At 35.0% G+C, this 72,089-nt stretch overlaps 2 protein-coding genes and 1 long non-coding RNA gene across 9 annotated transcripts; 1 reads left to right on the forward strand and 2 right to left on the reverse strand.

Annotated features, from left to right (window-relative positions):
• The first annotated feature begins 16,846 nt into the window (after positions 1-16,846).
• On the forward strand, positions 16,847-20,042 carry LOC120081799. The gene is made up of 2 exons (XR_005482951.1): positions 16,847-17,150; positions 19,567-20,042. It is a non-coding gene; the product is annotated as an uncharacterized LOC120081799 (long non-coding RNA).
• Positions 20,043-24,292: 4,250 nt separating this feature from the next.
• On the reverse strand, positions 24,293-25,264 carry LOC120081798 (NADPH-dependent pterin aldehyde reductase-like). Its single transcript, XM_039036967.1, has 3 exons — positions 25,043-25,264; positions 24,703-24,772; positions 24,293-24,609 (listed from the first exon to the last, which is right to left on the reverse strand). Exons 1-3 carry the CDS (start codon positions 25,247-25,249, stop codon positions 24,302-24,304), a joined length of 585 nt encoding a protein of 194 aa, XP_038892895.1. The 5' UTR covers positions 25,250-25,264; the 3' UTR covers positions 24,293-24,301.
• An 816-nt stretch (positions 25,265-26,080) lies between these two features.
• Positions 26,081-38,903, reverse strand: LOC120081543 (NADPH-dependent pterin aldehyde reductase-like). 7 transcript variants are annotated; one of them, XM_039036517.1, is made up of 3 exons: positions 38,515-38,871; positions 38,366-38,432; positions 26,081-26,134 (listed from the first exon to the last, which is right to left on the reverse strand). In XM_039036517.1, the coding sequence occupies exons 1-3, from the start codon at positions 38,712-38,714 to the stop codon at positions 26,096-26,098; spliced, it is 306 nt and encodes a 101-aa protein (XP_038892445.1). In that variant the 5' UTR covers positions 38,715-38,871; the 3' UTR covers positions 26,081-26,095. The 7 variants fall into 7 exon arrangements, with proteins under 7 accessions (XP_038892445.1, XP_038892447.1, XP_038892443.1 ...); XM_039036519.1 differs by having other exon boundaries at positions 26,109-26,134; positions 38,523-38,822; XM_039036515.1 differs by lacking the exon at positions 26,081-26,134 and adding an exon at positions 31,928-32,226 and having other exon boundaries at positions 38,515-38,903.
• Between the last annotated feature and the right edge of the window lie 33,186 nt (positions 38,904-72,089).

Consider the following 72,089-nt stretch of genomic DNA (forward strand, 5'->3'; position numbering starts at 1 on the left):
TTTTCCAGATCTCATAATTATAATAAGCTGTAATGGACAGGAGGATGCGAATCGACTTTAACATGGAAACAAGCAAGAAAGTCTCCTTATAGTCGACTCCCTCTACCTGGGTATAACTCTTTGTCACAAGTCGAGCCTTGAAGGTCTGTACCTTCCCATTAACACCCCGTTTGCGCTTGTAGATCCATTTACAACCTATAGGGCGAACCCTATCAGGCTGATCTATAAGATCCCATACTGAGTTGAAGTACATCGACTTCATCTCGAGATCCATGGCCTTGACCCATTCATCCTGACCAACATCCTCCATTGCCTACTTATAAGACAACGGATCCTTAACATCACCATCTACTACCATAGCAAGGATTTTCGTGAAACCCAGATAGCGAACAGATGAGTTCACAACCCTCCCATTACGTCGAGGTTCCCTCAACTCTTGAGGTGGAACCGACCTACTGGATGAACTTCTATCAATAGCTCTTGTTGATGTAGCAGACTCTTCAACAAATCTTGTTGAAGTTTTAGTAGTTTCATTGGAAAGCTCACGCAATAGACTTTGCTTCGTGGACTGTGCTTCCTTATATGTTCCTCCTCCAGGAAAATAGCGTTTGTTGAAACAAACACCCTATTTTTCGTCGGATCATAAAAATAACCCCCTCGAGTACCTTTGGGATAGCCTACAAATAAGCATAACCTCGACCGTGGTTCTAACTTCTTGGGATTAGCCTCAAGCACATGTGTAGGGCAACCCCGAATGTGGAAGTGACGTAAACTAGCTTTACGCCCATTCCACAACTCCAGAGGTGTTCTTGCAACACTCTTGGAGGGAACATAGTTGAGTATGTACATTGCAGTCTCCACTACGAAACCTCAAAACGACTCTGGTAAGGAAGCGTAACTCATCATCGAGTGAAGCATGTCTAACAAGGTCTTATTTCTCCTTTCCGCTACACCATTCTGCTAAGGTGTACCCGACGCTAAGAGTTCAAAAACGATTCCATGTTCTATCAAATAGTCCCGAAATGCTGAGTCCAAAAACTCTCTACCTCGATCCGATCGAAATGTTTTAATCCGTCTATCTATTGCGTTTTCAACTTCAGCCTTGGATTCTTTGAACTTTTCAAAGGATTCAGACTTCCGTTTCATAAGATAAACATACCCGTACCTTGAGTAATCATTATAAAACTAATAAAATACTCATAGCCACCTCGAGCTTGCACATTCATAGGGCCACAAAAGTCAGAATATACTAACTCAAGAGGCTCCTTGGCTCTAGAACCTTTTCCAATAAAAGGTCGTTTAGTCATCTTACCCTCAAGGCAAGATTCGCACACTGGCAAAGAATTTTCTTCTAACTCACTTAGAAGTCCATTCTTCACCAATCTCTCAATCCTATTGAGATTGATGTGCCCTAAACGTAGATTCCAAAGTTGGGCATTTTCTTTTGGAGAAATTCGTCGACGTTTTGATTGAGTTATGGCAGTTCTGAACATTTCAGTATTATGTAGGGAATAAATGGTTAACGAGCACATATAAATTCGATTCCAGATTGGCTGTGCAAATAAAAACACCATCTTTATGAATAAACGTTTTATTCACATCAAAAGAGACAAAATATTTACATTGCAATAAACACTTTATAGAAATAAGGTTCCTCTTTAGTTCAGGAACAATATATACATAATTTAAAACAAGAAACATATTCTGTAAAGCTAACTGGAGTCCTCCTACTGCCATAGCTGAGAAGATGTGCCCAGTGCCTACTCGCATTGTCATCTCACTAGCCTCCAGCTGTCGCCAAGATCTAATCCCCTAAAAGAACAAACATGATTAGTGGCGTCTGAATCAACTATCCAGGCAGAATCATCATTTTCCACTAAATAAGTTTCAAGCACAAGTAAATCACATTTACCTTTATCGGCCTTGGCCTTAGTCTTGGCTGCTTTCTTCTATTTCAGATACTGAAGATAGTTTCTTTTCCAGTGTCCATTTTGGTTGCAATAGAAACACTTTCCCTTAGAAACTTGTGGACGTCTCCTTGGGGCGACAGGCGGTGGGTTAGCAAGCGCCTTCCCTTTTCCCTTACCACCCTTATTCTTCTTCCCCTTTGCAGAGTTAGAAGTAGAAGGTGCAGACTTGATTCCTGAGGTCGAACCTCTATGGAACGTCCTAGAGGATGAAGCAACATTTGCCTCACCCTTTTGCATCTCCTTACTTTTCAGTAAAGATTGGTATGTCTGCAACTCGTTGAGGAGAGTTGTAAGGTTATACTTCTCTTTGTTAAGAATCACACTGCTAACAAAGTGCAGGAAGCTCTCCGGCAAAGATTGCAGGATTATGCTAACCGAGCTGCCCTCATCGATGGTTGATAACTTGTAGAAATACAAGTTATTTATGCTACCTTATTTAGATATTGCAGCCAAAAGAAAAGGAATATACGTAGATTTTATGAAAAGTAGCTCAGAAATACAATAATTATGAATTATCGCAATTACACTCATAAGATGATAGAAGAGGATATTTTTACCCTGTTTTGCAGGAAACGAAGTCACCGCTTGCAATCAAGGCTCAACGAGAAACTAAACAACGCATCTCTATTACATTACGCCCGTCAATCAACAATGAAGAGACGATTAACGCAATGACGACGCAATGCGACAGTCGATCCAAAGCTGAATTTCAATCGCATGCGGTAATAAAAAAACACCGCATGCGTGTAACCGATCGAAAGATGCAGCTGAGCAACGCAAACGCAGATGATTGTGACACGTGTATAACTAACTGTTGTGTAGATTTGATGGTCTGATTGCATAACAGAAGGAATATTTATTCCTCCATCTTCGGAATTTCCATAACAAGAAATGGGGTCCACAAGCCAAGAGTCGAAGCTTTTCACCTATAAATACCCCCATAGAATTCAGAGAAGATATACTTGAGATGGGTATAATTGATACGAGGGCTAATTGCTGCTGGATTATTGAGAGAAAAGCTGAGCTAAGTATTGATCGAAAGAAATCTGGGAAGACAAGAGACAAGGCCGAGAGGTGAGTCTCAGTGCGATTCTGCCAAATCCCCGCCATGAAGCTCTGTGCTTAGATTCCTGCTACTAGTTGAGCAAGCCTGAGAAGGAAGCTCATCCTTCCGCACGATCCATCCACATCGGTAAGCAAATCTCTATCCAGATCGGTGCCAAGATGTTGGCACTTATTTGTATTTGTTTCTAACTCTATTTCGACAAGTGTATTTCATCTTCTTAATCTCTTCATTCACAAATCATATATTAGACGCTAAATAGTTTTATTGAATTTCTCGATCACTTTCATTACCACTTCTCTGTTTATTTCCGCTCCCCCATTAATTGTTTTCTCCACGAAGTTTTCTTAATACCTTGGTAATTAATATGGATTAAACGAGTAACTTAAACTGTGCTAAAGAGATAAATGCATTCAGCTAAGGCATGCTAGACGACATCTTGACCTATGAGAGTAAAAGTGAAGATGCCATTCTGATCTGTTGAGAGAATGTTAGTAAAGCAAGTAGTACTTCCAGAGATGGAAGCAACCTTGCATTCATTACATTCATCCCTTTTTCACCATAGAGATGTGGGAACGAAGCCGATCACCGAGAGGTGTACGCCAAGGGAAAAATGGAACTGTATTTATATCTTTAACGCAATTAAGGAACTTCGCGATTTATATTAGTTATCTTTTCTGTTTCTGCTTCGTACATAAGACTTGTCACCGCATTACACGATCTTTGCATAATCTTCATAGCCAGCCTTGACCTCAGTATCTTGTATCATGAAACCTGTATCTTGTATCATCTTAGCTTAGATTTACTTTATCGCAATTTACTTTAACGCAATTTATATTATTATCACATTTTTACCGCTTTACTTTACTTTATCGCATGTTTAATTACTAGTACACAAATTCTTTTATAAATTGAAAAACCCCTGGTTGCATATATCACAAACATAATGCAATAACCTAAAACATTCCCTATGTTTGACCTCGGATCACACCGAGAAACTTGCAGTGAAATTATACTTGGTTTCAATGCAAGGAAACTTGTGACAACGCACAGCATACTACAAGAACATTTGTTAATAACACATATCCAGAAGTAGTATCACATATCATCGCATAAAATCTGCGTACAACAAGTTTATGGAACCGTTACCGGGGAGCTGGTAACGGGGATATGGACTTGAACCTTGCTTGCATCATTGTATAGTTTATGTCACAACAAGTTTATGTCGCTGTTGCCGGGGAAGGTAACGGGGACAAAGGCTTGGACTTCTATTCTTGCATTACATCTTATGCATTGTGTGACATAGTACAATTATTGCGTTTAAGAGTTTATGGTGCCGTTTCCGGGGATTGGTTAACGGTTTATTGTTTGAGTATTTTTGTGGTATTTTGCAGGACAATTCTCTTTGTACTGGCTGTTCAACGCGAAGAGCAGTCTAACGACTTATGAGTGCTGGAGTGATCCAGAAATTTTAAGTGGACCTAGAGATCAAGTGTATTATTCGCACAAGAGTTCATCAGGGCCGAATCAAGTGGTGAAGAAGCATGGCTAATAATAACGAGGCTCCCGCAGGGAATCGAAGAGAATGTAAGAGTTGAAATAAAACCAATTATGCTGCAGATGATTCAGAATATGGGTCAATTTAGAGGATTACAAGGAGAAGACCCACATGCGCATATGACGAATTTTGTAGACATGTGCAGTGCATTCTCCATGCCTGATGTGACTTAAGAAAGACTTAGGTTATATATTTTCCCATACACACTGCGGGATGTGAATAACTGACTAAACACTTTGGTCACGGGATCCACCATCCGTTAACTGTTGGACACTCCACTAAAGACCAACAATTGCACTATTCTCACTACAAATATATTTTTGTGTCCATATCAACCAATCAATAGTGCGATAACCCTTCACGGATCGCTCGAAAGTACAGTTGGGCTAATTTACCATTTTCCCGCTGTAGTTACATCTAACTTCTTAAGTACCACTGATTTCTCTAATGAATAATAAGTCATAGTGCTACTATGCTTGGTCCTTTCTTCCAAAGAAAGGATGTGGCCACTATGTTTAAGACCCGGAATCAACCCTTAAGGGAACAATCTATCTACTTACCTCTGCTTTGGGGAATGAGTGAATTCCATCTTGTGTAACTAAGTTCTCAAATCCCCAACTAGGCAAATCCCCAAAAAGGTAGGCTTGTTAAGTTAGAAATCTGGCCACTCTCACTCATACTAATCAAAGGACCCCCTCATAGGCAGGAGTTCCCAAAACACTTAGGGTTTAGGTCATGTCACCTATGGTTGTTATAGTGAGATGTAAGTCTCAAGTATCAACAACGTTATATAAAGAGACGAATCATCTCGTGGTTTGGTCTTGTACAAAATCTTTATATAGGACACCCTCGCTCGCATGTCTTTACATGAATAGCTAGGATCAGACCATCTATGGTAGTTCACAACACTTGTAAACCTCTACAAAGCGGGACGTATCTATAGTGTTACTAAGATAAGGTATCCCTCATTAATCCATATACTACAAAATTTTTAGGTTATTACTTAGGGCATGATCCAGCTTGTATATCTCATATACATGCTTAAGTTTACATACAATTACCATAGATCTTTGTTTATTAGATATGAGTAAATGAAAATAAAATAACTCTTATTTTATTAATAACAATGTGTACAAAGTTTACAAACTACGAGACTCTGGGAAAATTAGGACACCAATCCCAACAAACCTGATGAAGTTAAACTTACATGTTACAAGTGGATCTACAAGAGAAAACGGGGTGATAATGAGAATGTGTAAACCTTTAAGACTAGGCTTGTGGAAAAGGGTTATATCCAAATTGAGGGAGTCGACTATGAGGAGACTTTCCCACCTGTTGCCATGTTAAAGTATATTCAAATCCTTCTGTCCATTATCTCATATTATGACTAAGAGATTTGGAAAATAGAAGTCGAGATTGCCTTTTTGAATGGTACTTGAGAAGACCATTTATATGGAGCAGCTTGAGAGATTCATAACCCAAGGTCATGTGCAAAAGGTTTGCAAGCTTAATCGGTCCATTTATTGATGGAAGCAAGCTTCTTGATCTTGGAATATAAGATTTGATACTGCGATCAAATCTTATATCTTTGAGCAAATGTTGATGAGTCTTGTGTATACAAGTGAATCATCAACATTTAGTAACTCTTACAATGTTGTATGTAGACGATATCCTACTCATTGGGAATGATGTAGGTTTACTGACTGAATCTAAGAATTGGCTAGCGACCCAATTCCAAATTTAAGATTCAGGAGAGGTGTGTAGTTTGTTTAGGCACTCTGATTTTTAGAGATCGAAAGGACAAAATGTTAGCCCTGTCTCAGGTATCGTACATTGATAAAATGTTTGTCAAGATTTCGATGCAGAACTCCTAGAGAGGTTTACTCCATTTCATGCATGGAGTTATATTATCTAAGGAATATTGTTTTAAGACACTTCAAGAAGTTGAGGAAATGAGACGGATCCCCTATGCGTCAGTTGTTGGTAGCCTGATGTATGTGATGTTATGTACTAGACCTAACATCTACTACATAGTGGGGATAGTCAGTAGACATCAATCTAATCCAAAATTTGATCGCTGGACCGCCATTAGGAACATCCTCAAGTATTTATGGAGAACAAGAGATTACATGCTCATGTATAGTTCTAAGGATCTGATCCCTACAGGATACATGGACTTTGATGTCCAGACTGATAAAGATTCTAGGAAATCCATATCAGGATCGGTGTTAACTCTTAATAGAGAGGCAATACTGTAGAGGAGCACCAAGCAGGGGTGCATTGCTGACTCCACTATGGAGGCTTAGTACGTAGCGACTTGTGAAGCTGCTAAGAAAGCTGTGTGGCTCAGGAAATTCTAGACTGATCTGGAAGTGGTTCTAGACATTTCAAAGCCCATCACTCTTTATTGTGATAATAGTGGTGCTATGAGTAATTCCCGAGAGCTTAGGATTCATAAGCACACGAATCACATCGAGCTGAAGTATCATCTCATCCAAGAGATTGTGCATCGAGGGGATGTGATCTTCACGCAGATAGCTTTGGAACACAATGTTGCTGATCCATTTACAAAGGCCTTCACATCTAAAGTATTTGAGGGTCACATGCAGAGTATGGGTCTATAGGACAAACTACATTTATTCTAAGGAAAGTGAAGATTTTGTATCGGCCCGTATTATGCCCTAGTTTATTATTTTATGTAATACTTTTATATTAGGACTTTTATATTGTCCCTACTATTTTTAGGACAAGTGGGAGATTTTTGGGGTCGACGCCCTAAATCTCGTGGGTTCTATAGTTTATAGTTGTAATGTACACACATTTTATTTATTTAATAAACTATGAGATATTTTATTGGACATTTAGTAGCATTAACCTACAAACAAATAAATTAACATCCAAGGTTATCTTCAATAGCTTAAACATGTATGTAAAGACATCAGGTATCATGTTTAAATGATAACCTAAATGGTCTGTAGTAGATGAATAAGACTGAGTACCTTATCTTGGTGATACTATGAATATGATCCATTTTGTAGATGGTACAGTTGTTGTAAAGTGCTATAAATGATCTGATTCTGATCATTCGTGTAGGGACATGTGAGTGGAGTGCTCAATAGAAAAGAGTTTTTATAAGACCGAACCACAAAATGACTAATTTCATTATATAACATTGTTCATAATCAAGACTTACATTTCACCAGGATGAATACAAGTAACATGACTTGAATCCTGAGTGAGTTGTGAACTCTTACTATGAAGAAGTCCTTTGATATGTATGGGTAAGAGTGGCCAGATCGTCGACTCAATAAGCCTACCATTTTAGGTATTTGTCTTATTGGGGAGCTGAGAACACAACTACATAAAATGGAATTCACTCCTTCCCTAACATCTGGTAGATAAGTTGCTCCCTTAAGGGTTGATTCCGGGGCTTGAACAATGTGGCGCCACACCCTCTATTGGCCCGAGAGGGGTTTTGTCATAGTTAGACTGACCTATTGTACATTATAGGGATAAATGGTACTTAAGGAGTTAGATGTAACTACATGGGCAAAACGATAATCTTGTCCAGCTGTACTTACGAGCAATTTGGGGAGGGTCATCGTAGTGTTGACTAGTTATACTCAAAGGATACAAAAATATATTTGTAGTGCGAAGAGTTCAACTGTCGGTCTTTCGTGGAGTGACCGAAAGTTACTAGATATTGAATAATTTAATTAGAGGAATCTAATTAATTATCCAAGTATTATTGAAGCTTCAATCTACAGGTCTATAAGGTCCCCTCTGTAGCTCAACAAGGATTTATGAGAATCAATTTTGGATTAATTTGAATTGTTCAAATTAATTGAGGGAATTAATTATATGTGATATAATTAAACTAACTTAATTATATATAATATAATTAATAAAATGTGTTTGATACATTATAATATAAAGTTTAATTGAGAGGAAATAAATATTTGAATATGATTCAAATATTAATTATATGAATGATATTCACATAATTAAATTTAGTATAAATGCGATTTATATTAAATACCACACGTATGAGATAAATAAAACTATAGGTTATATTGTATTTGATACAATATAAACTATAGATTATGTATTATATTTGATATAACATATATATATATTTTATATATATATATATATATATAATATATAAATTATTGTTATTATAATTATATTTTAATTAAATTAAATTTACTAATTTAATTTTAAACTTCAAAATTAAAGGGAAGGAGTCCACTCCCTCCCCTTAATTTTCTCTCATCAAATGTGGGAATCGGAGTTACCACGCGATGATCTTCTTCTCTTCAATGTCTTACGTAGAAGGAGGTAGATCTCTATTTTTCTCTCCCATTGGATACACAGAAGAATTTTTCTTTGTCTTCTCTCAATTTTTTTTTCTTCCCTCTTCCCAAAAGAAATGTGAGTCCACACACTCCTGTGAAATTCTCAACCCAAAAGAGAATACAGAAGGCTCCGCTTGGTGGTGTCATCATTGAGTGTTCGTGTTTCCAAGAATGTTCGTGACTTGCTTGAGGGAATCCATGAAGAAATTGTTCTTCAAGGGTAAGCACTTCTTCTTCCCTAAATTCTCCTGTTAAATGTATGCTGTAATTTTTGATTTGATGCATAATTTATGTACTGTAAATTTCCAAATTTGTGAAAATAAAATTTGGCATCGATCCTACTTCTGCAACAGACCTCAGGGTTCCATCAACGAGATGTGCACCTCTTTCATACACAGGGTTACGTATACACGTCTTTCGTATTTACATAACTCACTAAACGTGCACCTCTTTCGTGCATCTGAGTAGGGGTGGTCATTCAAACCGTAAAACCCGAACCGTTTCTAAAAACCGAACTGAACTGAAAACTCAGTGAAACCAAAAAATGCGATCTGGTTTGATGAAATTTTGAAACCGAATTAATTCGGTTCGGTTCGGTTTCACTTTTGAAAATGGAATTTGAGACCGAACCGAACCATTTTTAACTAATATATATATATTTAAAAAAAAGAGTAAAATCGAATTTAAAATCGAACTGCTTTTAATTTAAAGAACAAAACCAAATTTAAAACCGAACCGAACCGAACCGTTTTTAATTAAAAAAATATATAACATGAATTTTTTAAAAATGTCAAAACCGAATTTGAAACCGAACCGAACCGTTTTTAACTAATATATATTTATTTATATATATATACTTTTTAAAAAAGAGTAAAACCGAACCACTTTCAATTTAAAGAACAAAACCGAATTTAAAACCGAATCGAACCGAACCGTTTTTAATTAAAAAAAATAATAACATGAATTTTTTAAAATGCCAAAACCGAATTTGAAACCGAACCGAATCGCATGCGGTTCGGTTTGGTTTCACATTTTAAAAAAACCGGTCCGGTTCGAATTAACCACCAAACCGAACCGAACCGAACCGTTTCTACCCCTACACCTAAGTCCCTTCTAGATATGTATCACTTTCATACATACCAGCTCTAGTACACTTCTTTCATGCATTAGTGCCCTTGAACAAGCACCACTTTCACACAGTCAAATATAGTAGAAAGGAAAAGAGATCGCATCCAAATTCATATTACGTGTAACGTTCAACTATTCCTTAGTCCCATAAAATGTTGTAAATAATGTCATGCAAATTAGTCTAGATAAGCATGCGTATTCTTGTAATAATGTATCGACGCTAGTGCATCTCTTTAATGCATCTCTTGTAATAATGCAAATTAGTCTAGTGCATCTCTTTAATGCACTAGACTCATTGAAAACATTTCATAATGGATCATCCATAATTTCATAGTAAATCACATGGTATACATTCATAATTTTATTAATCACAACAAGTCACGTTCATCAACATATATCCAATTTTTTTTGCTTGCTGTTAAGGCATTCTAGTATTCTCAGAATTTAGGTCCATGTTCGATCATCCTCTTAATGTATCTCATAAAATTCTAAGTTATGCGCTCATACATATAACATGCTTCAAACATATTTATCACATGTTTATATAAGTCTTAGAACCAACAAAATTATTCTTAATCTCATCTACCAACACGAAGGTGATCATAATAGTATGATTACTTACCTTAGAATTAAATCCAAATAAACGCAAGCAAGTTTATCTTCTTGTTTTCAAGAAAGACATTGAAGCAGCACCTAAAATAATAAATCCAATATTTAAATTAATCTTCTCGGTCTAACTCCAATCAACCCATTTATTCAAAGGTCTCCGATTTAATTTTACTAAAATTGTGGCTTGGTCCAAAATTAATTCTAAAAACCCAATACTGTTGACCAACCTAAACATAAATAAATTCAAAAGTTAACTTAATTTTAAATAAATACCCCTAATCCAAAAGAAGACCAAGTCAAGTACTCACCCAAAAACTGCCCCAAAATCAAACCTTCATGATGCCGGACAACACGCTTCAACATTAAAATTCCTCCAAACATAATAAGTATGAATAATTTAAATCCAAAATAAAATAGATAATCAATACATTCAAAGGAAAATACAAAAATCTTACCCCAAAACTCAAACCTTACCAACATTACCCAAGATTCCGCGAGATAACCAAAACGGCGGCAGTAGAGAACTGAATGGCGACGACTGCCGGTTGGCGGCTGAGGTAAGATACTGGTCGGACAGCTGCAAATCTGGTGGTAGGCTTCTGCGGCAGCATGGCTGGAGCAGGTGGTGTGCACAACAGAGAAGGCTTCAGATATGGCAGCTTAAGGCTGACAGCAGCGTGTGCCGGCTGGCCGGTGGCTTCGACAGAGGAGCGACGCAACTAGCTTCGCTTCTAACCGGCGGCTAGGGCTGTGCAAAGACCCTGATGACAAACAGCTGGACGAATCAATTTTCTTAATAAAATTGTTCTAAATCAATTATCTTTTCCAAGATCCAAATCTCCAAATTTTAGTTCAATTCTTCCAAATTAAATTAAAATGGAAGTATATCCCAAATTCTCCTTAAGATCATTTAAATTCTAAGATCCTTCAACGAAGCACAACGTTAAAATTGAATTGTCTTTTCCTAATAATTCAATTGAACTTCAAAATTCAAAATAATACTCAAATAATTTAAAATAAATTATCTCAAAATTTGGATTGTTATGAAATTGAAGAATATTTTGCACAAATTCCAAATAATTTTAAAGGAATATAGAGAAATTTCTAAAGCTACGACATTGGTATCTTGTAACAAACCAAAGAGTACTAGTGATGTTGGAAGTCATTGTACCCATTGGAACAAGTTGAACATCTAACAAGCCACCACGAAAGAAGGACTCTAAATAGAAGCCCATTGTTGTCCTTGTTAATGAAGATACAAATGATGATTTCATTGATGAATAAAATACAAGTAGTCAAAATAACATAGCGTTAATGGACACAATGATGCTAACAATTTGACCAACATAGAGATAAGCAGGGAGAGAAATAACACACAATATGTTAACCTAGTTCGGTACAATTTTCTTTTCATCTGGGGGGCTCAGGACCCAATTGAAAAGAAGATAATAATATTCAAAAGATTTACAAGGAAGACCACTTATTTGATAGATCTACTATTATGTAATACACTAAACCTTAGATAGGTATTTTGTTTAGACTCCCCCTAAACTTGATGTCACCTATCTCAAGATCTTCTCACAACTCAAGCTCCCCTTGAGTTAGAAGCTTTCAACTTGTTCAATCTTGCATGTTTAGACTGCCCATAAACTTAATATTTCTTTTCAAGTATCACATGCCCTCTCTGAAAATTCAGCAGCGTTTGTTTCTTCCTCTTTTTGCAACAACTGCACAAGAAGAAACAACCTTTGTTAATAAAAACCTACTTTCAATATGTTTTTAATGCTTCCTTTTATAACAACTTCTAGAAGGAAGGGACATATAAGGTAACCAACATACCAAAAAAGTAAGCAGACGTAACATTCGAAAACAAAACCAAACAGTCTAACTCGAAGTCAACCGAAAAAGATCCAACAATCAAATAAGAGAAAATTTACATGCCAAATAAACAATATCAAGCTCCCCCTTTGGCATAAACATTTTCTTTTATTGGCAATCATGTGATGGTAAGAAGAGTAAGAAGCCAAATAAAAATTGCAGACCAACCAACTACACAACAATTTGTAGACGAACCAACAACACCAACCAAACAAAACAAACCAAATCTATACAACAAAACCTATAGTCGAACCAACAAAATAGTACATCAACTCACAAACCAACCCCAGCAAACCTAGCAAAACCCCACTCCTCTTTGATTGCCATAAGAAGAAAATTAAACAGGAGGAGATGAAGGATGACGTGAAGTAGAAGTAGAGGGGGCTTCATTTGAAGGCAAAGACAAACTCAACAATTGAATCTGAGTATCCACAATCGCCTGACGATCAATAAGAGATCAAATTATATTACTCAAGGTTCATAATTCAAAGGTCGACAATTGTCAAATACGTGTTCTAAGATCAGTAGGAATCAAGAGTCCACCTTCAGGAGCACGAAGATCATGAGGCACAGGTATGTCATCAGTTTTGTATTTGGAGAGCTAACTTTTGTTCTTGGTACATTCAGTAAATATTTTATTTAGCATGTATCATTTAGACGATAACTTTATTTGAGGAAATTATTGAATACTTTATTTTGTAATTTTAATAGATTATGAATTGAATTTATTAGTATTTATTGTACTAGAAAGTATTTTATGTGTGTAAATGTTGTCTAAAATTGACTTGAACTAAAACTTATCAAAATTTAATTAATTCAAAAATATTTTTGAGAAAAAAGTTACTTCTTTTATGGTCATAAATTAAAGTTATGGAAAGATTTATATAACAAAAACGAAATGCTATCAAAAGCTTGTTATAACAATAATAGTAATTATAAAAGAGTAAGTAACATTGTTATAACCTACAATTATAGCTATAGATACTATATTATAGTGTTGAAAAAAGGCTATTATGTGTTAAAGATAGCACCTAATTTTAGCTATATAAACATAACATAACTTTTGTAAAAAACACTATCAAAAGTTTTTATAGTAACATATATAAGCTATATCTCCATACTCTATTATAGCACCCATTATAACTCTACAAAAACGTTATAAAAAGTCACAGACTTTTAATACCATGGGTTGTTAGGACTTTCAAAAAAGGCTATAAAAGGTACATTATAGTTTTTTTTTGTTAGCTATTGTATATGTTATTTTTTGTAATGCGTTTGGCATGCATTTGTGAAAAATGTCAAGGTTTTACAATAAAACTTTAGGATTTTGCCATAGAAGACGATGATTACTCATCCTACATATAAGAGTTTTCTACATCATTCTCCTAAAGTTTATTCTCTTTTAAGGAGACTCCCCTAAGTTTTGATCTTCTTTCTAGTCATAGCAAGTAATGCCTTGTGGAGATTGAGACCTTTGTTACGGAATCAACAATTAAAGAATACAAAAAAACATAAACATAGAGATTTGACACATAAATTTACATGGTTCACTAACAGTTTGTTAGCGACATCCATGAGGCAGAGGGAGAACAATGTTATTAGAGAGAATGTCTTCTAAATACAAAATGACGACACCAGGGTTAGATAGTTATATAATGCACTTCTCTAAATTCTAAGATCATAATTGTATGCTAAATACGAATTCTGAATAGATACAGCGAGATCCCTATACTTGATTGTTCGTAGCACCAGATAACAAATTAAAGTCATTCCAACAACCTTATTTGACTTACTAGAGTTGGGAAACAGTTGGAGATAAAGACCACCACCATTTTGCCTCCAGCATACTTTTAACGGTATGTTAATGCTTAACCTTTTATTGCTATTTATGTTTAACTTTAAGGAAACTCAATATGATCTAATGCTTGATCCACGGTCGAATGAATCGTTGATTCCTTCAAATATTAGTGTTTTTATCAGTGTCCATAGTGTAGCTCGAAAAGAAAATTTCAATACTTTTTGAATCGCTCAAATAGAAAGTGGAATGAATAAATTATACATGACAATCTTGATGTACCATAACAAAAGAAAGAAATCAATCTAAGAACTAGAATCATGACATGTTACCAAAATGAGTATAATTTAATTGACATCCAAGGTGTTAGTAATCACGAGGTTCGTGATTGAAATCTTTCCATCCTCAATTGCACTAAAAGACAAATCATGACATGTAACAGTGATATAGTTTGAATAACCTTCATTCAATTGCCAAATTCCAAAATAGTTTGAACCTCTTTTTAAATCTAATTTTTCCTCAAGGATTGGGCAAAGTGCCTGGATCTTCAACAGTGAGAGATGCTCCATTGTCAAGTGCAGTGAGATTAAGAATCATTGTTGCTGCTTTGGTAGCCCTATAATAAAACAATATCAGATATGGAAATGCATCGATATTCATAAAAAAGAAAGAGTTGAGTTGAAGGTTTAAACAAGATTCACCTTGTAACCTACTAATTGAACCTATATTTCTTTAATTATGTAACTACATTTTAAGAATATTTTTTTAAATCTAAGCCAAATTTTAAAAATTAAAATAAATCGTTAAAAATATGTTCTTCTTTTTGAAATCTGGCTTAAATTTTAAGAGTTAAACTACCAATTTAGTCATGGATTTTTAAAAAAATCTTAAACTTAGTCTCTAATAGTTAGTTTTTACTGAAATTAGCTAAATAATAATAATATTTTCCATGCAATGGAGTGAATATGTTATCAAAATTACAGTGAAAATTCTATTAAATAATAAAAAGTTTTTGAAAAAAAATAATAAACAAACAATATAGACTAACTTTAAGATAACTCGAGAGTATAATGACTTAAATTAGACATTTGAAAGTACAAAGACTAAAAGTGAACAAATTTTAAAGTATGGGACCTAAGATGTTTATTTTACTAGTGCTTCTTGGCGAAAACACTTATATAAAGAACTGCTTCATTTAAAAATATTAGCCTTCATTATTGTTCCTACTTATCTAAACATACCTTTAGTTTTATTTTCATTCACTTCCCAATTGGTAAACATGAATAATACATTTTTGTTTCACAATAGCAGAAAGAAGCAAATTTAAATATGAATGGAAGTTGTTACCATTGTTGGGGTGATTGATAATTTAGAGCAAAAACTCCCAGACATGAAAGCAGCATGTCAGTGTATATGATGCCTGGATCTAAGCTCACAATTGCCATTCCCTCCGGCACTTCTTTTGCTGTAGCTTTGCTTAGTCCTTCAACCCCCCACTTTGATGCACAATACGGTGCCAACTGCAAAATTGAAAATATGTGTATCCTCAACTATAAAACTAGGTCTTCTATGAGTGATTTTGGACTGGGATATAATCGGCATAACATAAGGATAGCACCATAGGCCCAAAATGGGATTGAGGGAGGGGATTAGTTCATGTTAAAGCCCAAATTAGTGTGCTCGGTCTCGCCGAGGCCAAGCCTAACATAATAGCTAATGTGGCAATGTCCCACACATGCCCCTCAACCTGATAACTGGTATCATTATCTTAAAGTGACTCTGAGATCCTATAAATACACCTATGTCAACCTCCATCATTATAGCTCTCGTATGAGGTAACTTGAATCATACTCTCAAACTCCATAGTTTTCACTCTTTCATTCTCTGACTGCCACCCACACTCCATTGTGCAGGTTTTCTCTTTTACATATCACGTTCTTCTTCCCTTCAAATAAATTCTTATTGGTGTCACATGAAGGTCACGCGCATTTCTTCTGTTCAAGTTTTGGTATCACCATACATAGTTTATAAATAATTTGTTGGGCTGATCTTGTGGGTTGTTCAAGCACAAGCCCAAATTGATGGAAAGGAAAACAAAGAAAGAGGCCCACAGTAGAGAAATGGCCCAAGACTTGCTTGCAATAGGTGGAAAGCAAGGTTGAGAATGAGCCACACAGAGAGGATCTTGAACACACACATGTTGGACGAGATTAATCACACGAAGAACAAAAATTGGCCTGACTCAATCAGAAGGTGAAAACTCTCTCTTTCTAACTTTCCCTTTCTCTAAGATTAACAAGTTCTTTCTCTCGTATGAGCTTCCTCTCTAATGGAGGTTTTGGTTTTTCACGCATGTGTATTTAAGTAAGAAAGATGAAGAAGATGAACATAGAAAGAAGGAGTACAGTAGAGTTTACGTGGTTAGGCCAAGAAGAAAAGCCTACATCCACGGGAAGACAATTTTATGAAGAAAACAGATGAGTACAACCCTTTTGTGCTTTACAAATCTATTTATTTAGCATTGAGAGCTCCCTTTTATAGATATCTAAGGAGATCAGATTACATGAAATGTAAAACAAGAAACTGTTATTTGAAAGAAAAAACAAATAGTTGTTGGATTTACTTTCTTCAACTTTCCACCTTAAATTCAACTTTATATTTTCTTCAAGTGTCTTCTATATCTGAAAAATTTTATCCTTATTCAAGTAGATCGAATCCTATCAACTCGAGGTACTTGTGGAGCTTCAACTTCGACATTGGTTTTGTGAGCATGTCCACTGGGTTGTCAGAGGTATGAACTTCCAAAATTTGTATCTCTCCATTTTCAATTTTGTCTCTGATGAAATGATATCTAACATCGATATTTTTTATTCTGCTATGATATTGTGGATTTTTAGAGACGTGAATGGTGCTTTGATTATCATAGTAGATATCAACTACTGTTTGATTTAATCCAAGATCATTCACCAATCCTTTAAGCCATAAACCTTATTTGATTACCCTTGTTAAAGCAATATATTCTACCTCTATTATTGATAGAGCCATTATAAGGTAGCTTGCCAACTAATTATATTTCTCTCTAGTAGGAATATATAACCCGATAAGGATCTCCTTTTGTCATTATCTTTAGAAAAGTTTGAATCAACATAGCCAATTAGGCTAAAGTCATATTCATCTGACCTTTGATAGGACATTCTAGCATTCCTTGACCATATTAGATATCTTCCGAATGCCTTTTGCTAGGGTTAGACATATATCTACTCACAAGATTAGCTATAGGAATAATAACTTGTCCAACTTAATTTAGGTTGAATCTCTTGATTATTTTCTTCCAACAAGATGTTTGATTGATGCCTAGGGTAGATGAGCCCATGTCTCTCACAATGTCGATCCCTAGGATTTTCCTTGATTCACCTAAGTCCTTCATGTCAAATTTTTTACTTAAAAGACTTTTGACTTGAGTTAGATTAGCTTTAGAGCTCCCTACAAAAAGCATATCATCAACATACAAAAATAAGTAGACATTTCCCGTATAGGTGGTAGAGTTTATATATCACACATATCATGAGAGCTCCTTCGAAACCCCAAGCTGACAACATAGTCATTGAATCTTCTAAACCAACATTTAGGGGACTATTTAAGACCATAAATTGACTTGTTCAAAAGGCAATATAAGTCTTCTTTATCCTTAACTTTATAACCTTGAGGCTATTGCATATAGATTGTTTCTTCTAGATAACCATGTAGGAATGTTGTTTTTACATCTAGTTGATCCAATTCAAGGTCATGTTGGGTCACTAAAGATAAGAGAAGTATGATTGTAGTGTGTTTTATAACAAAGGAGAAAATATCAATGTAGTCAATACCCTATCTCTGAAATCCCTTAACAACTAATGTTGCTTTGTATCTAGGCTTCTGATCTCTAAAGATACCTTCTTTTAATTTGAAGATCCACTTTGATGAAATTGGTTTGTATTCTATAGGAAGAGGAGCTAGGGAAAAAGTGTCATTCACCTTTAAGGAGTCAATTTCCTCATTCTTAGCCTCAATCCACTACCTGGCATCAGAACAACTCACATCCTCTTCAAAAGTGGTTGGTTCTTAATCATTAGAAGCCATAGTGGCATTAAATACACGATTCATGTAGTTTGTGTCTGCATATCTTGGAGGGACTATATTCCTTCTTTGTCTATCCCTTGTAAAATAGTATTGACTTAAATCAGGTAGAAAATCAACATTCTGAACATGAACATTTGATGTGCCTTCTATCTCGTCTGTGTTAGGATTAACATCTTCTTCCATAGAGGTTTTCTTGGCATTTTTCACCTCAAAATTAATGGCATAAGTTTATGTTTCTTCTCTCGGACTCTCTCCTATTTGCATGAACATCTCATTTTCTCTAATGGTGACATCCCTACTGATTATAAATCTTTTCTTAGTGGGATGCCAAAGTTTGAATGCTTTCACTCCTTCAACAAAACAACAAACATACACTTAGCAACCCTGATTTTGAGTTTCCCATGAATCTAATGAGCATACCCAACACGACCAAACACCCTAAGATCATTTAGATTGGGAGGATGTTTGGACCACTATTTTTCAAGTGCTAGGAAATTTAGGGAGGTCCTATATAGTGTATACACAATAGGCAGTTACTTCAGCCCAAAACTTCTCTTCTAGGATGGCATCTGGCATAAGGCACTTTACTCTCTCCATGATAGTGCTATTTAGCTTCTCAGCTACCTCTTTTTGTTGCGGTGTATGCCTTACTGTCCCGTGCCTTGATATTTAATTCTCTTTATAGAAAGAGTTAAACTTCTCTCCATAGAACTCCAAACCATTATCAGTTCTAAGGTATTTGATTTCCTTTGCAATCTATTTTTCTATCATAAATTTCCATTCTTTAGATTTTTCAAAAACCTTATCCTTAGCTTTAGAAAATACAACCAACTTTTCTTTGAAAAGTCATCTGTAAAGAATAATAAATACCTTGAGTCACTTAGACTTGGAGTTGAGGCTGACTCCCATAAATTTCAGTGGATATAATCTAGAATTTCCTTTGTTGTATGCTGAGTTTTGATGAAAAAATGTCTTTTTATCTTTTTCCAACACTGAAACGCAAAAAAAAAGTGTGTTTTCTAGGCTTAGAATTTAATTAATTTTCTACTTAATTTGAGATCTTTGATGTTTTTATTGTTTGATTGTAGGAAATTGAGCAATTGGATGAGAACAAGCAATTTTGGAATGCTGCACGCAATGCTGCACGCTACGATTAGTAATGTTGAAATTATTGTCAGCGTTGCAACACTATGTTAGAGCATTACAATGCTGCGACTGCTGTCTATATAAGTAGTTTCTGGCCTATTTTATTCGAGGAGGCACTTTTAGGGCTATTTTGAGAGCGTAAAGAAATATTTTGGTGAGGCCTCCCTAGGGAGTGTAATTCTATACCGAGGTGGCATCTCGGAGCTTCAAAGGATTGAAAATTTGAATAGTTTGTTGGGTTGTGATTCCGGATTCGAGGGCAAGAGTCAAGAACACGGCTTGCAATTTCTTTGCTCTTTTATTTTCTGTCCTTTGTGTGTGGAAATCTCATGAATGGTCTATGTTTGTGTTGTAACCCTAAGTGACTAATTTGTGTTTCTAGGGTGGTGATTTAGTTTGATGGATTGCAAAAACTGAATTAGTTGCTTCTTGGATTGAATTTATGCAAAATTATTTTAGTATATTTGTTCTTAATGCTTTTGACTAATTGATCACTAATTGAATGTTCTTTACTTATTGTCTGTCTTGAGAGAGAAGGTGTTGAGTTGGATCTAGCATGTTAAACTATTAATCGAGTATGCACGAGAGTGAAGATTAATAAAGATTGTTGACGGAGGAACGATGGTTAGTCATTAGAAAGGGTTGAGCTCGAGAGAAGATGCTTGGATAAAAGACTCCTAGATCTATACTTTGCATGAATCAATCTAAGGTCAAAATAATTAATTTGATTAATTTGTTTAACGAAATCATATCCTAGAACGTGTCTTTGTCTAGTTTCATTCCAGTTTTATCATTTCTTCCTTTTTAGGGTTAGATTAGTTAGGTTCTCACAGTCCGGTCCCCTAAATAAAATTAGAAGAACCTCTGAATAGCTAAAAGAGTCAAACAAATTCCTCAGAGGACGATACTCGGTCTCTTGACCGTTTTACTATATTATAATTTGATGTGTGTGTTTGCACTACCATCAAATACGCAATGTTAACAAAAGACATATTGTTATTGATCTCTTTAGGCAAAATTCCTTGTTTGGACAGGGCATCAAGACCTTTAGAGCTAATATGAGACAGTATCTTGTGCCATAAGTTTCCTCTGTTAAATCTGAGGTGATAACAACATTAGCTTCATTTAGCATTTTAACTCCTCTACCAATAAACAAATCATTCACCTTTTCTCTCACTATGACAACCTTTGAGTCCTTTAGAACTTTTAAACTGCCACATTTTCCTCTGTATTTACAGCCAAGAGAGTCAAGCATACCAAGGGAAATTAAATTCCTTTTAAGATTTGGGACATGCCTAACATTTCTATGAAGTATCACAGTTTCATCCTTTAGTTTCAATGAAATCGATCCAATCCCAATGATTTGGCAAGCCTCATTATTTCCAATGTACACTGACTTCCCACTGATTTCTCTATAAGTGTTGAACCAGGGCTTGAAAGGTGTCATGTAATAGGTGCATTTAGAGTCAAGCACCCAATCACGTTTACCCAAAGGATTTACCAAATTAGCTTGGTCTTGAGTAGAAGCAAGGGCATTAGAGTAAATGAAAGAGGCTTCAACAATAGATGCTTCAGGTTGTTTGCCCTTTGCATATTTCTCTTTTTCTTGGTTTTTTCTTTTCAAAATTAAGCAATCTTGGATTATGTGACCTTTCTTTTCGCAATACTTGTACCTTAGTTTCTATTTAGCTTTCTTTTCTTCATTTGATCGTTGTTTTCCACTATTTAGTTAGATTGAGATTTTTCTTTTACAAACAAAACTTCTCCACTGGGTTGATCCCTTTTTTATGATTGTAATTCCATCTCTTTGGTTTAAAGGGTTGAAATGATTGTGTCTGTGCTGATTAAATCTCTACCATATTTTAGTGCATTATTCACATCTCTATACGCTTCTGGTAGGGATTAAGAAGTATAAAAGCTTCATTTTCTTCACCTGGTTTCATCCTAAGACTCTTGAAATCTGTAAAAAGTTTCTTGTATTCATCAAAATTTCTGATAATGATTTAGAAGAATCCATTTTGAAGGTGAAAATTTTTTCCCTTAGATACATCTTGTTAGGAGGATCTTTCTTAGCATATAGTTATTCAAGTTTGACCCAAATCTTGTAAGTTGTTTCTTCTTCAATTATTTATCTTAAAACATTGTCACTTAGGTTCAGAATAAGTATTCCATATGCTATTGACTCCATACCTTCTCTGTCTCGACTTATCTCCATTTTTGGGAGTTTTGTTAGATCAACGAGGCCTTGAGAGTTTTTTGTTTACTGAGTAGGGCTTTGATTTTGGCCTTTCATAAGACAAAATAACTCTTTCCATCAAATTTCTCTATCTCCACTCTTGCCACTACCATAACTGGTAAGTTTTAGAATCTTGAACATCCAAGAATTTGCTTCTTGATCTTTAATATTGTTCTAATACCACTTTTGTTGGGCTGATCTTGCAGGTTGTTCAGACACAAGCCCAAATTGATAGAAAGGAAAACAAAGAAAGAGGCCCATAATGGAAGAATGACCCAAGAGTGCTCCCATTAGGTGGAAAGCAAGGCTAAGAATGAGCCACAGTGTGGATCTTGAACACACGCATGTGAGATGAGATTAATCACACAAAGATCGAAAATTGGCTTGATTAAATTAGAAGGTGAAAACTCTCTCTCTAACTTTCCCTTTCTCTCAAATTAATAGTTTCTCTCTCTCAGATGAGCTTCCTCTCTAATGGAGGTTTTGGTTTTGCATGCAAGTGTGTTTAAGTAAGAAAGATGAAGAAGATGAATAGATAAAGGAGTGGACTAGAGTTTACGTGGTTTGGCCAAGAAGAAAAGCCTACATCTATGGAAAAACAATTTCTTGAAGAAAAAAGATGAATGCAACCCTTTTGTTTTTTTTACAAAGCTATTTATTTAAGTACTGAGAGCTCCCTTTTATAGATATCTAAGAGAGATCAGATTACAAGAAACTGTTATTTGAAAGAAAAAACAAATAGCTGTTTGATTTACTTTCTTTTGGTTGATGCCAATCCTAAACAAAAGTTCAACCAGCATAAAGCTTTGTACTATGGATGTTTTGGTCAAAGGCTCTATTATGATCCATATTTTGTCAATAAAAACAATTGGATGATATCTTCACTTGTGCTCATAATATATAAAAAAATATTTACACAACTATCGTATGTCTATTTAATTGTTGTAACTAAAAAATTTTCAATAAGTCTTTGTATACTTTTTTACATCAAGATATATTTTATGGAATGTTTGTACAATATCATAGGCTCTATTCAATTCCATTACTTATCTTTGAATTTTTTAAAAATAAGCCTATAAACTTTCATCCATAAATCTATATGTTTTATTGTCTATATTTTAGAAGCACTTTGAAAATCAAAGCCAAAATTTGAAACTTAAAGAAAAAGAAGTTTACAAAAACTTTTTTTCGTTTTTAGAAATTGGTTAATAATTCAAATGTTTATATAGAGAATACAAAAACCATGAGTAAGAAAATGTTAGATAACAAACATACTTTTCAAAAGTCAAAATCAAAAGGAAATAGTTACCAAATGAACCTTAACAAATTTGTTCTGCCAGTCTAAGACTTCGAAGGTCTTCTTATAAGCAAGAATTTATGATTAACAAATCTCGCATAGACGATGCATAGCTAACCTTGAATCCAAATACATTATTGACAATAGAAGTACATAGTGGTATCCTAATCCCATCTTCAAATAGGTGTAAGGAGACAAGCTACACATGAAAGCTATATATTAAATTTTTTTCCAACATTAGGTTTGTTGTCATGGCATCATCCTTCCTAACAAAAATTTTCTCTGATGTTTGAAAACACTCCTAAAAACTGGATTAAAACATTTTAAAAAGAAATCTACAAGAAAAGTTTGAAGATAAAATATAAAGTTGAAAAAGGCATGCTACAACTTATTTCCTGAGATTTAAAAAGTAACAGAGGTTGAGAAAATCAATTCTAAGTTGTTTTTAGATGATATTGATAGCTAGTTAACTAATAAAAGGTGAGGAGGCATACTTGAAGTGGAAATTTTTAGATGATATGGTGAGCAAAAAGCAAAAATCAAAGAAAAGATGGTGGTCATTGATCTCACCCAATGGAAGAAGTTAAAAAGTGATGGGATGGATTAATTAGTTAGGGAGAAAAGGAGGAGAAAAAAAAGTCCATATAACCTAAAATCCATTGAAAATACTAATGGATTAAGTTAGGCCACTTGAGCCGTTGGAACGAGTGCATCACATCGCACCTTCAAACTGACATTGAAGAGATCGATATTGAGCATCTTTCATAACACCTTATTTGATGTCGGTCACCTGACAGACATCGTACCCCAATTTTATACTAACGTGAGTTGTTTTATAAATCTCAAGAACTAAATTGTTACTTTTGAAATCTTATATATCAAATAGAAACCTAACTCAAACTTCTAGAATCAGAAGTATATATTGTCTAAACAATTAATAAAACCCCTCATTTCAATCAAGACAATAATCAATGCATAAAATTAGAAAAAAAAAGAAAAAAACAAAAACGATCCTTAATTATGTTAACATGGATCATAAAACATTGATATAATGTCCATACACTTCTTCTCTTGAAATCGATGTTTAAACTCTCTTATCTCACTCATGATTATTAGTGAAAAAAAAAATCCATTATCATAAAAATTAAATATTCATATTATGAAATCTACACACAAGGAAAAAAGAAAAAAGAAAAAAAAAAGTAATAAAGAGTAAGTTTATAGTAGTTAAATTTGAAATAATAAAAAAGAATAACACCAGTCCATGTGCATCTCTCCCAGAAAGTGAAGACATATTGATGATAATCCCTTTGTTGGTAGAAATCATAAGTGGAATGAAATGACGCATTATATTGGCGATCCCTTTGACGTTTGTATCAATCACATTATCAAATTCTTGTGCATCCAACTCCCATATTTTCCCATTTCTATTGATCAAACCTGCATTATTCACTATCACCACACACAATATATCCTTAATTTGCATTTGTCTTCCAAACAACCTCTACAAATTTTATTAAACAAATTCAAAACAAAGTTCAATACCAATGATATTTGGTACTAATTCATTTTCCACAATAGCTTGGACAAACTCTTCAACATTGGTGTTTGATCTCTGCACGATCAACATTTACTTTTGTTATTAGGGTGTTTATAGACCAATGGAAAACAGGGACACGAGTAACAAGGTCAAGAAGGGCAGGACATTATTAAAAATGAAATTTGGGACGCGCTCAAAATTTCCAAACTATTCGTCTAACAATATCGACCTCATCCCTTTCATTGGCACATTTTACCTTGTTTAGATTTTGGCATCAACAAATTTCAACCTATCAAAAGTGTAGTATATTGCAAGAAAAATTATCTAAGAAAATGATTTACAAACCACATCAACGTTGAAGAGTAAATGCTTTGTGGAAGAAACTTGAGCAAGCTGTTGTTGAAGGGAATGAAGTTTAGTTTGATCACGTGAGCATCCAATGATTGTATGGCCACGATTGGCTAACTCCAACGCTAAGGCTCGTCCTAATCCTTTGCTAACGCCTGTGATCAACACCTTTCGAGAGGACTCATCAGCAGTTGCTGTGGCCATGGAGGATTTGCAGCTGCTTAAGGATATTGGTTTGGTTGGTTCATAAAATGACCAATAATATCTTCTTATTGCTTTATATTCTTATGAAATCTACATCAACTTAAATAATTGATCTTGTTATTATTATATTAGAGAGAAATATAATAATTACATATCGTAAAGATGCACCTATCTAAATTTTATTGTCAAAATCGTAAATAAATGTATATATAATTTAAGTTTCGAAATGCCATATAATAAATTCAATGCATTACAACAAATATATACTCTAACATAAAACTTGTATTCTTTTAGGTCAGATACCATTCCTTCACTCTTAACCCTATATTGTCAATAAAACGAAAAAAAAAAAAAAAAATAATTGTAACCTAATTCATACGTAGTTGAATAATTTAGGGTGTAGTTGATAAAGATGGACAAATAGCCATTGGTCTATGTTAATGGTAGTTTTTTTCCCATCTGATCATCCCATTAATTTATTATTCTTCTTAATCAAAGTAATTGCACCGTTTCCTTTAATTTCTTCTTTCTATTCTTGGATTTTCTCTTAATATATTCATTTTTTGTTTTGTGGTAGGCCAATTATAATAATTAAAGTGAGTGTAGACATGACTGACCATTTCTATAGGTCGGAGGTTCGATCTTGGTTTCTTGCAATGGATGAACTAATGAAAACATAATAATTTATTTTTCACATCTTAGATCATCCTTCGATTTCTTGTCTCAAATGAATGTTATTGTTCTAGTTGTCCCACATTAAGAAATTTTAAATTGAGAAGTTGGTATATTCTAGAGCTCTTTAAGGTCGGCAAAAGTGTATAGAGTGGTAGCATAGTCTCTCCCTCCTCATACGTGCATTGTTGTTGTCGTCCATTCAGTTTGCACCTGCACAACAATTCATTTGAAAAAATGTTTCGTCTTAATTCCAAATTTGAAAACTTTTGCCGTAATTTTGATTATTTAAACGAGTATTGATATATCTACTATTATCGTTTTTTTCTTACCTCGGGATTTCTCTTTTTTTTTTTCAGTTTGAATGTTCTTAGTAAAGTTCTTGTTCAGGTAAATATTGTATTAAATTTGAAGAAACAACCAACTTACACAATTTACATCAGGTCGTGCTGAATTTATTTTCAAGGTAGTGATGCTCTCCAGGACACAATACTTAGTTTTTTCCGTCGGATTATTTTTTTTCCAATTATTTTGCTATATTTTAATTATCAGTTTATTTTTCCATCTTATATCATTGTTCCATTAATTTATTTGTGGTCTCAATCAAAATAATTGCACCTCTTCCTTTGTTTTTCCCATCCTTGGATGTCGGCTCAACGTTTCATTTGATTTTATTTGAGTACCAAATAACGTTTTTTGGTTTTTTTATTTTTTGAATATTTTTAACAGAAATTTTGTTCAAGACAAACTTTCGATGAAACCTAATGGAGTATTTATACTTTAATAATTTAATGACGCAGATAAATTATGTAGTGAAAATTTGGTATTCTAACTCGAAATTTAGGAAGGTTGTTACTTACGCACTATACGTAAGTCATACAAGATGTCCTAGCAAAGTTAGAGACAACAATAAAGTAATAGATAGAAAATCAACTATAAACATATAGAAGTTGGTAACTTAGTTTAGTGATCGACCTATGTCTGGGAGGCAGAGTGCCTAGGAAAGATAATCTAGTAATATATAAAAGTTAAGTAATTACAACATTGTAGTTATTTGTAAATAGCGATGATTACATTGACACATGTAGAGCCCGACTTAGCTAATCACCTAAGATTCTCCCTAGATGTAAGAGTCCCTCTCTCTCGAACTTAGGTTCCCCTTAAATATGTGAATATTAGTGAGGTAACACTTAGGCTCCCCCTAAGCATGTGAGACTCCCTCTCACTCAAAGATATATTTTCTTATACTTGTAAACTCCATTCACATGAGAACTTAGTCTTTTCCTAAGTCTTGAGAACTCCCTTCTCATTGAATAATGGCTCATGTGCCACTTGAGTATGGAGAAATTCTTCTCAGTCTGCTTTATCTTAGGTTTTCCCTAAGATTGAATGGTACATCGTACCATTGAAACGTTCATAGTAGGACCAATGTGAAGACACACCGCCACTTGCAAAGAAAAAAATTCTTCTTCTTCAATTCAACACAATGTAGAAAGAATTCTGATTGCAACAACCCGACCTTTCGAGTACTCTGACAAGGTCTGTTATTCATAATTACACATTTACATTGAAAGCATTTTAATCATTGAAGTAAAATTCATTAATACAATAAAGATAGTTTTCCAAAATAAACTAGAAAGTTAATAAATAACAAATAAGTAAAACCTTTATTCGGAGCCTCTAAAATAATTAAGGAAAATAACATTTAAATAGATAATTTTTTTTTTTTTTTATCAACATTGAGTTTCAAATCAAAAGTTTTAAATAACTTGAAAACGTAAATTGAGCGGAAGCGATTACATGTCCCATATGGCACGGTCATGGATCTCTCTCGTCACTTGCCGGTCTGTTCCTATCCTTACCAAAAACATAAATTAAGAAAGGTTGAGTATAAAAATACTCAGTAAGTGACCCCCTCTTGGGGTCATTTGGGTGAACTGTTAAACCCGACCTAACACTGGCATAATGTACATAGCATAGCATAGCATGGCATGACATGACATAGGTAAGTGACCCCCTGTGTTTTCCTTTATTATTGCATACTATTATTTAAGTAAATGCATATCTTGTTCTTATTTACTATAAAACTTATATTAAATGAAATATGGAAATTTGGGTTGACCTTGCTTCCACTCAAGGATCTCTCCATGTAGAGTTCCTTCAAACCCTATGTTCCCAAATCCTCTTAATTAAATTAAAACCCAATCCATATTTAAATTCTATCAAATCTTTTATCAAATCAACCCAAATTAATGATCTCCATGTAGAGTTCCACTATCTCAAATTTTGGTTCCAAATACCAAAATTAAAATAAAATAAATCCAATAATTTAAGATAGTCAATCCAATTTCCCTAAATCTCGGGGTGTTACTATGATAATCTCAAACAACAATCTCACAAAATAATATATGTGACAACCCTAGCATAAAGACTTCTTGAACTTAAATAGCACAGCGAAAAGACCCAAATATCCATACATATAATTGGCAATTCATCAAAAAGGAAAACATCCCAAAAAGATATTGTATAGAATAATTTAAATAATAAAAGAAATATTTTGGCATCTTGAAGAACAATCTTTGAGTCATATTCAGAGAGAAAATCTAAGACAACTCCTAAGAAACTCAAGAAGAAAATGCAAGGAGTCTTAAACAAATATATATAGTCAATATCACAGATCTAACAAACTCCTTCTTTGGCAAAGATATATTTTTTTAAGACAAAACACATTCACAACGAGGCAAACCAAACTACTAGTCAACTACGTTAAACAGTGAATAATAAAAATATTAGAATCATAGTATCATCAAGAGTCCATACAAAGATAAGGACAAGGAAGTAAACAACAAAATATATACAAAACACCTAATCAAACTGTTAAACTAAAAAATAACAAGTCAGCACACACAAAACAGACAGTCCTAAAGAACAATAACCAACACAATGACAACAGCAGCACACCTCAAACCTACACTACTCCCCCTCTGGCTTAAAAAATCACGATGAAGGCCCAACCTGTTCACTATCATCCACAACTCTTCTCATCATATTCAGAAGGAGAGTAATCTCATGCTTGAGATCAAAGGCTCGGTTAATCACATCATTTAGCATGCGAAGTTCGGCGGTCAAAGAATGCATAAGGCATTGGCCAAAATGGGAGGTTACAAGCTCAACACTCGGGGCTTCTTCATTTGCATTGGGAGGCAGAGAGGGAATATCAGGAACATGATGCCCTTGAAACAACTTGTAATTAATGTTAAGCAATCTAGGATTAGTACTAACAGGTTAATCTGAAGTGAATAAGTCTAGCTTTTGGGACAACAGAATGCCACATATAAGATGTGGATAGGCAATAAACCGTAGAAGGGCCTAAGTGTTGGGATTGGTATCCTAATTCTCCCGGAGTCTCGTAGTTTGTAAACACTTTGTACACATTGTTATTAATAAAATAAGAGTTATTTTATTTGCATTTACTCATATCCAATAAACAAAGATCCGTGATTATTTCATGTAAACTTAAGCATGTATATGAGACATACAAGTGGATCATGCCTTAAGTAATAACCTAAATGGTCTGTAGTATAAGGATAAAGGAGGGATACTTTATCTTGGTGACACTATGGATACGAACCACTTTGTAGATATTTACAAGTGTTGTAAATTGCTACAGATGGTCTGATCCTGACCATTCATGTGGAGACATGCGAGCGGGGGTGTCCTATACAAAGAGTTTATATAACGCCGAGATGATTTGTCTCTTTATATAACGCCGTTGATAATTGAGACTTACATCTCACTAAAATGACCATAGGTGGCATGACCTTAAGCCTAAGTATTTTGGGAACTCCTACTTATGAAGCCAGTCCTTTGATTAGTATGGGTGAGAGTGGTCAAATTGACAACTCAATAAACCTACCTTTTTGGGGATTTATCTGATTGGGGAGCTGGGAACTCAGTTACACAAGACAAAATTCACTCCTTCCTCGAAGCAGGGGTAAATAGATAGATTGCTTTCTTAAGAGCTGATTTCGGGTCTTGAACAAAGTAGCCACACCTTTTCTTTGGAAGAGAAGACTCAGTCATAGTAGGACTACGAGTTATTGTTCATTAGAGGAATCAGTGGTACTTAAGAAGTTAGATGTAACTACAGGGGAAAAATCGTAAATTGGTCAAGTTGTACTTACGAGCGATCTGTGAAGGGTTATCGCACTGTTGACTAGTTAATGTGGACATAGAAATATATTTGTAGTGAGAAGAGTGCAACTGCCAATCTTTAGTGGAGTGTCCGGTAGTTAACGGATCGTGGATCTCGTGACTAAAGAGTTTAGTCAGTTATTCACGTACCGTTGGAGCTTCAAGCTACATGTCCATAAGGTCCCCTTGGTAGCTCAATGGGTTCAAGTTGAGAATTAGATTTTGGGGTTAGTTTTAAGTGTTTAAATTAACAAGAGGAAATTCAATTATATGTGATATAATTGGTGTGATGTATGAGATACATTATTTGGAGGAGTTAATGTAAATATGATTTACATTAAGTACCATAAAATAGAAAAAGAACTATGGTTTATATGTTTCATGAAATGAAATATTAAAACTATAGGTTATAAATATAATATGATAAGTTGGTTATCATATTTATTTATGATATATTAATTATATGATAATTAATTCTTTTTCTCTATTAACTAATCGAGTGGGAGGCTATTGGAAGTTTTATGGTAATTGTGAGATAAAAGAAAAATTGTTTTCCTAAATTTAGAAGTTGCTTCTTTTGGAAAGTACTCACGGTGACAAACTATCAAGTAAAAAAGTTTATTAAGTGATAACGTTGAGAGACTACACGATCAACTAAATGATCAGTTGAGCAATCACTTAGAGTTGACTATACGATAGTCATTCAGTTGATCGTTGCTACACGATCGAGTAGAATGGTCTATGCGATAGGCTGCAGTTTACTAAACGGTCGAGCACATCATCTATATAATAAACCAGCTTCTTATCTCCCACTTTTTCGATCGTCTACTTGATCACGACCTCTAGTCTCTTCCTCAAGCCAAGATCATACAGAGCTCATAACTCTTGGATTATCACATTGAAAATACCAAGGTAACACTTGTGGTAGTGTCTTACTTAGTTCGTGAATCGAGTTGAACTCGATTGGGTTCGAGAAGCATCCAGACGATCGTTGTGTTCGTGCTGTTGGTTGTAGTTTGTTCACTGTGTTCTTGTGCTGTTCTTGGACGCTTGTAGATTGATTGAGGGATTCTTGAAGAATGGTTCTTTAAAGGTATGCATCCTCTATCCCTTGTATCATCGTATAGCATGCTATAATTTCTGTTTGTGCATGACCTGTTAGTTCTCATTTTAAAACTGTAATTGTTTTTGTTCAATTCGAATGGAATTTGGAACGATCCCTTTCGCTGCTCATGGAGATCATCACATTTTATTTCCTTCACTAAAACCCAATATGTCTTCTCAATTGTTCTATAACAAAAGCTCTATAATCAAATGGAGAAAATTTCCCAATTTTATATAGCAAAGTGGCCAAGGATATGGAGAGTTCAGAGTGATGCGTGGACAGACACCAATTGGCAATCTCAATGTTGAATAGTATGGCATATTTAGGACTTAAATTAGTAGAAAGTTGGCCAGTCTTGGGCCAAGCAGTTTTCAAACCACCTGTTATTTCAGATACTAAGTCCTTTATGGAAGGACGCAACTTTCTATTGTTAGGAGGAATAGTGCAATCAAGAAACTTGTTGATCATAGAGGATGTAAACACAAGAACATGTCCCTTCACATGAACACGGAAAAAAACAGGGGAATTGGCATTATCAAAAGATGGAGAGAGGTTCAAAATAAACTCCATGACAAGCTTAGGGTAATACGTTTTAAGATTTAAAACAGTTCTAAGGAGATAAGACTTAACAATCAGTTCCATGATTTCATGACAATCTTGAGCCTTGGTAGAAAGCTCCATTTTAGCAAAAATCTTTCTTTTACCATGAATTTCCAAAACACAACACTTTCCTCGAAATGAAACGAAACTCCATCCAATAAAACTAGATGGATAGCAACAGGAGTATGCTTCTTCTTTTGAGCTTGAGTAGATGCACGAGTGATAGGACCTGGAACAGTTTTTATGTCTTCATTCAAACTTCTTTTCGAGGCCCAATTCTAGAAGGCTTAGATAGTTTCTCAAAATCATCTTCAATGTAATTGTTTTTTGATGTCTCATAACAAGTGCTGATATCTTCTACAATAGACTTCATCTTGAACAACACTTGACTTGGAGGAGTATCATCCTGGGTTGAGTCATTTGACAGATTATCAGCAACTTATTCAGAAAACTCACCAGTCTCAATTCTACAACATTCAACATTTTCTTTTTCTTTCTCAGGATATTCACTAGCCTCAGAATAATGTAATTAAAGAGTCTAATTAATTATTCACGTACCGTTGGAGCTTCAAGCTACAGGTCCATAAGGTCCCCTTGGTAGCTCAAAAGAATTTAGTTGAAAATTAGTTTTTGGGTTAATTTGAATTGTTCAAATTAATAAGAAGAAATTTAACTATAAATGATATAATTAAATTGATTCAATTATATATTATATAATTGTTATAATGTATTTGATACATTATAGATTATTTAGAGGAAATAAATATTTGAATAAGATTCAAATATATTTTCTATGAATGGGATTCATAGTTGTTAAATTTAATATAAATATGATTTATATTAGATGCCATAAAAAGAGAAAAAAAGAACTATAGTTTATATTATATATGATACAATATTAAAATTATAGATTATGTGTTATATTTGATATAACATATAGTTTAATATAGATAAAATATGATAAGTTGGTTATCATATTTATTTATATTAATTTTATTATTTTGGATAATTATTTCACTTTTCTCTCCAACCATCTTAGTGTGTGGTTAGGTAGTTTTATGGCAAATTGGAATAAATGAAAAACAATTTTCGTTTCTTCAAAATGGTCAAGAAACACTACACGATTGAGGTTTGCTATACGGTAGCTAGAGAGCAAAAACGTTATGTACCTTCTTCAATCTTCTTTCTCTTTCAAACTCAAACTCACCCTTCTAACCAAAATAGTCAGAGCCCACAACTTTTGGACTCTCATCCTGAGTATACCGAAGGCTGTTAATGGTTGTGTCTTCTGTTTTGGTTCATGAAGTTTTTGAAGAGGGTCTTCAAAATTCGTTGTGTTTGAGGTTCGTGATAGATTGAGGGATATACATGAAGAAACGTTTTTCAAAGTATAATCTCTTGAACTTTATTTCTTAATAAAAAGCATGCTGTAATTTATTTAAGAATGCATATCTTGTATGTTTGTTGTAAATTTGTTTTTGAATCAAAATGGAATTTAGACGATTTGCTTATGGTCAAGGATCTCTTTAAAACGAGTCCTTCAGTTTCACCACTTGTTTTTCCTTTATGAAGAATGTGGCATAAGAAGAACCACACACGACAACCACCTTTTTCCTTTGGGTGTCTTCGGATCGGCTCAGCAGATAAAGATCTTTGGGCCAATGTATTACTGTTACATTGTGGATGCTGCATGGAAGCTATCTCCGTCGTTATTAGGTTTTAATGTGCACATTCGCAACAACCAAGGTGTCGTTTTGGCGATTGTTGATTTTGAAGATTTGGCCTATAACCCTCCTCTTGCGAAAGATCTTGTAATTAAAAATGGCCTCCAGTTGGCTTTCCCTTTTTATGCCACCCTACTATCATTGCTTTTCAGCTATTAACCTCGTTTTAGAGAAGATGTTCAAGGTTGGATCGAGCAAATCTAACATGCCCCATTTAGTAACCATTTCATTTTTTGTTTTGTGTTTTTGAAAGTTAAGTCTATTCCCTCGAAATTTCTTACAATGATTTGCATCTTTCTTAATTAATGTTCAGTGATTGAAAGCTACTTTTTTAGTTCTCAAAATTTGATTTTGACTTTTAAATAGTTGATGAAAAGTAGATAACAAATGAAGAAATTTAGAGGCGGAAGAAATGTTCATAGGCTTAATTATAAAAAACAAAATAGTTACCAAATGAGACCAAAGTTGTCAACAAGTTTAAAAACATCAACTTTTTTGAACCAAGAGATTGTAATTTCGTTGTTGATAACATAGACAAAAAGGCTTGCTTTCGAATGTTAGGGCTCTTTTCCTAATTGGGTTAATGATCTTGTTGTAAAGGACAACTGTGTGGTGTATTAATGGTTTTTTCTTTCAAACGAAAAACAAAAAATTGTAGGATCTTATTAGCAAAGGTAAATCAGTCCATTAAATTATTTAAAACATGGTGTCATTTGTTCTTGTAGCCATTTTTATAATTAGAAATATGTCTAGTCATTTTTCAAAAAAACAAATATTAAAATTAACTCTTTGTCTAGTTTTCGCTCTGTTTCTTAAAGGGGAAGGTTAAAAATATGAGAAGTTAAAGTATAAAATTTTGTCCTATCCTTATGTAATTTTATGGCTTGGCCCTATTTAATGACGTAATTTCGTTCATATTGAACCTATTATTGCTTCATTTCTTGAAGAATATAATCTTTTCAAAATTTGTATATTTTGAGTTATTTTTTTAGATATGACAAAATAGTATCTTCTCTTCAAATTAGGCAGCCACCTCAAGAATAATTAATAAGATAACTCCAATAAATCATCTATTTTATTTCTTATAAAACTAATTACATCAGTGTTTGGAAGGATCATAACTTTTCGTACAATGACTCATGATATTTTGTTTCCAACTTATTATTTATTTTCATTTTTCCTTGTCGATGTACTTTTTTTATTTGCATAAAAAATAAAGAAACATATAACAGTTTAACTATCAAGTTATAAAAATTAAAAACAAAAAAAATATCTCTATCAAATCCTCTCGAGTGTTCCATATAACAATCTTTCCAATTGTGTGAGGATAAAATCTTCCAAATCAAAACAAACATCAATAACATAGTACTCATTACCCACTTGCATGCTATCTCACGTACATCAACCATGTAAATTGGTAGGCTATTATATGTGCTAAGGACTCTTGTGGTTTTGGAGAATCCAGCTATAGGAGAACCTAGAACGGAGAGCTTTCTCCCCTTTCTTGCCCGCCTCTTTGGTCTTAAGAATGCTGGCTTTAAGAATGAGTGATTGCTCTATATGTGTCACAATCTTCCAAACAAACAAACAACCTTTCCACGTAAGTTTCAACCTATCTTATTTCCATATATTATCTCACATACTCATAACCCATTAATGGCACAATACTCATAACCCACTTGCATATGTTATCTCACATCGACCACATAAGACAGTCAGTCAATTATATGTGCAATTGATATTTATTTTCATTAGGAAATCAATAGCACATATATGGTCGATGTGAGATAACATATGCAAGTGGGTTATGTGGTTTATTTGCATTAGGAAATCAAACATTGATTCAATTAGTCTCTGTAATAAATAAGATAGATTAATTGGAATTGGAGTTATCTTTTGTTTTCTTAAAAGAAAAATTGGAGTTTTTATTCAATAATTACAATCTTATCCATATCGTGAGGTGGCTGCCTAATTTGAAATGGCCAAACTTTGAAGATGCCATTTTTGTCATTTCTAGATTATTAGAGAGATTATATTCTTCATGAATTAAAGCAGTGATAGGCTCAATTTGAACATGCAAATTTACGTCATTAAATAGGGCCAAGCCATGAATTTTCATACGGATGACAAATTTTTTTTTATATTTTTAAGTTTCTATATTTTTAAACTTTTCACGTAAAAAGGAAACGTGAATAAGAAATTTTAAACCAATCATAAGTCATCGTCATTTAGCAACCTAATAATAAAATAACAAATATTAAAGTTAGGACCAATTAATAAAGTCTCAAACTGAAATTCAAACAAACACACAATCTACAATCTAAGCCCCAAGCAACCATTCATTATTTCCAAATTTTCTTCATATAACTTTCCTTTTACATATGAATAACTTCAATATTTGAAGCACCCTCCCAATATTGCAAAATTTCTTCATATATATATGTCAAATTTTAAGGTTAAAATAAAATACAGAAAATTAAGTGTAATGATTTGGTCTTTTTGTTACTTTTAAATTTAGGGCCCCATCATAAACATATTGTAGCCTTTGTCTAAGAATTGAGTGTTTTTAATTTAAAATATGTTTCGTTATAAATTCGTTATCGATCTATGCTGGTAAAAAATTTCATTCAATATTCATGATAATTTTGAATGTAGAACAAAATAACTATAAATTTTAAATTACATGGACTCATATTATTACATGATAAAAAAACTAAATCATTATAAATTTAATTTAAGAGATCGAATAGATACGCGTCTAATTTACAATAGAACTACCTTTTCTTTAAAAAAAAAAAAGATGAAATAAAGAAAAGGATGTGTAGGGCGCATGACAAGTTTGGTCTATTGGCAGTGTCATGAGATTAATGATGTCGTAACCTGCATTTTTTTCCATGTCTTTAAAAGCATATCAATACTTTTATTTCAATTTCAAAACCAGTAGTTTTGCCCTTTGTTCACGTTTTGGTATTACTTTGATTCATTTGTTTTGGGATCCCGAATCAAAAAATTATTTTGGTATGTACTAATGAACTCAATAAAAGGTCTTAAAAAGTCAAGTTATCACATCATGATGTGAAAGTGATGGAGTGTACAAGCAAGCAGTCGAAGAAAACAAAATCAATAAGCACTCTAATTATACTTAATTTGAGTTTGAAAGTATGCATGAAAACCATTTTCAAAGAAGAGGGTTCAAAAATATTTCTTTAATCATTTAAAATTAATTGAATATTTAAATTTACACTTTTTAGATGCAATTAATTTTATGATCATAAAAATTGAAGCTGAATGATTAAAACCATGTTTCAGAATGATTTTGAAAATGTCAAAAGTGAATTTGATCGCTAAAGATCCACTCCCAAAAAGGCTCATATTTAAGTTAAATATCGTTCAAAAAAAGTAATTGCAATGGATAACACTTTTAAGGCTAATAATTAAGTGTATATTAATATTTTTAAAGAATTGCAAATATAGAAAAGTGACAATCTCCTATCAATCATAGATTCTATTATTGATTGACTTCGATCAATGATATAGTATATCATTGATAGATTCCAAGAATTGAATCTAAATTTTGCTATAACTGTAAGTTCTTTTGCATCATGGTATGTATGTTAATACTTTAGATTTGACTGCTATATTTGCAAATATTTTTGAAAAGAATTTCAAACCTTACCTTTGTAAGATAGAAAATGGAAGAAGAAGAAAAAGGTTAACAATGAAAGAAAAAGATAAAAAGAAATGATAGTAAGCGGCTAATAATTGGATATTAATAGAGATGGATGGAATTAGAGTAACTTCTCCAAATGCCTCTCTTCCAGCATTTGATGACATATTAATGATGACGCCTTGCTTATTGTGAATCAATAGAGGAATAAAGTGACGCATAACATTTATTATCCCTTTCACATTTGTATCAATCACATTATCAACTTCTTCATCCTCAATCTCCCATATCTTACTTTTTCTACTTGCTAAAGCTGCATTATTCACTGTCCATAAACCCCATAAATCAATTACCTTCTATTATATTTCTCTTCAAAATAACATCTTATAAATGTTCAATATATTCAATCCAAGTTAGATTTAATATATGTACATTAATTTCATTGTTCAAATATTTCAATGGGTTTGAGACATCAAAAGGGATGATATTTCATCTACAAATTTAACATATAGCTCTAGTTTTATTTTTTCAATGACTTAAGTTAAGATCAAGTATCTAAAAAGTTCTGCTAGATCCAAGTAGTTTGAGGTTATTGTTCTATTGAAATTAGTTGTTCTATATGGTTGAAATGTTGGTTATAGTCTGTTTGGTACTCGTGCACAATTAATAATTGTTTTTAGGACAATGCTTTGTAAACGTTCTTGAACTATCCTATTGACTTTTTGTGATATCCGAGTTTAGGAAAGGTACATGAATAAATCAATATCACATCCAGATGAAAGAGATCATGAAGATATGAATGTTAAAAAAGACTTATAGTAATTGAGAGCTACTACCGATAGTAATAAGGAACTATAATTCTATATTGGGTGATCTCTTGGAGATTTTCTTGAGAAGTATGCTAATCAAAGGAACCGTGTTGATTTGTGGGGATAACCTTGTGTTATTGTAGAAGTTGTAACAATTGTATATGTTTGAGGGTTAATTTTTATCATTTGGAGGTCTAATTTCTACAACTATTATAAGCTCGAGAGTCCGATTTTTTCAACTATTGTAAGTTTGAGCATGTAATTGCAACTACCGTCATTCTTTAGAGATGATTTTTGAAATTTGCCCAAAAATAAATTACGTAGAAGAAGAAGAGAGTGAAATACCAATAATGTCCGGGACAAGATTGTTTTCAACAAGCTGTGCGAACTTTTCAATGTTGCTATTCGATGTCTACAAAACGATAAAAAACAATACTTCTTATAAATTTTCTTCGAAAAACAAATGAAAATAATCAATAGAAGTAGAGGCTTACAAATTTACCACATCAACGTTGAAGAGCAAATGATGATTATTGGGATATAATCTAGAAAGCTCATCTTGAAGAGAGTCAAGTTTAAGTTGGCTACGTGAACAACCAATTATTGTGTGGTTGTGGGTAGCCAACTCCAAGGCTAAAGCTCTTCCTAACCCTTTGCTCACACCTGTTATCAAAACCTTCTTTGAGACCTCCATAAGAGTTTGAGTTCATATGATTGTTCAAGGATGACAGTTTTTTCCAAGTTTTATATTGTTGTTGTTTGGCAGGATCAACTTTTTAATGGTCAACTTTTACTTCAATTTGTGATTATCAACATTTTCTTCTTTATTTTAGATTTTTGTTTCTACTTCTAAAATTATTCCATCTTCCAACCACACATTTTCCAATCTAATCCTTTTTGTTTACGACACCTAAAATCACATTTAGTGGCATGCCAACGTCTCTAAAATTTTTAAAATTTTTGTGGATGAGTATTAGTGACGTCTTAATCTATCCTACTATAAACATCCTCGTTACCATATTGGAAAGGTTTTAGGGACGTGTTGATCACATGATGTGTCGGTAAAATTTTATAATAACGACACACTACGTGTTGTTAATTTGTATTATAGAGTGATGTGTATGACTATTGTTAAAGGTGTATTTAAAACCATTGAAAGTTGTTTTTTTTTTTTTTTTTTTTTATAATAATGATAAAATTTGGTAAAAACGTGTACTTTGTGCCACTACAAATTTCCAACCTAACTTTCTTTTTTTTTTTAGTTTTTTTTTTTTACTGGTAGTGTGTTACAAAAAGCAAGTATTTATTCCCTAACTACCACAGTTTACAAACGTTGTATAAAACGTCAGTAAATGTTATTTATTAGTTTAAAAGAGGACAATTGCATAGAACAATTTAAAATTTCGAAACTATTAATGATAGACGCTGATAGACACTGATTGACTTCTATCAGTGTCTGTCAATGTCACTGATAGACACTGATAGAAGTCTATCATCGTCTATCAATGATAGTTCTAAAATTTTGCTATATTTTGTAAATATTTTGATTTATTTTTCTATATCTAAAAGCAGCCCTTATTTGCAAATATATAAAATTTTTAACTTCTGTTAGGAATTATCACTAAGATATTTGTTGATTTTTTGGCACATAGTCTCAAATGAATTGATTGATATTTTTATGATAACAAACTTGATTTTATTTAATTTTACTATAGGAAATTTATACTACATAATTCAATATTGGAATATTTGAAAATACAGTAAAACTTTAAAATATTTGTAAATATGGTAGATGTTGAGCAGTTAACCTATATTATTTTTAAAATTCCAATCCTACCCTTAGTTGCAAATGTTTCCATCTTATTCGATCTATCTTTTTTCCTTTTTTTTTTCTCCATGTGTCTATGGCTCCCTTTTCTTTCATTTAGTTTCTTTTCTTTTCTCTATTCCTTGTTCTCTACGGCTTAGCTTTCTTTGTTTGTTTCTACATTTTAGCTTTCTTCTTTCTTCATTGTTTTTTCCCTTAAAGTTTAGCTTTTTTCTGATTGATACATTGTATCATTCTTCAAACTCATTGATTGCTACGTTCTCTTAACCCTCTTCATTCAAAATATCCCCACAAGCCACTCTTATTTATCGATAAAAAAGGAGGTTTGTTAATATTAAGAGGTAGTTGTGGATTTTAATAAATTTATTCAATGAGTTTATTTCATTGATTGATGGTTTCTGTTTCTTCTACTTGTGTTTCTCATTTATCATTCATTGTGAAACTTAGGGCTTAGTCTATCACTGATAGTGTGTATCATTGATAAAAAAACATAAGTGATAGCCGCTGTGACTATCACTAATAGCCATTATTAGTGGTAGACTTAGCAATATAACAGAGGTGGAGTTGCTAGTAGAGGAATTTATCGGTGTTTTGTGATAGCAACTAATAGCAAATTTCTTAAATTTAAAGTTATCATTAATAACGGCTATTAGTGATATTCAATGGTAAAAGCTATTAGTGATATTCACTGATAGTAGTATTATTGATAGCAGTTATCAGTGATAGCAACAAATAACACATTTCTTAAATGGAAAGCTATTAGTGATAGCAACTAATAGCACATTTTTAAATTGAAAATTATCATGATAGCAATTGATAGCACACATCTCAAATTGAAAGTTATCACTGATAGCACCTATCAGTGATAGCCACTAGAAACAATCAATGATATTCACTGATAGCAATATTACTGATAGCTGGTATTAGCAATAGCAACTGATAGTACATTTATAAAATTGAAAGCTATCACTGATAGCAACTAATAACACATTTCTGAAATTGAAAGTTACCAACGATAGCAATTGATAACACATTTCTTAAATTGAAATTTATCAATAATAGCAACTAATAGCACACATCTCAAATTGAAAACTATTACTGATAGCAACTATCAGGGATAGCCACTGATAACAACTATCAATGATTTTCATCGATAGCAACATCACTGATAGCAGCTATCAGTGATAGCAATCGATAGTACATTTCTCAAATTGAAAGCTATCACTAGTAGCAGTTACCAGCGATAGCTTTCTATTTTCAGTAATAGCTTTTAATTTGAGAAAAATGGAAGTAGTGCACAAAATGGTGGTTGGACGTAGGTCTTTTAGTCTTTTACCATTTTTTATTCTATATATACAATTACTTTATCCTTGTACTATATATTCTATTATTTTAGACTTGAATTTGATTTATTGAATAGTCCATAGTATAGAGCTTGGAACAATGATTCCAACATCTTTTGAATCATCCAAATGAGAGTCCATATCAAAATGATAAAGCCAAAATAAATTTGGGAGCTTGTACATCAAAAGTCAGTGTCACTTAAGTTATCAAAGACTGACAGATGATGCTCTTTGTAACATGTGGATTCAAACCATCTCTTAAAGAATATATGTGTTTTTTATGGAGGAAGCTGCAGCAGGTTTTTGTTGGGCTTTATATTTTTAAAGTAAAATTACATTATTAGTTTTTTTCTTTTTCTATATAATCTCCACATTTTATTTTACTTTTTACTCAATTGAATGATCCAAATTGAAATATGATTCTCATCTCTTCCTCATATTTTTAAATTTCATATTCTTCAAAAAAATTTCCAAATTTTTCACATTTTTACGATCATCAAAAGTTACATAAAGTACCACTATTATTGCCCACTCTCAAAACTTTCAATTTTTGTTCTTTATACTATATTCTAGGAAGAAATTTTTTATTGTGTTCTAGGGATTAAAGTGTGTGAACTCAACTTTGTATATCGACTATTTTTAGAGAAGTTGTATTTTCCTAAAGCTTCTAAATTTTATAACGGTTTGATCTTGAACCGGGACAATGTTTCTCATTGTAAATATCGTTGTTGCCAAATTGTGATGGTTTTAACGCTGTGTTGACCACATGCCGCTAAAACCTATCATTTAATATTTATACTAGCGACACATTACATGGCATTATTTGTTCTTTATAGCAATGTATATGTTTGTTGCTAAATGGATATTTCCAATATTGAAATGCTTCTGTAATATTGGTAAATATTGATAAAAATATGCACTTTGTGCCACTATAAATTTGAAGCAAACTTTTTTTTCATGATTTTTGTTCGGTGTTGCATTAAAAAAAAAAACAAATATTTATTTCACAAACTAAATATAACATCATTAAAAGTTATTTATTGGTTAAAAAATGGAGGTCATAGCATATATAGCAAACACCCCGAACACTTCGAACACCGATAACTGGTAGAAATACAAGTTATTAAAGCTCAACTTATTAAAACAATAAGAAATACAAGTCATTGAACTTCCGGTGACCATCAGATGGCGCAACAAGGTATGGAAATTAATGCTGCCCATCCACACAATCATTAGTGAGAAGAATTGCTTTGCCTAGAAGTCTATAAATACCCAATGTTACCAAACCAGAAAGAGCGCGCAAGGGGCAAAGTCGAGGGAAGGGAATTACTTGTTCAGAGAGGTCGAGTGACTACTGGTAACAACACAGAGGAGAGACACCCAACCCTTGTGAGAGCAAGATTCTAGAATTCGGGAAACAGTTGAAGTGATAAGAGCAGTGTAAAAAGTCAGAGTAAGTAAGACATTGTTTACATGGCTTGATGCTCCTTACACCATTTATTGTTTTGTACTCAAACAATTTATTCGCAAAAATGGAAACTTCATTTCAATTTATGATCAGTCTCTCCACACCATGCATGAGTAACTAAATTTGTGAATGGGTTGAGAAGTACTTAGTTGGCATGACTTAAGTTATACACTCTATGCAATCATCTTGTCTTATGTATGCCTCATTCATCATTTGGAGTACTTGAGAGAGTAGTCTAAAGACAGAATCTAGGTTTGAGAGAGTCAAATTAGATCGCATAAGCAAGACTAGAGACTTAGAAATAAGTTTTATCTGCTACATTCCATACACATGGCATGCATCCTAGAAATAGGAAATATGGCCTTATGCATTGAGAAATGGAGTGCTTAATATTTGTGTATAGCATGATGGCATGACTTGTACAATATCTTAAGAAATGCTAGCAAAACCTTTTCTCAACGCCTTCATCGCATACTTGTCACAACATCACCCTTTCATCGTTGCGCATTTACTTCCATCACATTAGAAAATCTAAGTTCATTCACCATCTACTTCTTTATCACTATCGCAATAGGATCAGAGAGTCCGTCGCATATCTATTTAGTAATCCGTACATTCGACCCTGGACTTACTAGAACCCTAAGAAAGCTTATACTTGGGCTTTGTTAGGAAAATTTGCATGATCATTGCATCCACGTATCCTTTCATTACATGATAATCAATGCATCAAATACCACGAACACCCCGAACACCACGAACATCCCAAGAACACCCAGAACACCACGAACACCACGAACGACCTCCATAGAACACCACGAACGGCCTCCACAGAACCTCGACTGTGTCGAGTTGAGTATGACACTACCAAGAAAGTTACCTCGGTATTCTCAGTGTGAGAATCCAGAGGGTAGACTCTGTGTGGACTTGATTTGAGGCAGAAAATCAGAGGAAGAACAATCGTGTAACGATTGAACAAGTGGGAGATGAAGCAGCCTATCGTATAGGTCGATACTCAATCGTTTAGTAAAAGTTATGCGATCGTCTAGCAAAAGCTATGTGATCATTTAGCTCATCGTCTAGCTAAGTGTTTGTTGTGTAAGAACATTCCACGATCATTTAGCTAACTCTAAGCTATCGTTTAGTAAATCTGATTTACTTGACAACTGTCCGTGAGGTCTTTTCAAGATAAAAAATCTCAAATTCAGAATTTTGCAAATGTTACTAAAATTAGGAAAACATTTTTCCTTTTATCTCACGATTACCATGAAACCACCAAAACCTCCCACTCAATTGGATATTAGAGAAAAAGAAATAATTATCCAATAATTAATATTATTATAAATATAAATGATAACTAACTTACCATAATATATTTATAACCTATAGTTTTAATATTTCATCTCATGAAACATACAAACCATAACTCTTTTTCTATTCCATGGCACTTAATGTAAATCTTATTTACATTAACCCTCCACTAGATGTATCTCATACATCATACCGATCATATCATATATAATCGGATTACCTTTTGTCAATTTGAACAATTCAAATCAACTCCAAGAACTGATCCTCAACTTGAATTCATTGAGCTACCAAGGGGACCTTATGGACCTGTAGCTCGAAGCTCCAACGGTACATGAATAACTGACTAAACAGTTTAGTCATGGGATCAACCATCCGTTAATTGCCAGGCACTCCACTAAAGACATACAGTTGAACTCTCCTTACTACAGATATATTATGTGTCCATTTTAACCAATCAATAGTGTGACAACCCTTCACAGATCACTCGTAAGTATAGCTTGACCAATAACCATTATGCCCTTGTAGTTACATCTAACTCCTTAAGTACCATTGATCCCTCTAATGAACATAAGTCATAGTCCTACTATGACTGAGTCCTCTCTTCTAAAGAGAAGTTGTGGCCACTATGTTCAAGCCCCAGAATCAGCCTTTAGGGGAGCAATCTATCTACTTACCCCTGTTTCGGGGAAAGAGTCAATTCCATCTTGTATAAGTGAGTTCCCAGCTCCTAAATTAGACAAGTCGCCAAAAAGGTAGGCATGTTGAGTTGGCAATCTGGCCATTCTCACCCATCCTAATCAAAAGACCACCCTCAAAGGCAAGAGTTCCCAAAACACTTAAGAATGAGATCGTGTCACCTATGGTCGTTTAGGTGGATGTAAGTCTCCAATATCAACGACATTACATACATAGTCTAGTTCATCTCGTGGTCTGGTCTTATACAAACTCTTTGTATAGGATACCCCCGCTCGCATGTCTGCACAGGCATGGTCAGGATCTATCATCTGTAGTAGTTTACAACACTTGCAAACCTCTACAAAGCAGGTCGTATCTGTAGTGTCACCAGAATTAGGTATCCCACCTTAATCCTTATACTACAAACCTATTTAGGTTATCACTTAAGGCATGATCCACTTGCACATCTCATATACGTACTTAAATTTACATAAGATAACCATGGAGCTTTGTTTATTAGATATGAGAAAATGCTAGAATGAAATATCAATTATTTTATTCATAAAACAATGTATATAATTACAAACAACGAGTCTCCGGGAGAATTAGGACACCAATCCCAACAATAGTCCTATAATGACTGAGTCCTCTCTTCCAAAGAGAGACTGTGGCCACTATGTTCAAGACCTGGAATCAGTTCTTAAGGGAGCAATCTATCTACTTACCCTTACTTCCAGGAAGGAGTGAATTCCGTCTTGTGTAACTGAGTTCCCAACTCCCAAATCAGACAAATCCCTAAAAAAGTAGGCTTGTTGAATCGACAATTTGGCCACTCTCACTCATACTAATCAAAGTACTACCCTCAAAGGCAGGAGTTCCCAAAACACTCAGGACGGAGGTCATGTCACCTATGGTCATTTAAGTGAGATGTAAGTCTCAAGTATCAATGGCGTTATATAAAGAGACGAATCATCTCGCGATCTGGTCTTATACAAACTCTTTGTATAGGACACCCCCGCTTGCATGTCTCCACTTGAATGGTGAGAATCAGACCATCTGTAATAGTTCAAATACTTGTAAACCTCTACAAAACGAGTCGTATCTGTAGTGTCATAAGGATAAGGTATCCCTCATTTATTCTTATACTACAGAGTTTTTAGGTTATTACTTAAGACATGATCCACTTGTATATCCCATATACATGCTTAAGTTTACATACAATAACCACGGATCTTTTTTTATTAGATATGAGTAAATGCAAATAAAATAACTCTTATTTTATTCATAACTATGTGTACAAAGTTTACAAACTACGAGCCTCCAGGAGAATTAGGACACCAATCCCAACAGTTCATTAGTTTTCCAAGCAACTAAAGTTATACTTATGTTTTAAAATTCATGTCATTTCTTAAGCATGGTGTTTTAAAATTTTTAAATGAGTTTTACTAATCCAAGCGCATGTTAAGATTGAATGAAAGAGCATTGCCACCTACATGTTTATAATTGTGAAGCATGCATATTGAATTGTAATAATGCTCTGATTGTGAAAGGTAAGTAAGTGTTATGCCTAAAGCTTATGATGCTAAATTTTCTATGAATGTTACATTTCTAATAAACTGGATACCAAAGGTATAGAAGGTATCTGAGGAAGTACCTAAGGTGCTGACAATACTTAGTATACTCCACGTGCACGTAGGTGGTTCTTATGAGAGGCCGAAGTATGAGTCTCTTGGCTATAGTTTCTATAATGGGACCGAAGTATGGGTTTCACGACGAAGAATGGATGTTGGGAGCTTGAGCTATGAATGCTCGCTCTCAACTAAGGGTTGATAGTATGATTGATTATGAGCCACTCACTGGGCAACCAACTCACTGTTTTCAAATGTTTTCCTTTTTCCCATATAGTGGTCAGTTTCCTCCCTATTCAATCTGAAGGATCTCATAATGAGAGTTTCATGAACGTGTTCAGATCACTCTGATTTCACAGTGATCGAAATACAAATGATATACATTCAACACATAAAGTTATTTACATTAATCTAATTATCGGCATGCTCAGAACAAAATGAATAACAGGGAAAGGGTTCCATACCAGTTGAAGACTCTCTTCGAACTTCTGAACCCCAACACAGTGGAACCCTCCAACAGATCTACCTACACTCAACGGGAATGTCGACTGCAACAGCACGATAAATACGAACACGAATGTTGCAGCGTGGACGACACCACCACTAATGAACCTCGGGTATCCTCGGAGTGAAAACCCAAAGAGTGGGCTTCGGTGAGTTTGGTAGAGGACGGAGGACAACGAGTCGTGTAGATGATAAACAAGTGGGAGATAATACAGTGCTATCGTATAGCAAAAATGCTTAACACATAGAGGAGCTACACGATCATGTATGAAAGGCTTAACGATCGTTTAGGAAAAACGTATACAATCGTTTAGAGAAATCGTGAGGTAGACAATCGTTTAGACGAAAGAGCTACTATCGTATATTCTCTCGGGTGATAGTGTCACGAATTCTTTTGGGCGGTCGAAAATAATGAATGCACCATCTGAAAAATGAAAAATCTTTTGATCTTTTAACGCGCCAGCTACCATAACCAATGTAACCCACTATCCATGTCCGAACGTGGAAGAATTGGTTAATTATCATATAATTAATCAATTAATTAATTAATAAATATAATCATATTATATTTATATCCTATAGTTTGATATAACATATCTACTATAGGATTTTCTCCTCTACTTGATATAAATCATATTTATATCTAATTTTTTCCAAAATAATGTATCTTCTAAAGCGAAGTAGGGTGTATAATAAACTTAGTACAAAACAATAAACTAGGGCATAAAAGCCCAGTACAAGAAAATCTCCCACTTGTCCTAGTCCAACCGCGGGCAATCCTGTAGACCCATGCTCGTAGGTTCCTCAAACACTGTAGACGTGAGAGCCTTTGTAAATGGGTTAGCAAGATTAAAATGGCCTGGGTTAGACTGATTTGTCTTATCTCCTCCACATCTTGAGGCATCTTAAGACACACTTCCTTAGACAAAGTGACTCCATGCCTGAACGACAGTAAGCCCCTCCTGGAGTCTTGCATCGAGTACTTGAGCAGCATCTTGTCAAGGTATGATGCTTGAGACAGTGCTAGCACTTTGTTCTTACGATCTCGAAAGATCTGTATACCTAGAACAAACTGAGTCGCTCCCAAATCTTTCATTTGAAATTGGGTCGCTAGCCAGTTCTTAACTGCAATCAGTAGACTTACATCATTTCCAATTAGTAGGATATCGTCTAAATACAACACTAAGAAGACTACTGAAGCATTGACGATCTTCTTGTAGACATAAGGTTCATCAACGTTTTGGTCAAAGCCATACGACTTGATCGTAGTATCAAACCGTATGTTCCAAGAAATAGACGCCTGTTTCAGTCCATAAATGGACCGATTTAGTTTGGAAACCTTTTGCTCTTGACCTTGGGCTTTGAATCCTTCAGGCTGCACCATATAAATGGTCTCCTCAAGATTACCATTTAGAAAGGTCGTCTTAACGTCCATTCAAAAGATCTCATAATTATAATAAGCTGTAATGGACAAGAGGATGCATATCGACTTTAACATGGCAACAGGCGAGAAAGTCTCCTCATAGTCGACTCCCTCTACCTGGGTATAATCCTTTGCCATAAGTCGACCCTTGAAGGTCTGTGCCTTCCGATCAGCACCCCGTTTGCTCTTGTAGATCGATTTACAACCTATAGGCCCAACCCCATCAGGCTGATCTACAAGATCCCATAATGAGTTGAAGTACATCGACTCCATCTCGAGATCCATGGCCCTGACCCATTCATCCTGGTCAACATCCTCCATTTCCTTCTTATAAGACAACAAATCCTCAACGTCACCATTTACTACCATAGCAAGGATTTTTGTAAAACCCAGATAGCGAATGGGTAGGTGCACAACCCTTCCACTATGTCGACCTACTAGATGAACTCCCATCAACAACTCCTGTTGAAGTTTCAGTAGTTTCATTAGAAAGCTCACGCAACACGAATTTACTTCGTAGACTGTGCTCTCTTATATGATCATTCTCTAGGAAAATAGCGTTTGTTGAAACAAACACCCTATTTTCCATCGGATCATAAAAATAACCTCCTTGTGTACCTTTGAGGTAGCCTACAAAGAGGCATAACCTCGACCGTGGATCCAACTTCTTGGGATTAGCCTCAAGCACATGTGCAGGGCAACCTCAAATGCGAGAGTGACGTAAAATACCTTTACGCCTGTTCCACAACTCCAGAGGTTTTTTTGCAACCCTCTTGGAAGGAACACGGTTGAGTATGTATACAACAGTTTCCACTGCGAAACCCTAAAACGAGTTCGGTAAGGATGAACAACTCATCATCAAGTGAACCATGTCTAACAATGTCCTATTTCTCCTCTCCACTACACCATTTTGCTAAGGTGTACCCGACGCTGAGAATTGGGAAACGATTCTATGTTCTATCAAATAGTCCTGGAATGTCGAGTCCAAAAACTCTCCACCTCGATCCGATCGAAGTGTTTTAATCTTTCTATCTAATGCGTTTTCAACTTCAGTCTTGAATTCTTTAAACTTTTCAAAGGATTTAGACTTCCGTTGCATAAGATAAGCATACCCATACCTCGAGTAATCATCAGTAAAACTGATAAAATACTCATAGCCACCTCAGGCTCGCACATTCATAGGACCACAAAGGTCAGAATGTACTAACTCAAGAGGCTCCTTGGCTCTAGAACCTTTTCCAGTAAAAGGTCGTTTAGTCATCTTACCCTCAAGGAAAGATTCATGCACAGGTAAAGAATTTTCTTCAACTCACTTAGAAGTCCATTCTTCACCAATCTCTCAATCCTATTGAGATTGATGTGCCCTAAACGTAAATGCCAAAGTTGGGCATTTTATTTTGGAGAAATTTGTCGACATGTTGATTCAGTTACGACAGTTCTGAACATTTCAGTATTATGGAGGGAATTAATGGCTAACGGCCTTAGCACATATAAATTCGATTCCAGATTTGCTGTGCAAATAAAAACACCATCTTTATGAATAAACGCTTTATTCAAATCAAAAGAAACAGTGTATTTACATTGCAATAAACACTTTACAGAAATAAAGTTCCTTTTTAATTCAGGAACAATATATACATCATTTAAAATAAGAAACCTATTCTATAAAGCTAACTGGAGTCCTCCCAGTGCCATAGCTGAGACGACGTGCCTGGTGCCTACTCGCATCATCATCTCACCAGCCTTCAATTGTTGTCAAGATCTAATCCCCTAAAAAGAAGAACAAACATGGTTAGTGGCGCCTGAATCAATTATCCAGGAAGAATCATCATTTTCCACTAAACAAGTTTCAAGCACAAGTAAATCACATTTACCTTTATTCGCCTTGGCCTTAGCCTTGGTTGCTTTCTTTTCCTTCAGATACCGAGGACAGTTCCTCTTCTAGTGTCCATCTTGATTACAATGGAAACACTTTCCTTTAGCAACTTGTGGACGCCTCCTTGGGGCGACGGGCGGTAGGTTAGCAAGTGCCTTCCTTTTTCCCTTACCACCCTTCTTCTTCTTCCCCTTTGCAGAGTTAGAAGTAGAAGGTACAGACTTTGTTCCTGAGGTCGAACCTCTATGGAACATCCTGGAGGATGAAGCAACATTTGCCTCACTCTTCTACCTCTCTTTACTTTTCAGTAAAGATTGGTACGTCTGCAACTCGTTGAGGAGAGTTGTAAGGTTATACTTCACTTTGTTAAGAATCACATTGTTAACAAAGTGCAGGAAGCTCTCCGGCAAAGAATGCAGGATTATGCTAACCTGGCTGCCCTGATCGATGGTAGACCCATTCAACTCCGCCACATTGAAGTGGACCACCATGTTTAGCACATGTTCACGAACAGAGGTTTCTTCTTGCATTTTGGAGTTGAATATGTATTTAAGAGTCTCATGCATAAGTTGTTCAGACGGTTGTCCAAACATCCCCTGCAGGGACTCCATGATCTCACATGTTGAGACCACAGGCTCATGTTTCTTGGCCAAGACTTCATAAAGACTTGCTAATATGTAGGCTCGGGCCTTCTCATTCGCCCTTGTCCATCGCTCGTGTGCCTCTCGAACATTTCGAGCAACATTTGGAGTTGGAATAGGAGGACAAGCCTCCGTGAGAGTGAACATGAGATCCTCAATGATTAGGATCTTCGTGATCATGTGTTTCCATGTTGAAAAATTATCGCTAGTTAGTTTTTCGTCGCTTAACAACGATAAGGTGGTTGTTTCCATTTGAAAAAGTTGCTGAAAATACGAAAAAAACTTTATTAGATTTTGCCAAACCACTTTTAAACTAATCAGTTTTGCAAAACAGTTTCAAGTACCCTAAGTTATAGACTTCTATTTTGCAATGATGCCCCAGTGAGTCAGGACAAATGCCACCAGTGAGGTGATCAGTTGCCCCTTCGCTGGGATGAGAATTCTCATCCATTAGGCAGAACCAACTCTTGGAAGTAAACCTAACAGCCACCATTTTTCAGTCTAGAATCTTAACCTTTAACTATTCCGCATAAGTGTAACCCCTCGCTTTCGGTACTAAAGTTCCGCCCTAATGCGCTTACGGTAGGGAAAAGATAGATTAGGACAAGAGACTAAGTTACCTTATCCTCTTACAGGAGATCAAATAGAGAAATGCATAAAACTGCCATCCTTTAGGGGGACACTCGCATGGTGCCTCGAGGCGATGCGCAATTACTTTATTCAACCTAACGAGGGAGATCGGGGGATATGCTGTCGCACTTCCCACTCCCACTTACTATGAACATTCTCTCCATCCACCTTCATATCGACCTACACAAACACCATCCATTGGGGGGACATGCCAAAGATGCCGCGAGACCGAGGATAGATCTTACAGTGTGGACTATTTAGGAGAAAAATGAAAGGTTTAAGTGAAACATCTTATGCCCCAAGTACCTCGCACTGAATGTTCTACCTAGGGATTTATTAACTTAGACAATCTGGCTACTGATTTTAGTCTAAGCCGTCTTTTTAAACTCTGCTCATAAACAACGTTTGTCTATGAAATATGAACAAGTTCAAGTAGTCACATTTAAACACATTAATAGACTGTTCTTAACTTGCATGCATGCATCAAATCTATCTAATTCACCTTTCCGCGTAAGTTCTCAAGTAGGGGTGTTATGTTTCCGCCTACTTAAATACCCTAGCCTAGACAGAACCTGCCTTAGACAAAAGGTCCCTTGTAGATAGATTTGTTACACTTTAACCCTTTATTAGCCAATTTAATCCTATTAAACTGATTAAAAGATTAAAGCCTTAGGGTTTCTAATCATATTAGAACTGTGATCTTAGGTCTATGTGATCCAAGTTTTAAACACTTTAAAACCTTGAATTAAACCTAAGTGAGCATGCACGTCTTTCTTATTTCTTTTAGTTCTAATTTCTCTTTAACTTTTAAAAAGAAACAACTAAAACAATTGCGCACAACGAGGCATTTTATAACATTTATAAAGTAACCTATGTGTCATGCTTCATGCAATGTCCGATCATTACTATATATCAAATTTATGTAACACGTAATAACCAAGCAAACATGCTCTCATTCACCCTTATACTATAACAATTATAATATAAAGATGATGCATGTCAATCTTTTTATGCATGCATAAATGTAACTCTTCTATTATATGATGCATGAGTATGCTCTTACATAATTAAATAATGCTTCTCTAAATTATAACAATTACAATAAAGAGATGATGCATGACTATTGCATAATCTAAGGTGGGATTTACTATATGTGCATACCATATGACATATAAAACATACATCGCATGTAATAAACAAAGGATTAGTGGACCGGGATGATCCTTTTCAAAAAACCGAAATGAAAACCCTATCTATTACATTTTTCAATGAGCAAACCAGTTCACAAGCGAACCAGGTCTTGAATCGCCAGGAGGTCTTCATCGTGTAGTAAACTCTAGTAGGTAGATGATCGTTTAGCGCACATTAGATGATAGGAGCATAAGCAAATGATCGCGTAGATGATGACAAAGCTGAAAAGCCTGACTGTCCATGCGATCGTGTAGCGTGACGACAGGTAAATGATTTAACTTGCGTTACTAAGTGATCGTTTAGTCAGTTACTAAGCTATGAAGCTTCTTGACCTAAACGATCGTCTAGCGTGAGCTTGCATTAAATGATACTCAACGATCGCGTACCCGATCATCAACCCGATACGACCAACTCTTGATCGCATTCCCCATCGTTTAACTGATGTGTTCATCTGCGATCGCATACATTAAACACATACAGTTATGCACATTAATCTAATTATCGGCATGCTCAGAACAAAATGAATAACAAGGAAAGGGTTCCATACCAGTTGAAGATTCTCTTCGAACTTCTGAACCCTAACGCAATGGAACCCTCCAACAGATCTACCAACACCCGACAGGAACATCGACTGCAACAGCACGATCGATACGAACACGAATGCTGCAGCGGGGACGAAACCACCACTAATGAACCTCGGGTATCCTCAGAGTTAAAACCCAAAGAGTGGGCTTTGGTGAGTTTGGTAGAGGATGAAGGACAACGAGTCGTGTAGATGATAAGTAAGTGGGAGATAATATAGTGCTATTGTATAGAAAAAATGCTTATCACATAGAGGAGCTACACGATCATGTACGAAAGGCTCAACAATCGTTAAGGAAAAACGTATACGATCGTTTAGAGAAACCGTGAGGTAAACAATCGTTCAGACAGAAGAGCTACTATCGTATATGCGCTCAGGCGATAGTTTCACGAATTCTTTTGGGCGGTCAAAAATAATGAATGCACCATCTGAAAAATGAAAAATCTTTTGATCTTTTAATGCGCCAGTTACCATAACCAACGCAGCCCACTATCCACATCTGAACGTGGAAAAATTGGTTAATTATCATATAATCAATCAATCAATTAATTAATAAATATAATCATATTATATTTATATCCTATAATTTGATATTACATATCTACTATAGGATTTTATCCTTTACTTGATATAAATCATATTTATATCTAAGTTTCTCCAAAATAATGTATCTCATACATTTAGCCAATTATATCATATATAATTAACCAGTCCAATTATATCATATATAATTGAACTTTCTCTCGTCAATTTGAATATTTCAAATTAACTCAAACACTGGTTCTCGACTTTATCCAAGCTACCCAGGGGACCTAATGGACATGTGGCTCGAAGCTCCAACGGTACATGAATAGCTGACTAAACTCTTTAGCTATGTGATCCACTATTCGTTAACTGTCAGTGATTCTACTAAAGACCAACAGCTGAACTCTTCTTACCATAGATATATTTCTATGTCCATCGGATAAAACCAATCATGAGTACGATGACCCTTCACAGATGCTAATAAGTACAGTTGGGCCAATTTACCATTTTGCACCTGTAGTTACATCTCACTCTTTAAGTACCACTGATTCCTCTAATGAACAATAGAACATAGTCCAACTATGTGTGAACACCTCTTCGGCCAAGAGAAGGTGTGTGGTGCTACATCGTTCTAGCCCTAGAATCAGCCTTTAAGGGAGTTATCTATCTACTTACCCTTGCCTCGGGGAAGGAGTGAATTCCATCTTTTGTAGCTAAGTTCCCAACTCCCAAATCAGACGAATCCCCAAAATGGTAGGTTTGAATCGGTGACCTGGCCACTCGCACCCATACAAATCAAAGGACCGCTCTCAATGGCAGGAGTTCCCAACTCACTCAGGATTGAGGTCATGTTACTTATGGTCATCCTAGTGAAGTGATGTCTCTGTCATGAACAGTGTTATAGAACGAGACTTTAACACTTCGTGGTCAGGTCTTATACAAACTCTTTATATAGGACGCCCATCCTCGCATGTCCCCAACACGTATGATCAGGATCAGACTATTTGTGTCAAGTCACAACACTTGTGACCATTCCATAAAGGGGGTCGCGTTCGTAGCGTTTCCCTACTTTATCCATTTACTACAGACCATTTTGGTTATCACTCAAAACATGATCCACTTGTATGTCACCACATACATGCTTGAGTCACATACAGTTAACCAGGGATTTTATGTTTATTGGTTTGTGGTAAAGCAAATAAAACAATTAACCAAGCAAAATACAAGATGTGAAGTAAATATCATATATTAACAACAAAAGTGTTCGTACATACTATTTACAAACTATAGGACACGAGACTTTAGGACATTTGCCCCAACAGAACCCACTGCAACTTGCCACTCAAAGCTCGGTTATCGAAGGAAAAAGCATAGGTTAAGCTTATTTGATATACACATATTTGCGAGGAGTCTGGGACTTATGAAACTTATTTTTAGGACCCATATTCATTCTTATGCTTTTGTTGGACATATGTTTGTTTTTTTGGATTTGTAGTTGAGTTTTATGCTAGTTAAAGTCATAATTGATTTACTGCCAAGTCGTTTTTGCATATTAAGGTCTAAAGCAGGTTTCACTTAAGTTAGGTAGTAAGTGATTGCAAGTAGGTTGGTAACTGCTGCCGTCATGTCCTCTTTTAATTTTAGAGGGTAAATCGGGAGGGGGTGTGAAATCTCGTATTTCTTTGGTCCTTTCTTGGATAAGTCGATATAGCCCGGTAAGGCTATATGGCTATTAATCTTTTGAAGAGAACCAGACAGGTCAAATTTGGAATTTTTAATTTTAGACAAAAAAAAAATTAAAAAGAAAGAATCAAAAGACTCAATGACTGACTCAACAGAAAATAAATACTCTGACTCAACTGACTCAACTAACTTTTGAGACAAGAAGAAAAAAACTAAAAAATATACAATATACCAGACGACAGAATAGGGCGAGGTTTTTCAACCTCCAACTCCATCACCTGGAAATTGATGGGTAGCTGAAGTTCTCTATAGTCCTCATAAATTGGTTCTAACCATGGCATGCTATCCTCCAACTCATCCTCGATGTCGACATAGATCATCTCATCACCGCATCCTCGATGATGTCAAAAGATGTATGTAGCAGGGGTTCGCATCCTCTCACAACTGAATCAGAAGATTGAGTGACTGAGTCTCTCAAACTCTAAAGATCATTTCCAACCTCAGTCTCAAGACTAAAGCTCTCTTAGAAGTCGCATATCTCCTGCTTAAAAACAATGTTGTTAATAATAAGTTGTCTAATCACATCTTCTAATGACATACGTAAGTCAGCGGTGTGAGCATGAATCGTCATGTCAAATGTGACTGGGTATGGATCATAGAGGCATTTCCATCCTAGGTTTTCATAGTCATAGGACTCCTCCCATCTAGGTCGATGAAAATTATAGTCCATATAACTTGGATACTCTTCCATGGAGTAGTCTCGTGGTATAGAGTTCCACTACAGACTTAGGCAGGCTTGCTCAGGGTGATCAGTCCTACATGCTTGCACCTACTGCGAGTTACCTGCAACCAATTGACTAACCAAAGAAGTTAACTCAACAAGTTGACCTCAAAGGTCACAAACCTCTTCATTAAGTGAATATGCTCCATTCGATTGTCCCCATCATTGTTAATGATATCTTTCAATGCTTAAAAAATGACACAAAAAGGAAAACAAATCAAAAGCAAAAGAATACTCTAACTATAAATTTAACTAACGAAACGTTAATGGCTTCACCGTCAACGACGCCATTTTTTTTCTTTTGGATTAGATTTGACCGTGGAAAAAATAGTACAACTGGGTTTTGGTTTTTGGTTTTGAAATTGACAAGAAGCAAGAAAAAGTAAAATGCAATGGATATATAAAACGGTAATGAATTCATTTAGTTCTCGGATCAAGTAGTCATTCAATGTAAATTAAATTGTTGCTTTTAGCCAAAATATCATATATTCGAATTATGCATGCATAGCTACGCAATCGGTGTGAATTAACTAATCTCTATAAGACCGAAATTCAATTAATTTAAATCGATTCGTAGTGGAGGCTAGAAAGTCGTGCTTTAACTAACGTACATGCTCCTAGATGCAATTGGGTCCTCAACGGCCATAAAGAACTAGAAACACATGCATTAAAATTCGAGATTTAACTATGTTGATTAAGTATCATGAAAGTCGTGTTCAAATAATGAATTTGTTCCTTAAATTTAGATTAAGCGTGCGATTCAAAGATTCATGGACAGTCTAAAAAAAACCTAAGCATGCTTATCAAATCTGTGCTACAAGGGTAAATTCGAAGCATGGACGATACAAGGATGTGTGTGAGATTGAATTTAAAAAAGCTAAAATATGCATTCATGACCTAAGGCCGAGGAGAAATATTTATAGGATTCATCCCAGCGTTGCAACGCTGATGGGTCCTACGGCAGCTGCCTAAGAGAAGAAAATTTGAAGAAGCCGCCACAGCAGACCTAGAAGAAAACGAAAGCGGTGTGAGTTTTTCCATTCGACGTGCGTCTGGTTCAAGCGGCGTGGTTTTTTCTCCGTTCGGCGAGGTAGACGGCGTGGGCGTGGATGCCGGTTCTTGGGTGGAGCGGCAGCAGTGAGAGATATGTGCTAGTCTATGCGTGGTTCGCCCGTCAGGCGAAAGTGCACTATTTTGGGCTGTTTTATAGCGGGTTATTCTCAGTTTTCAGAGGCGACGTTGTGTGCGGATCTCTCGGTATCAATGGATACAAAAATTACAGATTGGTGTTTTCGTTGATTATCTGTAATTTGTAAAATTCCTTTATTGCTCATTAATAAATTAATTCAAGCTGGTTCTCAAAGTGGATGTAGACCAAACTGGTCAAACCATTATATATCTTGATGTTCTTTACTGCTTTCGATTTATTTCTGCTGATTGTTTGCGTTCTGTTTTGCCATCTAAGTTAGGTTCAAAAACTCTCACAAGTGGTATCAGAGCTCCAGTTGATCCAAGGAGGGTGTGTGGTAGTGTGTGCTGGCATATTCTATGTTCAGGAATTTTTGTTGGAATTAATTTGACAGATGGCTTCAATGTCTACACAGTTTGAAGTTGTTAAATTTGATGGGAAAGGTGATTTTGGGTTATGGAGGAAAAAGATCAGGGCTATTTTGGTACAACAAAAGGTAGCCAAAATCTTAGACGAAGACAACCTTCCACCAACAATTACAGAAGCTGAAAAAAGGGATATGGATGAGATGGCCTATTCGACGATAATTATGTATCTTTTAGATGGAGTGCTTAGGCTAGTAGATGAGGCCACTACGACAATGGAGTTGTGGAAGAAATTGGAAAGTCTTTATTTGACTAAGTCCTTGCCAAATAAATTATATCTAAAGAAGAAATTCTTTGGATATAAGATGGACTCAAGTAATGGCTTAGAAGAGAACCTAGATGAATTCCAGAAGATTATAGTTGATCTCAATAACATCGGTGAGAAGATATCGGATGAAAATCAAGCAATTATTCTTCTGAATTCTTTGCCAAAATCGTATCGAGAAGTTAAGATAGCTATCAAATATGGACAGGATTCATTGTCCATAGATATAGTGTTGGATGCCTTGAGAACGAGAAATCTCGAGATTAAAAAGGAATGCAAGAATGAAGAGTTACTCATGGCCAGAGGCAGAAATGAGAAAAAGAACGGAAAAGGAAAAGAGTCGAGATCCAGGTCGAAATCAAAGGGGAAAAGCAAAAAGTATTTCCTATGTCATAAAGGACACTTTAGAAAGAATTGTCGTTTGAATAAGAGCAAGGAAGCATCAAGTAGCAAGCATGCAGGGGATTCTAGTGCAGCAATTATTACTGATGGGTATGATTCAGTAGAGGTTTTGATGGTGTCCAGCAGGGACATTCGGAATGCTTGGATCATGGATTCATGGTGCACGTTTCACATGACTCCTAATCGGGATTTCTTGATTGACTTTCAGGAAAATGATGGGGGATCAATTCTGCTCGGTGATAATGGTGCTTGTGATGTAAAAGAAATTGGGTCAGTTCGAATTGCAACATATGATGGTATTATTAGAATTCTTACAAATGTAAGGTATGTTCCAGAACTCAAACGAAATCTAATTTTTCTAGGCGAATTAGATAGAGTAGGTTATTCTTATAAATCCGAGAATGGAGTTCTGAAGGTTATCAAGAGTGCTTTGGTTAAGCTGAAGGGAACCTTGAGGAACGGTCTTTATGTTTTTTAGGGTACTGCAGTTTCAGGTAGTGCTGCTATTGCATCTGGGAAAGAAACAGATAAATCTATGTTATGGCATAACAGATTGGCTCATGTGAGTGAAAGAGGTCTGCAAGCTCTTTCACAACAAGATTTTCTTGGAGGAGTTAAAGACATTGAACTCCCATTTTGTGAACATTGCATAATGAAAAAGTCTACCAGAGTGAAGTTTGGGAAATAGAAGCATTCTACTAAAGGAATTTTGGATTATATTCATTCAGATATTGTGGTCCTACAAAGGTACCTTCTATGGGAGGTTCGAGATACTTTATGTCAATCATTGATGATTTTTCAAGAAAGGTATGGTTGTATCACTAAAACAGAAGAATGAAGCTTTTGAGAAATTTCTTGAATGGAAAAAGTAGGTTGAGAACCAGACAAGCATGAAGGTAAAATATCTAAGGACAGACAATAGTTTGGAATTTGTGAATCAGAAATTTGATAAATTTTGCAAATCTGAGGGAATTACGAGGCATTTCATTCTTACGTATACTCCACAGCATAGTGGTTTAGTTGAGAGGTTCAATAGAACAATTATGGAGCATACAAGATGTCTCTTGACAAATGCTTCATTACCTTTGAAGTTTTGAGGGGAAGCTGCCCAAACAGCCTGTTATCTTATTAATAGGAGTTCGTCTTCCGCTTTAGGCCTAAAGATTCCTCAAGAGATAGGGACAGGAAAAGCTCAAAGCTTGGATCATCTCAGAGTGTTTGGATGTTCAGCTTATGCTCATGTTATGGAAGGGAAGCTGAAAAAGAGGGCACTGAAATGTATGTTTATGGGCTATCCTTAGGGTGTTAAAGGATATAAACTTTGGTGCTTGAAAGAGGGCAGAAATAAATGCATTATCAGCAGAGATGTGACCTTTAATGAAACAGAGATGTCATTTCATGTCAAAGAGCAGCAGAAACAGCAGACAGTTGATCAGGTTGAAGCAGGGGTTAGAATTGATTCTAAAGCACAACCATAAGTTAGTTCAGGTGATTCCAGTGATCAGTCATCCAGTTTTGATGGTAGACAGCCTCAACTGCAGAGGACTTTGATTGATGAGGGAGCTTTTGGTGAAGAAAGCTCAAGTAGCAGTGACCTACAAAACTATCAGCTTACACGTGACAGGCTTTAGCGGGTGAGGCAAACTCCTATGAGGTATGGTTATGCTGATATAGTTGTTTATGCTCTTACTTGTGCAGCTGATAGTATTGAAGCAGAGGCTCTTACTTTTGAGGAGGCTATTGTATCTGATTCAAAGGAACAATAGAAAGATGTTATGGAAGCAGAGTTGTTCTCGTTGCAGAAGAATCAGACAGGGTCATTGGTTCCAAAGCCTCCTAATCAGAAACTCATTCAGTCAAAGTGGATTTATAAAATCAAGCTAGGTACAGGAGGTGACAACAAACCTAGGTATAAGGTTAGACTGGTAGCCAAGGGCTACACTCAAAAGGAGGGAGTTGACTTTCATGAGATTTTCTCTCCGGTGGTGAGGCACTCATCCATTTGATTAATTTTATCTATTGCTTTTCACTTTGATATGTTTGTTGAACAGATGGACGTCACCACAGCTTTCCTTGATGGTGAATTGGAGGAAGTGATCTACATGGTTCAACCTAAGGGCTATGAGGTGAAAGGAAAGGAAGACATGGTTTGTCGTCTTCATAGGTCCATCTATGGACTGAAGCAATCGCTGAGACAATGGTAAATCAGGTTTGACACCTTTATTCTGAAGCAGGGGTTTCACAGGAGCTCATATGATGCCTGCGTGTACTAGAAACTATCTTAGAAAGGTACATATACTTATCTACTTCTGTATGTAGATGGTATGATTCTAGTGTCTAAGGATTATTCTGAAATCTGTGATTTCAAGAAACGATTGAGTAGTGAATTTGAGATGAAAGATTTAGGTGAATTGAAAAGGATCCTAGGCATGGATGTGAAAAGAGATAGGGAGAAAGGTTTGTTAACCATTTCGCAGGAGAGTTATGTGCATAAACTGCTTGAGAAGTATAATATGTCTGGTTGTAAAGCAGTTTTGACACGCATCTTATTTTAGGCTTTCTTCATCTCAGTGTCCTGTTACTGAACAAGAAAGGTTAGAGATGACTAATATTCCTTATTGTAATGTTGTTGGAAGTATTATGTATTTAATGATTTGTACTAGGCCTGACTTGGGATATGCTATGAGTATGATAAGTAGGTTTATGTCAAATCCTGGGAAGGATCTTGGAATGCAGTTAAATGGGTGTTTCGATATTTGAAAGATAGTGCTAGTGTATCATTGTGTTTTAGCAGGGATTGTGATAATTCAGCATTGTTAGAAGACTTCAGGGATGTAGATTATGCTGCAGACCTTGGCAAAAGAAGATCTCTATCAGGTCACATTTTTCGTTTGTTTGGTAATGTGGTCAGTTGGAAAGTTTCTCTTCAGTCAGTTGTTGCCTTGTCTACTACTTAATCAGAGTATATTTCAGTGGGTGAAGCTGTGAAAGAGGCAGTGTGATTGAAAAGGATAGTTGGTGAGTTGTTGTCGCAGAAGTTCATTCCTATCGTCCGTTATGATAGCCAGAGTGCTATTCATCTTGTGATGAATCCATCTCATCACGATCGGTCTAAGCATATCGATGTCAAATTTCATTTATTAGAGAAGTTGTGGCCCAAAAAGATGTTGAACTGGTCAAGGTTCATACAGTTGAGAATTTGTCAGATATGTTAACCAAGGTTCTTCCAGCTCATAGGTTCAAATACCTATTAGATGGGCTGAATATTAAATCTGGATGATAGGAAGATTACAGAATCGGCTTGGCACTTAAATATTCTTGTTATGAGGGAGATTTGTAGAAAATAACAAGGTATTTATGTGGGTTTTATTGGGTTTTTGGAAAAATTAAAGGTCCAATAACATTCTTGTAAATAATGAGCAATGACAATTTTGTAATTTCCATTTTCTTCTCCACTTAGGGCAGCACTTCACGTGACTTTTTTGCCAAGTGAAAAAAAAAAAAAAAGAAGCTGCCTGGGAGCATCCTACAGCAGTCGCCTGAGAGAAGAAAATTCGAAGAAGCCGCCACAGCCGTCCAGGAAGAAAACGGAAGCGGCGTGAATTTTTTCCGTTCAGCGTGCATCCAGTTCAGGCGGCATGGTTTTTTCTCCGTTCAGCGAGGTCGACGGCGTGGCCGTGGAAGCCGATTCTTGGGTGGAACAGCAGCAGTGAGAGATACGCGCTGGTCTGTGCGTGGTTCGCCAGTCAGAGGCGACAGTGCACTGTTTTGGGCTTTTTTGTAGCAGGTTGTTCCCAGTTTTCAGAGGCGACGTTGTTTGCGGATCTCTCGGTATCAGTGGATTCAAAAATTACAGATTGGTGTTTTTGTTGATTATCTGTAATTTGTAAAAAAATTTTATTGCTCATTAATAAATTAATTCAAGTTGGTTCTCAAAGTGGATGTTGTGAAACCCAGATTTCTATTTTCCTTACTTAAGCAAGTGATAAAAGGAATTAACTAAGTAAAAGTTAAATTCTATGTTAAAGGGAAGGAAATTTCTAAGTGTTAAGTAGATTTTCCTTGAATAATTTAAGTTGAGCTTTAATTGGTAAAATTGTAATGAAATTTGTATAATAAGTAGGTTGATGAGAAAGTTAGTATGGAATGGTGAAGAAGGAATGGGGATTTGAAAAGAAAAATATGGAAATTGGGTTTGAGAAATTTGGGAAAAATTGGCTAAGTATGGATTTTATGTGAAATGGGTTATGGCTGAAGAAAGGATTGAAGAACTGAGAAAAATATGGAAAATTATTTGGGGAAAATCTGGAAAATTCATGTAAAAGTGGCACAAAGTGGTGGGTAAACATGTAGAAGTTGCACGAAGACAAATAAGGTTCACAGTAGCTAACAACAAGATTAACGAGATTGGAGAGAAAAAGGGAGAGAGCAAGATTGGAGAGAATGAGATTTTGAGAGAGAAAATGGGAGAGAGCGAGATTGGAGAGAGTAAGACCAGCGAGATTGTTGGAGCGAGAGTGAAGAAAGCGAGATTTTGAGCGAGAAGGGGGGAGAGCTGTCTCTTATACACATCTAGATGTGTATAAGAGACAGGAGCGAGATTGGAGAGAGTAAGACCAGTAAGAAAGTGGGAGAGAGCGAGAGTAGAGAGATTGATACCTGTCTCTTATACACATCTAGATGTGTATAAGAGACAGCGCCTCACCCACGCAAACGTCGAAGGTCCTCGCCTATGCATCAAACGGCTGGGCAAGCACCTATGCGTTGAATTTGGTTGTATTATTGTGGATTATGCGTTGAAAACCCTAAGTTGAACACATATGGAGGGTGAGATCACAAGGGCAAACGTCAGCCAAACCATGTGTCTTCTAGGGAGAAATTCTTAAGGGCTAAGGAATTGTGGTGGACGCATATGGAGAAAACACCTTAGGACAAGGTGATGCAAGCTTGCGTTGATAAGGGGAGAAATAAAAATTTGGTCATGCAGCCAAGTAGGTGCTGCCAACACCACGAGAGATTTGAGCGCCTATAACTAGAGCTTTAGACTTTCATTTTCAAATCATAAAATCATAAATTTCATAAAGGAGAGGGAGAACAGTGAGGGTTGAGAAGAATGTATAGACTTTGGACGAGAAGATCTCCCAATCTACTTGTGCGTTTGGAGTGCTTTCAAAACCATCTGAAAGCTCTAGGAGTCTAGTTTTCAGAGTGGGGCTTTCGGAGGGCAAAAATCAAAGGAACCAGGCTGGAGATTGAAAAGAAGGTAGAAGGGTTAGACTGTCGAATCAGTCTGGGCTAGTCTTGAAGATTCTATGATTCCGGCCAAACCACGAAAAGTTCTGAGCTAAAATTTTAGGGTAAGCTTCCGGAGACATTTTATAATAAGTTTATAGAAGAAAGTATTTCAAAATAAGGTCCAAAACTATGAGTAATCTAAGCTGTAAATTGAATCTGGATTCTAGGGGTGAAAAAGGAGCCCGAGGAGCTACTAGAGTGAAAAGCTCCTAAGAAGTCAAGGTGAGTGGCTAAAATGTTTTGACTAAAATATTTTGCTTAAACTGTTTGATTGCAACGTGTTATAGAAAGCATGTTTTCAAGAATATTCTCATGCCTACTAATTTTATGAAGTGATTTCCAAGCAAGTTGTGAATTATGTTTTGAACGCATGCATGTGTGAGAAATTGTTGAAAAACTATTTATATGTGTTGATTTGATCCAGCATGTATCAACATGTTTAAAGTCATGTTTTATATGTGTTATACTTTACATTCTTTAAAGAGAAAAGTTGTTTATGACTAGTTTTACTAAAATGCGATACCGAAGGACATTTGAGAAGGTATCCACCCAACTAGATACTGAAGGACATTTGAGAAGGTATCTATTGGTATTGAAGGACGTTTGAAAAGGTACCAAGCCAACGGGATACTGAAGGACGTTTGAGAAGGTATCCTAGTATCTCGATACTGAATTACATTGAGAAGGTATCTGAGCAGAAGTACCTAATGTGTGAGTGTGCTTAGTATGGCCATAGGTGAATAGAGTCAGAGATTGAGCAAAAGGGTTCTCTCTGGATTAGTAGTTGGTGTTGGTATTGTTTTACCCACAGTAGGGTACGTTGGATTGAGAAATAATTTTACTGTTTTATGATTAAAATAGCTTTATATGTTTTATGCTTGGAAAATGTTTATGCTGCAGTACAAGTACTGTAAAAGTTTATGTTTCAGTTAAAAACTCATTACTGAAATCATGCATGAGAATTTACTATGTTTTCTCGATCACTCACTGGGCATAAACCCGTTTTCAAATGTTTTGTTTTTCTCCCCCACAGGTAGAGGTCAAATCCTCTTAAGATAGCTCAATATCTGCTCTGCCACTAAAGGACTAAAAGACTTGTAACCGTTTGCTAGGTGGTTGTTGTTAATATTGTACACATGTTACTATTGTTCATCTAGGGACTAGGGTTTGTGGGCTTTGGGACTTGTAAATCTAGTGTTGTAATGACACTAAACATATTATGTTTCTAAGTTAATAAATTGTGGGCCTAAAGACGTCCCGTTGCATATGAATTATAATTGGTATCAGAGTTATTCCGCAAGAGTTATTAGGCATTAAGTGTCAGCCCAAGGGTTGGTAACTGCTGCAGTCACGCCTTTCTCTAGGCTAAGAAGGTGGTCTGGGGCGGGGTGTAATAGATGTAGACCAAACTGGTCGAACTACTATATATCTTGGTATTCTTTACTACTTTCGATTTATTTTTGCTGATTGTTTGCCTTCTGTTTGGCCATTTAAGTTAGGTTCAAAAACTCTCACATTAGGGTTTTCACCCGTGAACAAGAAGATGTAAAGATTGTATTTACTTTTACTTCTTTGTTTTCACCGCAAATATATATATATATATAAATAATTGAATTCTAGGTTTGAGTAATCAAAGCCACGTTTGCTCCTAATATCTTATCAAACTAAAATTCAAATCTCTCATCAAATACATTCAAATTAATCATCTTCTCCAAATTAAATCATTTTAGCTCAAAAATCTAAAATGAAGAAGAAATAAAATCCAATACTTTTAAGATAATTCAAATTTACCTAGAATTCAGAGTGTTGCACTTTCGAAAGGGTAAGAGAAATTAGAGGGAGAGCAATTGTTTTGCTGAGAGAATCTTTCTCTATGTTAATTTGATGGAGAATAATGGAGATGGAATTTTTTTTTTTGGTAATTATGCAACTCCTTCAAATGTCATGGAGGCTGTATTCCCCACTTCCCACTCTCCCACTTCTCTTTATCAAGGGGTGCTATTTATTTAATTAATATAAATAAATAATAATTTAATTAAATATCTTATTTAATCAAGTTAATATTTGAATCATATTGAAATGTATAATTCTCGTAATCTATAGTTTAAAATGAATCTCATTCATTTTAACTTTTAATCTATAGTTTTATTATATTGAAATACATTAAATTTCTCATATTATATAGTTTAATTTTGAATCTTATTCAAAATTGACTATATATTTTAATGTATATATACATTATAATAATTGTATCATATACAATTAATATATATTTTTCTAAATTAATCTGAACATTTATAATTATTCTTTCAAATTTTTTGGTCCTTGTTAATTCCTTGTGAGCTAGCAAGGTGACCTAAATGACCTACAAATTATAAGTTCCAATGATAAAAAATTAATTAATTAATCAACATTCATTAACTATGAGGCGAGCCACTATAGACTCGTGGTTGAACTCTTATGCATTATAGAACATGTCGTGTTCATGGATATAATCTTTACACGAAATTCGATCCTTCAAAGTTATTTGTAATTATAACTGGGTCAAATGTTTGTTTACCCCTGTAATTGTCTTTATATTCTTAAGTACCAGTTATCTTTAATGAACAATTTGTTTATGGTCCAATAATAAATCAAGTCTCTTATAAATAAATGAGAAGGTGAAGACTCATTGTTTACATCTTTGAGTCAACACTTAAGGGAACTACTCATCTACTTACCCTATACGGGAAGGAGTGAATTTCATCTTGTGAAGTTATGTTCCCAACTCCCTACTTGGTCAAGTCCCCAAAATAGTAGGCTTAGTGATACAGCGAGTCGTGGCAATCTTGCTTATGCAAATCATAGGACAAACTCTCACAAGAAGGAGTTCATAGCTAACTTAGGATTAAGATCGAGTTACACATGATCATTATGTGAAATATTAATCTATTCAATCAACGAAGTTACAGATAGAGATTAATGATTTTGTGGTCCAGTCTTGTACAAAGTCATGGCATAGGATACCCTTATTCACATGTCTCAATATGAACGATTTAGATCAAATCATTTTTAACAATTACAAAGTGGGCCTTATCCATAGTGTCACGAGGATAAAGCACCCAACCTTATCAATATACTATAGACCTTTTAGGTGATTACTTAAAAGTGATCCATATGTATATCAATTACGTACTATTCAAGTGCCATGTAAATAACCTTGAATTTTGCTGGATTGAATTTATCTATGAAAATTTAAAATACAAAATAAAATAATAAATTATTTTATTAATAATCAATAAATTTTTTATTAGTTTACAAACCATGAGCTTAGGGTATAAAATCCAACATAAAATTCATATGAAATTGTGCTAGCTCTAATGATTGATGCATAAAAAAATGATGCTTGACACATCTGGAAAAATGATTGTTGAATGTCAATGCATCAAGGAAGCTCATTTCTATAACATGGTGGGATTTCTGACACATGACAAGATACTTTTAGGACTACTAACATTGAGAGACCACATTCCAGATAATAGCACATGGAAGCATGCCAACAACTTGCAACACTGAAAGCCGTTTGCAGCGATGTGACTTTTTGAGATATCTAACTAGGGTCATTACTTCATAAATATTAATTTAAAACCAGAACATTGAACATAGAAGTAAAATTTATTAAAATAAATATAACAAAATATAAAAATGATTGAAGTGATTTGGAAACATAAAAATGATTGGATGTGTTGAAACTAGACCCATGGCACAATCACGTATCTCCCTCATTATACACCCAGTACATTCTCTCCCATACCTTAAAAGAATGTTAAGAAAAGGTTGAGTATATAAAAAACTCAGTAAGTAATCAAAATATCGGGGTCAGACTATGCAATCATAATTTTAAAATCATTTTAACTAGTGGGTCCTAAAAGGTAGCCCAAAGGCCAAAACAGCATTATGTGCCACTTAAGGGTCTTTCCTTTTCATATGCCTTTCCAAGACGTTTTTCATGTCATGTATCATATAGAGCCTGGGAAAAATCACATGTGCCTATTCAGGCAAGTGTATCATGTATCTGCATGGCGGGTCGTGTCATGTACCTTTCCAGGCAAGTCGTGTCATGTGTCTTTTCAAGTGAATCGTGTCATATGTCTGGAAGGTGAGTTGTATCGTAATCTGTTATGTATAAAATTTTCTGTAACATACACATGCAGGTCCCACATAAAATTCACATATAATCACATAATATCATAGTTCATGCTAAACTTATAGACATGTTTATCACTCATTATTGACATATTCAATCATATAAAGAAAATCATGCTTAATCAACGTACACAACAATGACATTATCAATCAATTCGCCAGACTCGATGACATTCTAGTAGTAAAGCTACTTACCTCGAAATCTAGTCCAAATAGTTTAATATCTTTCCTATCTTAAATGAAATTTTGAACTAATCTCCCAACTCTCCCTTGTTTCATGACTACCTTCAATCTCCTAATAAATACTTGAATCAAGAACGTGTCAAAATGCTTCGAAGCTTGCTGGACAACAACCTTAAACACCTTAGGATTATAACCTAACACCTAAAACATCGTGCTAACATCGAAACCATGCCAAAATTTGATGGGTATTAAAAAAACTAACCAAGAACCTCAAGAAAACTCACCAAATCTTGAAGAAGAAGTCCTCACTCGTAAAATCCAAATAATCCATCGAGCGGCAGCGATGGTCGACAGCAGCATGACTGGCTGATGAGCCGCTAATGGTGTTGGGTGAAATTATGTAGAGAGAGAAAGAATGAAGAGAAAGAGATGGAGAGGAAAGACTTCTGCCGACGTTCGACGAAGGTGAACAATGGATGAACGATGGGTTTCTATGAACGGTGGTGGTTGAAGGTGTGGCTTGTTAGAGTGAATTTTGTCACACAAATTTAGACAAAATAATTTAACTGTATCCACCACAATAAATTGGTAGTCTTAGTGGCAAGACCAGGTTGAACATAGGGAGCTCTAGAATTTCTCAATTAAACGATTTAAAGCCACAAGGTAACTGAAAGAGGATTTTATGAAATTGTTTGTTGAAAATAAATTTGAATGCATACAATAAAATAAAGTGATGAAATTCAACTTAAGAAAGCCTAGCTTGGATTATTATGGAATTTTACTATTTGATGCATTTGATCATAGAATTCTCATTACTAGAGTCAAACGATTGTATATTTGATGGCAATGTTGTTATGCTATCCTGGTATATTGAATTCTTCCTTTGAGCGTAATGATATAGCATAAAGTTGGGGTAAGTATGCTTGGTGGAGGTTGCAGTGCTCTGTTCAGGGGTATTTTGGTAATTTTTCTCCTTTCATGCCCGGATGCTCAAATTAACTCCAAGTTGCTTCATATGGTCAATTCTACCTCTTGAGTGATCAATGCCTACAAAATAGCATAATAAAATTAGAAAACCATAGAATAATTCCAAATTAAGCAAAGTTAGATAACACATTTTCGATGTTATCAAACACCTCCAACTTAATTCCTGACCGTCCTCGAGAAAGGTAGGAATAAGCACACTGTCGTATAAATAATATGCTCACTTAGATTGCAAGATTCATTACTCAAGCCTCAATAGTCTCTCAGGATTTAATTTACAATCAACAATGAAATCAACTCGTAATCAGTCAATAAAGCACAATTTAGAACTGATTCTAGATTTATTCATGCAAGAGTAAGTTCAAAGCCCTTCTAGTTAAGCCATAACAACCCATAATAGGTTTAAATGGACCTTAATTTGTTTCCCTCTATACTAGCTCATACACCAACCATCAAGCACCAAAACAATCAAGATGGTAATATGTTAACTAAGGTGCCTAAAATTTAATTCTACGGATCCCTAAACTTGCATTTATTTTTACCCAGGGGCATTAGCTTTCACACAAGACTACAAGGAAGTATACTCGCTCTTTTCTCACGAGTGTCCTAACTAATCATAGCAAGGTAGCACTTTGTACCCCTAATCATGCATAACATTGCAAGTTCATTTTTTTTCTTTTATTTATGATATTTTATTTTCAGTGCAAACATATATGTTAGGTTTTTAAAGGATGTATATTTTCTATGTTAATTTGACCAAAATTTTGTTAATTATTTGCTTTGAATGCTAATTTTGTACGTAAAATGGTACCTGAGGCGTTTAGAAGTCATTAAGAGAAAATTGTGCCAAAAGGATCCAAAATAACCAAGAAAATCATCAAATTGAAGAGAATTGAGTAATTACCAAAATGCCATCGAGTAAGGCTGTTGAGTAATCAAGCATCGAGTATAATCAACCATCGAGTAAATTTTCATCGAGTAAAAAGGCCATCGAGTAAATACCTAGAATGCCATCGAGTAAGGTTGTTGAGTAATCAAGCATAGAGTAATTGAGTAATTGAGTAATTGAGTAATCGAGTGCCATCGAGTATTTAGTAGAATACTATCAAGTATAATCGAGTACGGTTGTCGACTCATCAAGTAGTTGTTAAAAAGGTCATCGAGTAAATGCTATCGAGTAATCGAGTATCGTGTATCGAGCAAAGGACCATCGAGCATTGAGTATCGAGTTAAAGATAGAATGCTCACTGCTATAAAAACTCGATGTGTTGCAATTTTCCTCACAATGTTACAACGCTACGGATTTTGATGCAATTCATCCCCACGCCTTGCGCAACCAAGCGTCAGCGCAACGTTGCAACATTAGCTCAATGCTTCTTGGCTTTTCTACAATTTTGTGTTTCAACGCTACTCTTGAAGGGGAGGAAGCACGATTTCGATGGAGGCTGGATTTTCTCTCTGTATCAATAAGTCTCTATGGTAATTTTTTTTCCTACCTAGGTTATATTTTGATTTATTTTTTATTTGTAATCAATAACTTGTAATTCTTCATGAATTTGTCTATGGATATATGAAGTAATTCAATCTTGTTTTTATTTCAAAAGTTTTTGCTAATTCTTTTGAGTTTTATACTTTTCTTTATCATTAGCAATTTGAATTTGAGCATTCTTGAATCTAATTTTAATTTTTGAAGCATGTTGAATGATTTATATCTTGAGGATATTTAGCCTAGATGTTTGGTTTTGTCACATTCATTCATGATTGAATACGTTGCTTTTTAAATTGTTCGATAAAATGTCTAGCCAAGATCTCCAGGAGGTGGTAGTAATTGTTTGTTGAATGGCTGACTAACCTAGGATGCACTAATTACTAGATTTGGAGAAAATTCGGTTAATTGAATAAGCTATCTTAACAATTAATCGATGCAATTCAATCTTAGAATTTAATGCGCGTGTTTTGTCTTCTATATGACCGCTAACGAACTCAATAAAGGTAGAAACATGTATATAGATTAGGGTTATGGCCATCCTACCTTAATCATTTATTAAACGCCTTCTTGACTAGGTTATTCTAGTTGTCTGCCTTTGTAGGGACTAGTTTAATCTAGAATAAGTAAGTAGTTGCGTGCTTAATCCGATTGTGAATTAAATTTGTAGAAATCTATGATAAGAATTGCAATAAGCGTCTAACTCGGATTAGAAGCAAGATTGTTCTAAACTTGGTTACAACTATCATTTATCTTCTTATTTTTAGGATGTTTCTTGTTTTAATAAAAAAAAAAAAAAAAAAAAAACCCCGTTTTATAGCTTGAGCTTTATAAATATTGTTTGTTTCGAGTTAGGTAGAACTAGACACCTACTTAGCTCTGAACAATATATCAGCTAATTTTTTTAAGGCATATAAATCATCTTTCTCCCTTAGTATTACATTACAACCCATCATGTAAGACACTCTCTAATTAATGGGGCCTATCGGAGTGACAACAAAAATACAAGCTAAGTAATACGATAGTATGCAAGGCCTAATTTAGGCAGACAGAGAACTTAAGCGTGCATAAGAAGAAAGAAATTTTTTTAATCAGGGCTAAAAATCATGAGTATTCGTATCAAACATCATAGACTGGTCATTGTAACGAATAACTTAACATGAACAAACATGCACATAAAGCATACAAGAAAAATAGCCTAAGCTCAGATGCTTAAGGGCTCTAGCCAGAACATATATATACCCCACCCCTAACTTAAAATATTACATTGTCCCCAATGTGATGAAGAATTGAAAATAAGTGACAGAATGAAAAGGGAAACAAAAAACATCGCTAAAATTTGACATGTTAGATGGCAGTGATATCTGGCTCATCAAGAATATCATTCTCTCCATCTTTTCAAGGATAACTAAAAGCCAAAGATGAAGAAAAATTGAAATAATTAAGCTCAAGAAAATTAAAATAAATATAAAAGAAACTTAAACCAAGAAAGCAATAAAAAAGATAAATACCAGTTGCCTCTAGGTAGCACAATTATTTAAGGCTGGTATGCTCGACCCGACTCAACT

Source organism: Benincasa hispida, chromosome 7 (assembly GCF_009727055.1).
Source record: "Benincasa hispida cultivar B227 chromosome 7, ASM972705v1, whole genome shotgun sequence".
NCBI classification, from domain to species: Eukaryota; Viridiplantae; Streptophyta; class Magnoliopsida; order Cucurbitales; family Cucurbitaceae; genus Benincasa; species Benincasa hispida.

What these genes read in the sequence shown, in the direction of transcription:
- LOC120081798 (XM_039036967.1), bottom strand. Translation starts at nt 25,249, where the DNA reads ATGGCCACAGCAACTGCTGATGAGTCCTCTCGAAAGGTGTTGATCACA. An exon ending in TACTCTTCAACGTTGATGTG is followed by an intron (nt 24,773 to 25,042) that starts GTTTGTAAATCA and finishes TTGATCGTGCAG; the next exon opens with AGATCAAACACCAATGTTGA. An exon ending in ATTAGTACCAAATATCATTG is followed by an intron (nt 24,610 to 24,702) that starts GTATTGAACTTT and finishes GTGTGGTGATAG; the next exon opens with TGAATAATGCAGGTTTGATC.
- LOC120081543 (XM_039036514.1), bottom strand. Translation starts at nt 38,714, where the DNA reads ATGGAGGTCTCAAAGAAGGTTTTGATAACAGGTGTGAGCAAAGGGTTA. An exon ending in TGCTCTTCAACGTTGATGTG is followed by an intron (nt 38,433 to 38,522) that starts GTAAATTTGTAA and finishes ATCGTTTTGTAG; the next exon opens with ACATCGAATAGCAACATTGA. An exon ending in TCTTGTCCCGGACATTATTG is followed by an intron (nt 37,537 to 38,365) that starts GTATTTCACTCT and finishes GTTTATGGACAG; the next exon opens with TGAATAATGCAGCTTTAGCA.